General features: G+C 34.7%; 1 protein-coding gene across 1 annotated transcript; it reads left to right on the forward strand.

Annotated features, from left to right (window-relative positions):
* Nucleotides 1–5,677: 5,677 nt before the first annotated feature.
* LOC138713677 (uncharacterized) lies at nucleotides 5,678–38,805 on the forward strand. The gene is made up of 5 exons (XM_069845949.1): nucleotides 5,678–5,824; nucleotides 12,223–12,295; nucleotides 22,733–22,906; nucleotides 26,632–26,823; nucleotides 38,149–38,805. Exons 1-5 carry the CDS (start codon nucleotides 5,786–5,788, stop codon nucleotides 38,403–38,405), a joined length of 735 nt encoding a protein of 244 aa, XP_069702050.1. The 5' UTR covers nucleotides 5,678–5,785; the 3' UTR covers nucleotides 38,406–38,805.
* Nucleotides 38,806–72,089: the final 33,284 nt, after the last annotated feature.

Consider the following 72,089-nt stretch of genomic DNA (forward strand, 5'->3'; position numbering starts at 1 on the left):
GATGATCAGTTTGTTTTGATCTCTTATGGCCGTGTGCACCATTCTCGATCATTTAGCCCGTTTATCAGCAATCACGGAAACATGCTTAATTCTTGACAATGATCAAGTTACAGATGCGGTGCACCGACATTTTCCCTCGATCAACTCAGTACCGTCAGCTGACGGTACGCTCGCTTGAGAAGAATCATCTGAGCGCTAGGTTACCGCGTATAAAACAGCGAACGAACGCACTCTGTCAATTATCGCTTCGTTTTTGTTTGTCGGACTGCTTTCAAACATCCTCGCAGTTTTCAAATAACAAGTTCCAATAATCATGGAAGAAAAAAAGAAAAGAGCATCGAACTTCTCACAGTTCGAAGTGGGAATTCTTTTAGAACTCGTCAGCAATTCTGCATCCATATTAGAGAATAAAAGTACTTACGGAAGTTCTCTAAGAGAAAAGCAGGCTACCTGGTTGGATTTAACCTCACAGTTCACATGAGTTATACGTGTTTACATAATTCCACATAATTTGTAACGTAATTTATACAGTGGTTATTTCATATTATTGATAATAATTGGGAAAATTTCAGTATACGGATACCTCACTGACAATTATCTTGAAATATGCTACTAAAAAGAGCAGATTTGCATGTGTTTGTCGAATGCTCATCATCTTGTTTACGAAAGACACATTTCAGTGCCAATAAATATTTGGGAAAATTTCAGTATACGGATACCTCACTGACAATTATCTTGAAACAGGCTACTGAAAAGAGCAGATTTGTATGTGTTTGTCGAATGCTCATCATCTTGTTTACGAAAGACACATTTCAGTGCCAATAATTTATTTGGGAAATTTTCAGTATACGGATACCTCACTGACAATTATCTTGAAACAGGCTACTAAAAAGAGCAGATTTGTATGTGTTTGTCGAATGCTCATCATCTTGCTTACGAAAAGACACATTTCAGTGCCAATAATTTATTTAGGAAAATTTCAGTATACGGATTCCTCGCTAACAATTATTTTAAAATTAAAAAAAAAAAAAACAATTCGTCTGTGTATGTCGAATACGCATCATCATGCATACGAAAAGGAAGTTTTAGTGCCAATTTATTTTGTGTGCACAAGGTTGGAATTTTGGAGTAAGAGGAAAAGGAAAGTATCCTTGTTCTGAAATTTATCCATTTATTTTGTGTTCACAAGGTTGGAATTTTGGAGTAAGAGGGAAAGGAAAGTATCCGTGTAATTTCTCTTAATTCAAGCGTAAACAGCCTAATTGTCCAAAACGTCATGTAGGTCCTAATAGTTTCAAACGGCAAACCTATAGCTAATAAGTGATAATCTCGGATTCTACAAAATGGTCATTTAGTTTTGCTATATTATTACCGGCATAGAATAACTACTTTATTATTATGTTAACAAAATTGGACAATTAGGCCTAAATAATATTTTGTCCTCAAGTAAAGTCCCGATCTTCCAAAGCAGAAACATATATAGGCTGAAACATTAGTCTATTTTGAGAAAAAAGAACATTTTTAGTATTCATCTACAAACTTACTCTTTCTACAATAACACCAATTCTGTTATTTCCGCAGTGATTTGCGTGTTCAAGATACATAATTTCATCTTCAATTCCATGAAGCACGTCAAATCGTGCCGCCATTTTGGTTTTCTCGACTTGACCATGTTCAATTCAAGATAATGGGTCCCACACCCGTGATCAAATTTGATCTTCATCAACTCGCTAGTTTAGCTTTGATCGAGATTGATACTCCGCAAATTGGCGTTGAAGATGGTCAAGTGCCGACTTTACCATTGTCAAATTTTAATCGAGAATGGTGCACACGGGCATTAGTTTGCATTGTTTGCCCATGTGCCATCTTCATGATGCTTGGCCACTTAACAGAGGCATTTTCTTTCGGGATCATTTGAGCATCTAACAAGCAAACGTTCTCACAGGGGGAAGATAAAAAAGTTAATTCCTTTTCATCCAACATGTTAATAACGCCAAAATTAGTGCTTATTCAAATTCTGGCCACTCGAGCGCAATTTACATGGACCGTCAGAAAGTAAGTTTCCCTGGGGCCGTTTCCAGAATGAAAACAAAATTTCTTGGAAATATCAATTATAGGAACAGGTATACAGCAATTTTTGCGCTATTTTTCAACATATTCCCCACCGAAATTGAGACATTTGCCATACATTGGGAACAACAGAGAGGTGTAGACGGCTGTCACACGCTGGTTCCGATCCCAGGAGGCAAAAGTCAATCCCATGGTGTGACAAATGTCACACAATAAATAAATAAATAAATAAATAAATAAATAAAATAAATAAATAAATAAATAAATAAATAAATCTATAAATATATATATACCTATAAATTAATAAATAAATTAATAAATTAGTAAATAAATTAAAAATAAATCAATAAATTAGTAAATAAATTGATAAATAAATAAATAAATACATAAATAAATAAATACATACATAAATAAAATGAATAAATAAATGAGTGTGTGAGTCAATGAATGAATGAATTAATTAATTAATAAGGGGTGTAATGAAAATGGTGCTGCTTATCTCAACATTATTTAAAATCCTTATTGGTATGTACCTTAAAAATTGGTCTAGAAATTGTTGCTATATGGGACTGCAAATAGAACAAAATTATTATTTACACCATCTATTGTTTGCAGATGATCAGGTAGTGATCGCATGGTGCATGTTACATGATAAGAAAACTGATTTCAGAATATGGGAAGTGGAAATTACAGATACATTTCTAGAAAACTGAATGTTTGACATTGAGTAAAGATGAACACTTAATATGTGACTCAGACAAAATAAAAATTGTTGGAACTTTTAAATATCTTGGTTCAATTTGTTAGAAAAACGCTACGAAATATTTAGCAATTGGAAGAAGATTAATGATAGTAGGAGAATTATTGGAATGTTGAATTCCATTTTGTGGAATGGGAATATTTTGCATCGCACTAAACAATTAATTTTCAAGGCACTGCTACAAAACACTTTATTATACGGGGGTAGGGGAAACATGGACAGTAACCAGACTACAAGTTGAGAGATTAATGGTAGTGGAAATGGATTTTTGGAAAAGGTCAGTAAGGATATCAAGAAAAGATAAAATCAGAAATTATAGAATCAGAGAAATTATGCAGATGAACAGATATTTTGGAAACAATAGAAAGAAAACATTTGAGTTGGTGTCGACATTTAAAACGGATGACTGAGAACAAAATAAAATGAAAGATACTGAATTGGACGGCGGAAGGGCAAGAGGAAGTGATAGAGCACGAGAATGCTGGTTGAATATGGTTCGACGGAGCATGCAGAGAAAGGTACTACGTCCAAGGAATCTGTGGAGTAGAAAGACGAAACAAGACCTCTGTGCAAGTTGTATGTGGGAGGGCTAGGACCAGTGACTGCTCTGGGGGAGGCATTGCTTGAACGAAGCGAGCAATCGCTTGCAGGAGAGGATAATTTCTATCTAAACTCTACTCTACCTTCTACCACGAGCATCTTACCCCTTAGCGGACTCGAGCTGATGCTGCCCGCAGTACACTGCAGGACACATAGACTCCGTCCTCATATGCGCGGAGTTACTCCACAGACTCTTGGGACGGATCATAAGTGATGATAATGCTATGTACAGGGACATTTGGCAACAGCAGATTGCTTTGGGTTGAAGGAGAACCATTGCATAATGGAATATTCCTAATATGATAATAATAATAATAATAATAATAATAATAATAATAATAATTGCCATTAAATTGTATAACCATTGTATAATGGAATATTCCTATAATAATAATAATAATAATAATAATAATAATAATAATAATAATAATAATAATAATCCATGACATTATAGCCCTTTAAGGGCCCAGACCCGCCGACTGCTAGATTCACGTCCTCATACTGAAGACTGAAGCAGAGGTGGACGATCATCCAACCAGAATGAAGGTGTCTTGTGGTTAACACGATGATCCCCGAGCCGTAATTGCTGGCTTTCGTAACCGGATTTCGCTCCTATCGTAGTTCCCCAAGTGCATCACGATGCTGGGTGGGCACTGGTCCCATATAGGCCAAAATTTCATGAGAAAATTTCTTCCTCCATGAGGATTCGAGAAGTTGCCTGAATATGGTTCGACGGAGCATGCAGGATTCTGTGGAGTAGAAAGACGAAACAAGACCTCTGTGCAAGTGGTATGTGGGAGGGATAGGGCCAATGACTGCTCTGGGGGGAGGCATTGCTTGAACTAAGCGACCAATCGCTTACAGGAAGGGATAATTTCTATCTGAACTCTACTCTACCTTTTACCGCGATCATCTTACCTCTTAATGGACTCGAGCTGATGCTGCCCGCAATACACTCCGGCACGGATAGACTCCGCCCTCCATATGCGCGAAATTATTCCGCAGATTCCTGGGACGAAAAGTGACGGTGGTGCTATGGACAGGGACAGTTGAAGGGTTCAGAACCATAGTGGGCCAAGCGCCGTTTACCAAAACGGTAGAAAACAAGGGTTAAAATTAAATTATTACCATAATTCAATGGAAACATATAGCAAGTAATATAAAGTATACAAATTAAAACTAAATGATATGTCAATCTTCATTAAACTATTTTATTCACTTAACTTTAATCCTTGCTTTCTCCGTTTTCAATAAATGGCGCTTGGCCCACTATGGATCAGGACCCTTCATTTGGCGACAGCAGATTGCTTTGGGTTGAAGGAGAACAATTTGTATAATGGAATATCCCATTTAATAACAATAATAATAATAATAATAATAATAATAATAATAATAATAATAATCCATGGCACTACAGCCCTTTAAGGGCCCAGACCGACCAGCCGGCTGCTAGGCTCACGTCCTCATGTCGAAGCAGAGGTGGACGATGATCCAACCAGAATGGAGGTGTGTTGTTGTTAACACGATGATCCCCCAGCCGTAATAGCTGGCTTTCGTAACCGGATTTCGCTCCTATCGTAGTTCCCCAAGTGCATCACGATGCTGGGTGGGCACCGGTCTCGTGAGAAAATTTCTTCCCCCATGAGGATTCGAACCAGCGCGCATTAAGTAATGTGAGTCCTAGGCAGAATGCCTTATACTAGTTGCCATGACGCCGGACCAATTTACTCTACATAATACAAAAACACCTTGATCTGGGGAATATTTTCATGTTGTAATGTTCATAGCCCTAGTAGTGCCATTCATATTTTAATTAAAAAAATATAGAATTTAATGAGCATCAGTCCAGGATATATTTTACCGTAGGTACTTGATATGATCAGAATGCGTCAAACAAAGACATACACAAAGATGAACATGAAAGATAGTAGGCTATAACTTGGATTGAGTTTTTAAACGTTGACATGTAGATCTTTGTTTTTTTTTTTTAGGTTTTCACATATATAACCAATCAGTACTTCCCTTATGCCATTATAATGGAAATTACTGTATTGAACAGAAATAATACGATATGCTGTTTCACAATAATATATAGTATTATATATTTTATTGTTCTGCAATAGAACGATATCATCAACATGAACGTCAATGTCGTGTTTAGGAAATATCATGCACCAAGGTCAGTTTTGTACCGGGAACGTATTGAATATAAAACAATTGAAGATAAAAATGCCTGTCAGCTGAAAGAGATTGGGGAATGTTTTCACTATATTCGACAATGTTGTGGAAACAAGAGTAAACGAGTTGTACCCTCCAGATGCAAAGAAACCAAATTTTTCTGGAAGTGGTAAGAAGATGCTCAACAAAAACGTCGTGTTCATATTTACATTGTTGGTAAGTGATCTATATTAATTAAAAATCTTAATGAACTAGTGTTTATATCTTTAGTCATATTGTTTTGAATCCCTTGTAATTTTAATTCTGTGACACAATAAAAACATTATCAATTTGTGTGTAATTTGTAAATATTCAATACAATATCAAAATAACTTTTTTTTATATTTTATTTTATGACATAATGTAAGAGAAAATAAAAAATAACGTAACTTATAAATAATGCATTTCTGAAAGCGTTAAATGAAAATAAGTAGACATCTATTGTGGAAATAAGACAAAGGAGATTTCATAAAATTAAATTTCAAAGGAGACACGTTGGAGAGATTAGAATAAACGAAAGTAAAAAATACAAGTTAAACCAAAATTAAACATAAGAAATCTAATGTAATCGTCAGTGAAAAATAGATAACTTAATTTACTCAAAGTGTTACAGAAACGAGGTAACTACACAGAATTTATATTATGGTTCGTAATTGAAAGAAATATTCAACAGCAAAAGAAATGTTTGAAAATAGCATATTGGACTCCAAATACTTCTGATATGATGCCTTATAGCACGATTTGTACTCAATGAACAGACACGTGACTCGCGAGCGGAACAGATTGCTTAGAACGCTCGGCCGCTGCTCCGTACGGAAAAGGAGTGATAGGGGTTAAGAGGTGAAAGAGGAGCTGGGAGTTTACAGGCGACTGAAAATGTATACACATACACAGAAAAAAGATCTTTTTCATATGGAGTTAAAATTAATTGATTTTCTTTGTATTTATTTTGAGCATATATTGGTCAGTCCTATACAGGCTGTTTCCGAATTGGCGTTACGAACTTTCAGGGATGATGGGGAAGGGTACATGTATCAATCTGGTCCAGACTGAGTAGAAAGTTATAAGCAAAAATAGTTGTGTGGAAATGGAATTGTAATTTGGCACCACGTGCCCTCCTTCCTTTAACTTTTGGAACAGTCGTGGGAAAATGGTATGGGCCGGATGTCTTCTACGTGGGTACTTGACGGATGCAATCTGTGAGCTTGTCTACTGTTCCCATTGGCTCATCCATATACGAAAATCAGGTCTGCTTATTCCGCTCTCGTGTACTCCTCCATTTCACTAGGACTGATCGATTATACAAGTTACAAGCGCGTTCAAGTACAACAGAACTCTCTCAAGTCTACAGGTATACCACCTAAAGATCAACGAGGCAAACATCATAATCGATGATGTCATCGAAAGTGTGCTCAACCACATTAAATCATTCAAGGGACGGAAAAGCCATTATCTTCAGTCAAAAAGTGATCGAATATATCTTCCCGACAATCTCAACATAAAAAAATTATGAAATGTGTATTTCACGAAGTCGTTCCGATGTGTCTCATGAATAGTAAAGAAAGATTTTCAGTACCAGATTTAACATATCATTTGGATATCCACACCGGCCGTGACCACAGTCTACTATATACAGTCGCGAAGCTTGAGGTGTTTTTTTGCAAATCTCGTGATGAAGCGCTCCAAGCGGTTAGCAACTAGAAACAATAGACTGTCCATGGTCGACTTTGGACTATGTCGTATTTCTATCGAGTGCTAGTTTGTGCGTATTTCACATTGATGCTTGTGAATTGTTCGTTATTGGTTATAATGATAATGTTAATGGCTAAAATATAATAATTGGAATAGTAATATGGGACAAGGAGGAGACGTTTGCAGTGCTATAAACTGTAGCAACAGTAAGAGAAAGAGGCCAGAGTTATCCTTTTTCCGATTTCCGAAAGATTCAGATAGGTTCCTGGGTTTCCACAAGAATGCTGTGCAGAAACAAAACTGTTAATTTGAAGTTCTTTGTGACTGTTAGAATACATTATAGGCCTATCCTTAAATTTCACAATGAAATGTTTCAGTCTAACCGAAAGAACATTAGATATCGGTTAAAGTTCTGTCACTTAGGCTGCTAAATTTCCAGAGAAATAAAGGTTAGGTCTACTTTTTTTTTCAGAGGATATATTTTTAATTGTAGCTATTAATATTGTTATTATTTTTATGTGTTATTTTACTAAAGACCGTAGAAAAATTAAGTTTGTTTTAATGAAATTTATTGATCACGTTTTATTTTCAATTCTGGTGGGATTATTATTGCTTAGGCCTACTTTTTTCTTAAAAGGATATGTTTTTAATTATAGCTGTTAATGTTGTTGTTGTTTTTATTTGTTGCTTTACTAGAGACGTAGAAAAAGTCTGTTACAGTAAAATTTATTGATCACGTTTTATTTCCAATTTTGGTGTGATTATTATAGCTTAACATCATCCCACTTTGTTAACTACGTAAGCCTATACTACAAGTACCGGTACACGTAAGTTACTCCATTAATTCATATTTACATTATTATTGTAAAGGGAAATGCAAATTAATATTTATTGGTTTCATAGTTAATTATCGCTATAATCTTGAATGAGTGAAGCTATTATAGTAAATTTCAGTTCGTTTTGCACAAACAAAAATTATATTAACTTATTTCTTGCAGGTATCTTCGAGTTTATGGTGGAATTTAATACACTTCATTAAAATAATAAATTAACTTTATGCATTTAATATTTCAATAATGGAAGGAAGGTGTTAATTTTTCCAAAAGAACACGACAACGAAAGTGTAACATATTTTGTCGGCTGCTAGGAGAGAGATCTGCGATGATGAGGCGATAGTAGCGATTCTAGTGGTGGGCAACTACCATGTTTGCATTTTTACTACATATTGAGCTTCGCGACTGTATATAGTAGGCTGTGGCCGTGACACTTGCAGTACATGTGACAAGTTTCAGGCTCATCTCAAAGTTTATGAAAATAAACTCTCTGATAACATTGTGTCTTGTCTTCCTGTACTTGTATACTCGTAGAATGACACTGTATTTGTTTTTTTTCTGTGTTTACGTACCAGCTAGGTCCGATCTGCCTTCTAAGCTTCATACAACAATGGCATATGACGTTGAATATTCCGGCAACTCTAATCATCCTTTTTTGCCGTGTACGATTCATATTTCTACGAAGAAAAAAATAATCAGCAACAATTTCTAAATGTACAAACGAATGAATAAGCCTGGAAATGCCTGGAATGTGACATTTATAAGTGATTAATTTTCTAACTCAGTTTGAGTTGCTATATTAAATATATCGTTAAGATATTTGTAATTTCGAATGGATAAGTTATCATTATACAATGCAATAACATGTCCTCTTAATTGATGTGTTCCCTCCTCTGCCATATAGAAACAAACTAACACACAATCACAAGAAATAACTCATTCAAAGCGGTTTGAACATAATGAATTGGATTTACGAGGGATTCTGAATAAGCCAGTGTTTTTATATTTTTGTCTGGGTGAAATAACGAGGATGCTAATTACATTTTGGGGAGACAATCGTGAAATGATGACAATAGGAACATTATTTACGAGTGTCGTTGCTAGCATAACATGTGATTTGTTTGCTACTGGCGAAATGACGCTGTTGCCGTTTGTTTCAGAAATTTGTGCACGATTTATAGGAAATCATATCCGAGTGGGAATTGAATTGAAATTGTTATTGTTTAATGAAAATTCTGTTTAAGAATATAGGGCTTACTCAGAGGTAAGAACGTGATATTTGAGAAGTAACGGAGTCAGACTAAAAGGTGAAGGCAAAATACTCGCATGAAACCTGCTCCATAGAAATTTTGTTTGTAAAAATTGTTAAAATATATGTAGGAAATAACAATCTTAATTTCGTTCTGTTAATATGTAAAACATTAACATATTTCTTATCTATACTTCGTTTCATAATTCCTGACAGGTTGTTCGTTCCCCAAACCTAAATCCCCTAGGGTGCTATTCATAGACATTTCGCAGCACGCGCTACGAAAGTACTAAGTTAGCCCCGGCTATCCACTGGTTACTTGTACAGAATTCAGATCATATCCTATCGCTAACACTGGTTTATGAATACGAAAAACGCTGATCATCCACCGGAAACCCGCGCTAAAAATGTCTATGAATACGACCCTTAGACTTTTGGTTATTAAGAACAGCCAGGTCAGTTTCAAAGAGTGCTTGGTTCCTTACGCCGAAGGGCAGAGGAATTCATTGCCTTGAATGGACGTCACAGTGAGCACCTCCTGTGAACAAATGTCTGGCGGAAAGTCAAGAAACGCCTGAAGGATATAGACAGGCAAATAACAGAAGGGGAATGTAGGGATAAGGTTGCTCTGGAGATCCAATCGATGATCAAAACAAATTGGGGAACCGAATTATATCTCTATGGAGGAAGCAGAGAAGGTAGACTGGGTTTAATCTGGTTTCGTCTATGAGCCTGGAGGGCACTTAAAATCGTCAACGAAGAGGGGGCGAGAATATGTCCTCTTTGCGGTAGAGGCGAGACATCACACCACATTTTATCGGAGTGTGAAGCCACAGAAAATCTGAGGAAACGATTCCTGCCAGAGTCCTTCATTACATCTAGCAGGGGGCACTTGGCAACATACGATATATTAAATAACGCTAAATTTTGTGACAGTGTGGGAAAATTTATGGCAAAATTTCGACAGTTGAGGGGGGAACTGGCCGAGGGGGAGGGAGCCGAGGAAATAAGGGAAAGAGTTATTTATTAGTGTTATTAGTGTTAGTGAGGTAATTAGGGGATAATGTTCCTTTTGTATTTATTGTGTCTTTTTTTTCTATCTGTATTTTATTGCGTGTGTATGTTTTTTATGTATTACCTTTATATTTATTATTTGGATTATTTGGTGCAGTTTCAATTAGGGATTAAGGTTTATATATATGTTTCACTGTGTGTTTTTTTATATCTTACATTTATTTTATTTTTATTATTTTTGTGAAATTTGTTTTGAAGTTTCAAACTGTGCATAGTTATAGCACGAATGGCCGTACGGGCTCGTGCGAAGGATTGTACATGAGTTTGTATAATTTATTATGCATCAATAAATGCACTTTATCTATCTGTCTAGCCTATGAACAAGTGTTCATATCTCAGAAAGTATGTGTTGTAGGTCCCATGTTTACTAGACATTATTTTCTTGTTTTGATGCATACTAGCACCTCCTAAAATATTGAATACTTTTTTGTAACACCCTGTATATTTTCTTGTAAAGACACCATAGTTTCGCATTTCGTAAACAAACTTACACTTGGAAGGAAAGCTTTTAAATGAATGAGCAGAGAGAGTAATGGGGTGCAGATAAACAAGGGGTGCTATGTCAAAGGAAATGCGAGTCTTGTTGGAAAAATTGCGAAGATGTGAGGTGAAGCAGGTATTGAAAATAAAAAAAAAGAAAAGCGTTCTTTCTGAAAATCATGAAAATTTTCGAAAAATTTTTTTTTTGGCTATTTCACTTCTTTAGAATGTATATTTTCACACTCTAAATGGATTCAGTTCAATTCTGATTATAGATGTTTGTCTTTTTTTTAAGGCTTTCAAAATTATTTTTTCATTAAGGAATTATTTTTTTACAAATTTCTGATTACAAATCTAATAACGTTTTGTTCTAAAGTTGGCTCTCTGAAGTTACTAGATGAATGTAGCGGAGGGGAATTTCACTTTACATAAATATTCATTTTACTTTCAAATACATTTTTCCGTAAGTTTATTTTTTTGGTTCAACACCAACTTTGTTATAATAATAATAATAATAATAATAATAATAATAATAATAATAATAATAATAATAATAATAATAATAATAATCCGTGGCGCTACAGCCCGTGAAGGGCCTAGACCGACCAGCCGGCTGCTGGCCTCACGCCCACATGCCGAAGCTGAGGTGGACGATCATCCAACCAGAATGGAGGTATCGTGTGCTTAGCAAGATGATCTCCCCAGCTGTTATAGCTGGCAATCGCAACCGGATTTCGCTACCTATCGTAGCTCCCCAAGTGCATCACGATGCTGGGTGGGCACCGGTCCCATACACTGGCCGAAATTTCATGAGAAAATTTCTGCCTCCATGAAGACTCGAACCAGCGCGCATTCCGTAACACGAGTCCCAGGCAGGATGCCTTAGACCACGACGCCACGGCGTGGGACCCCAACTTTGTTGTACTAAATATTAATCAATTTGGATGAAATTTTTACTGCAAGTATTTATGAGGTAGCTGCATGTTTCTATGCATTTATTTTGTGAGAAATTTTGCTAGTTTATTTTATTGATATGTTATTATTAATTGTAAGGAAAAGTATTTTTTTTTTAATTTCAAACAATTTATTCAAAGTGAATAAATGAGATCTTTGATAAAATGAATGCATAGAAATGTTTCTCTGTGTCTTGCAAAAAAAAGCTTAAGAATTCAGATCATCTGCTAAAATATTGTCATTTTTAGTGAAGTGTCCCCTTAGGTTTCATCGTTTTATGTTTAATCTTGCAGATACTTGCTCTCGACGGGTTTACTCTGCCGAATTCAGTGGACAAATCATCTGTATACAAGAGCTCTTCGAAAGGTGAAAGCTAAGTGATGACAAGTGTATATGGATTAAATATTTCAAAATTTATGGAATAAGGAAAAATATATATTTTTTTTTTTTTAGATAATAAGAGTTTAGTAGCATATTTAAAATGGCAGTAATTCACTTTTTGTTTCTAAATATCATTGCCAAATATAAATATTAATATTTCATTATAAAATCGAATTCTTAAATGTAGTTGTTAAAACTTTTATACTCATTAACATTAAAATAGCCTATGTGACAGCTGTCGAGAAAAATAACACTGCAGATTCTGTCTCCAAGTATGTAAATTATTCACCAATTAAGTAATATGGTAACCTAATTGAAGGGTTCGAGCCATAGTGGGCCAAGCGCCATTTATTAAAAACGGAGAAAGCAAGCTTAAAGTTAACTGAATACCATTAGTTTAATGAAGATTGACATGTCATTTAGTTTTAATGTTCATACTTTATATTACTTGCTATATGTTTAACTAAATTATGGTAATCATTTAATTTTAACCCTTGTTTCCTCCGTTTTTAATAATCATATGGCGCTTGGCCCACTGTGGCTCTGACCCCTTCAATTATGTATAGTAAAGGTTTTTTTATTAATTTGTCCTACAGAATAATATCTGTAATATTGACAATTAATATATGAGGAGAAAAATTCGCTCCGGCGCCGGGGATCGAACCCGGGTGTCTTGGTTCTACGTACCAAGCGCTCTGATAACTGAGCTACGCCGAATTCAATCCACAGCACCGGACCGAATCTTCCTCCTTCAGTTTTCCCTTTGTGGCCGGACCCCAAGTTAGGCATATACGTTGACGTTTTTTTTAATGTCCAAATCAACTGCCATTATACACGGGGCGCACTCAACTGAGTGACTGTTGGCCGGGATTCCGCAGTTAAGTGCACAGTAATCTGTACAGAAATATGCACTGCTCGCTATGAGAATGTTAAAGATTTTATTAATTTGTCCTACAGAATAATATCTGTAATATTGACAATTAATATTTGAGGAGAAACATTCGCTCCGGCGCCGGGGATCGAACGGGGTTCGAATCCGGGTCCTTGGTTATACGTACCAAGCGCTCTGACCACTGAGCTACGCCGAATTCAATCCACAGCACCGGACCGATTCTCCTCAAATATTAATTGTCAATATTACAGATATTATTCTGTAGGACAAATTGACATTTCCCCCGTTAAAGTAAGTACAGTGCATATCTCTTTCAGTTCTTTAGTAAAAAATCTTGGCATTCACATGGATAATAATCTCAACTGGGACATGCAAATCACAGAAACCTGCAGGAAAGTATATTCTATTATCTATGTGCTAAAAAGGGATAAATGTTCATCTCCCCTCTTGCTTAAAAAAGTCCCTTGTGCAGAAGCTTGTATTTCTCTATTTTGACTATGCTGACATTTTACTGACTGACCTCTCCAGCGACAACAAAACTAAACTTCAACGTGCTCATAATTTGTGTGTATGTTTTGTAAGCAATGTTCGTAAATATGATCATATTACGCCATACCTGGAAGCAATAGGTTGGCTTAAACTAGATAAGAAAATAAATTTACATTCACTTCTCTTTCTCTTCGAAATGTTGAACACTTCTATTCCTTTCTACCTGTCGTCTCGCTTCACTTACCTTTCTTCCCACCACAATCTGAACACACGCTCTCGTCATGAAACAATACTAACAATACCATCCCATCGCACCTCCTCATACTCATCCTCTTTCACAATAGACGTGCTAAGACTCTGGAATTCGCTACCTGCTAGCATCAGGGACTGTCGAAATAAAATTGAATTCAAACGCAAACTTACTAGGCACTTGGTCAGTAATTGATTTCTTGTAAATAGTTTCCTTAATCTATCACAAAATATTCCAATATCCAGTAATTTCATCACTATACAATTTTGTTATTCTAGGTTTAATTTGTAATTCAGTAAATATAAAATGGTTTGACATAAATTACCTTTCTATCAACGAAAATAAAACCATAATTATTCCATTCTCATTATCTTAAAAATGTAACAAACCTCCTACATCTATATTAAGTATTAAATTACATAATTCTGATTGTTGTCTTAAACAGTGTAAATGTCCGATTATTAAAGAGTCCTCTGAAGTTAAGTATTTAGGCATAATTTTCGATAATCATTTGAAATGGAAACAACGCATTAATTACCTTTGTAATAAATTACGTAAAATAGTATATTATTTTGTTTTATTGAGGAATTACTTGTCAATAAGTTTATTGCGCACAATATATTTAACTTTATTTGAATCGGTAATTACGTATGGAATTATAGGATGGGGTAGCTCATTTAAATCTAATTTTAATCCACTTTATTTATTACAGAGAAAATAATTAAAATATGTCTTCATAAACCTATTGATTTTCCATCTCAAAATTTGTTTTTAGACTTTAATGTACTTAACGTAAGACAAATTTATTATGTTGTATTAATAAAATTCATACATAAAAATCGAAATAATTTTGAATTGTATTCTCATAGTTATGAAACAAAAGGTATGAATTCTTTAAGATTGTTTGAACCAAAATGCAACACTGTTACAGTATTTAATCATAGAGTAATTTATGCCCAAGAATATATAACAAATTTATATTTAAATATCCTAATCTTGTAAATTCTAATAGTTCTAGTATTAAATTTAAAAAGTTATGTATGAATTTTATAAAAATTGAAAGATTGTAAATTTAAATGTATATACTATAATTGCATAGTAGACATAAGACAAATTGTATTGTATACTTATTAATTTCAATTAAGGAATCCGCCCCTGAGCACGAGTTCTCCTCTTTCAGGGGCGAGCTAAAGTTTTTTCTGTATATATTATATGTTATGTTATAATTATTAGCAAAATAATAAATAAATAAATAAATAAATAAATAAATAAATAAATAAATAAATAAATAAATAAATAAATAAATAATACCGGACAGCTAGCAGTTTTGCGTGCGAACGACGCTGGTGCTGCTACCTACCTGCCGGTGTGGAGATACTCGCGAAACAAGCTGTAATCAACTGCAATGTATATTGTTGCTGGGCTAGTTAATAGTTTTATTAATTAGTGCTGTGTTAAAATGTCAGGGTGTACTCGTATGTGTGCTGTTTATAATAATTGTGACAATTGGAGCATTACAAATTGCTCCAAATCGTACTTTCGATTTTCGATAGTTCATAAAACGTGAGTCAACAACGTTCTTTAGTAGGCCTAATTCCTTCGTCTTTGTGATGATAGAAAAATACAAATTAGTTTTTTTTTTATTTAGACCTAATAAATGAATAGAAGTTAACATGTATTGGGTTTTAAGGTTTTATCAAATTAAGTTTTATTGTTGTCCATATGCCTTTACTAATTATTACAAGCATCAGATTACTATCAATTTTATCTTTGCAGTTGTCAGCAATGCGTATGTAAAACATTACTGTAAATTCTTTTCTAATATCAGATTGATTTTGTCTCGGTAAACCAAAGAAAAAATATGTTAACAATTAATTACGGAAAGTAATATGAAGAATGCAATATTTCTCATAATATGCAGCTTTTATATAAGAAAATAATTTTACATTAAATATTATTCAACATTTCTTAAGTGTTTCATATATAATTCCACATTAGTAACTCACGTTTTAAAAGATAGTCCGAATCTCGCTATGTTAATATTTGTATTTGTGGACGTAATTCCATCCCTCTCCTCTAGATGTCAGGTCCGCGATATTTCGCACTCACGCCAATGCTGTTAGTATACAGCTATCCGGTATTATTATAGTAAGGTATTTGACATTACTACAGATAAATTATCTAGCTTTCATTAGTCAGGTAATCTTTTCGTACTTTGGTTTTTATTGTAATTTTTTGTAATTTTATTCTTCATATTACAGTATATTTGGAATCTCCTGGTAGAGGGGCAGAGAAGACCTAACCACAGGCCTTACAGCCTTATCTCTACCAGGTTAAATAAATAAATACTAATATATTCGTCCTGCTATTATCTTTAATATTATATATTAAACTAATTTCCTTTCGGAGTCATAGGGTCGATTTCTAAAACGAGGTCTAGACCACGACCATGGCTTTAAACCGCGTTTGGATTTATAAAACGAGGTCTCTTTCATATTTCTGAGCCACGGCTCGAAACCATGGTCTGAAACAGAGACCACGGCTGGGGCAGGTTTAAAACCATGGCTTCATGTATACAAGACGGCGCAGTAGATCAGCTGGATGATTATTATCAAAGGAAAATTTGTGTATGCGAGTATTAAATCTCCGGATTAGAGTGATGAGAGACAGGAATAATCCTCTGTAACTATATAACGACGATAATTTCAGGCGAATATTTAGATTTTCAAGAAATCAACGCAAAATTGAGCAAGAATAATAAATAATAATCTGCAACGAAATGCAACAGACGGCGGGTTGATAATTTTGACACCTTCTTGTTGCTCTCAGGGAAGTAAGATATAATATTTTATATTAATTATACCTTTATGCCTATAGGAAGATATATCTTAAATCTTAGTTTTTACAGTAGTTTTGGACATTTCATTTAATACTCGAAAATGTTATGGGCCTACAAGAATATGAAGCAAACGTGATTTTGTCTTCTTATTTTAAGTTTTATGCTACTGGGGCTTTCCATGTAGTACTAGCCTATTATATGTGAAAACAGAACCATACTACATTTTAGTTTCAATTGAATTTGTAATCCAGTTAATGTTTAGGTTATTAATTCCTTAGAACCGGATTTTCAGGTTGTTAATGTTGGTAATAGTTATGAACAAACGATAAACTACAACATAAACGCGCGACTTGTGCTAATTATTTGGGTAATATCATTCTGGTATACCTAAAAATCCGTTCCCTATTAAATACTAAGTAATGCTAGTATTTTAAACGCACGTATATTCCCTAAATATAACAATACCTTAACTTAGAACAAAAGAACGTGACTTACTGCAATTCAATAAAAATATTAATCCCGATGTTCATTTATTTCTAATATCGACTGTTTACAGGGATAAAAATCGATTCTTAGCTCCGTTGCCATATATAAAACCCACGAACCTCGGTTTCTTCTCAAGCCGCGTCTCGACTTCGTTTTAGAAATCGCATAAGGATTCAGACCTCGGTCGCGGTTTAAAAGCCGAGGTTTGGAACCACGATTTCGTCCGTGTTTTAGAAGTCGATCCTAGGTGTGTAAAGGTGCGTACACGCTTAGCGAACGAACAACGAACGAACGACAAACGATTGCATTCGTTGATTGAAATCGGTACGTGTGTACATCGTTTGGTTTGCCTTCGGAAGTGATCCGTCGCTTGTCGGTACATCAAAGGAAGTTGGTATTCGTTGTGGACGGGATTTGCCACTAGCTTGTAGTTCGTAGCAGAACGCAGCGCTTAGTTCAATTTCACGAACAGGATGTCGAAACTGGAGTGGACGGAAGACGCTGTTATAAATCTTATTAATGCATATGGGGAGCAGGAAACTTCGTGGAATCCCAAGCATCCTACTTACCACAATAAAGTAAGAAAACATGATGTTTGGGAACCTATTGGAAAGATGTTCAGCTGCAAGATAGGCGAGTCAAACACGTGCAAAATTTGAAAATTATTTTCGTTTATTTATTTTCAGTGGATACATGTTTTTTGTTTATTGTAGGGAGCAGAAGTCAAGAAGAAAATTGAAAATTGAATCCCTACTGACATCATTCCGGAGGGAAAGACAGAAGTCCACAAAAAGATCTGGAATGGGAAGTAATGAAGTGTACGAGTCAACTTGGTTCGCGTATAAACATATGTCGTTCCTTTTGGACAAATTCACGCCCAGGAAAAACAAAGTTCCAACCTTGTGCACACAAAATAAATTATTGGCACTGAAAAGTGTCTTTCCGTAAGCATGATGCGCATACGACAGACACAGACAAATCTCTCTTTTTAGTATTTTAAGATAATTATTGTCAGTGAGGTATCCGTGTACTGAAACTTTCCCCTGGGGCCTATTTCATAAAAGTAATAATTTAATACCATTACTGAAAAGGTAATAAGATTAAGTAATATTATTACTGTTCTGTTTCATAAAAGTAATAGTTAATAATATTATTTATTACTGTAAACGCTCATATTATTACTAAAATAAATAACAATATTACTGAAGTGTTTCATAAAGCAGCAAAGATAATTAAATTTATTAATAATATTAACGTTAGTTCCATGACTGTATTTTAAGTAATAGTTTAATAATTTGTAAAAAGTTAATGCCAATGTACGGTTAGATTTTGAAGATAAAACCGTGAAAACATTTGAAATGGATAATTCTGACTCAAATAGTGATGAAGAGAGAGTGTTTGTCCGACGTCCAAGAAATTTTAGACAACGAATATCCTACAACCATATGCAAGAAAGTTACGAATATAATGAAATAGTTGACCTTTCAATTCCAGAACTTTTCGCAAAAAACTCTGTTTCTTCAAGTTATTTTCACGTCTTTTCCCCATTTTAAAAAGCATCAGAGACAAAATGAATGACTAACAAAGTCCCTCTACATACTTACAAATACTTACAAACTGTTATAGGCGCCAATGTAGATGGACCAGGCTGAAATTGAAAACTATCTTATCTAATTGTAAACGAGGAACAATTGGAAAGGGTGAAACCTAAATTGAATTCAATTACAGTATAGAACTGTTAGAGAGTAATTACTGTATATTTTACATTATTTTATGTTATTTGAATGATTGAACTTAACGTTTTTTCCCTCCTTTCTCGTCATTTTTTAAATTATAATAATTGTACAGAAATATATGCCTATGGGACATTTACATCACAAAATTCAGTAATATTAATATTTTCTGTACCTATTGAAATGTTTTTCAATGTATACTTGTGACAACCTGAATCTATATACTCTTCACTAATTAACATTGTGAAGATCTTGGTGAGCCAAAATCTTTTGCAGACATATATCAACAAGTAGATCTATTACAAAATATATGGACTACTTTAAACCACCCCTATTGAGGGCATAAACTAAAATTAACTTACGAGATTTATAGGTACCATATCTACAATTCCACATTACAATCTCTAATTGGAACATATTTGCATTTTGTATAGTCAGGTAACTTCTTGAACATACTGCTTACAACATAATCAGCAATAAAAACCCATTAAGACAATTTCAGTATGTTCATTAATTTCGTCATAACATTAATCTTCTACAACATCCCCACCTTCAAACTCAAACACGATATTTTCTAGGAAGGACTTCACCGCGTAAGTACTTATGTCGTTATTGCATTACTTATTTATTTTTGGTAAAAGAATAATTTTTATATGTATTTATTTATGCATGCACAATAATTTTTAAGCCTTTTTATATAAGTACTTGCGCAGTATTCCGAATTATAACGGAACTTGAAATATCTTACATAAGACGCTTTGCAGGGTCCACTAACCCTGTCGTTAACACTGTCCTTAAGGCTGCTACAATATTGTCATCAAAAGTTCCCACTGCTCAACATTTTCATGTGGTACTCCTTTAGATAACGAGGTGCAAGTTTTACACACACACACACACACGCTTCTGTCAATGTTTTTGGAATTGCAAACTTTACAACAGCAGAGACGTGAACAATTAGGAATGATAAATATCTGTTCACAATATTTTAGATTTATCATATTGTTTCTTTTACTCGTAAATCAACTGAATCAAATAACAGAAACAATAACTTCGAGTTGCAGTGATTTACAATCTTATCTGAAATAAATTGTCTCCCAAAACTTCACACATATTACGATTTACTCTGCTGTTGCTATTAAAGATAGTACTTCAAAACTGATTTCATTCAACAACTGTTAACAGAGAGAATAATATAAATAGCTGTAGAGTGCAGACCAACTTGGTTATGTTTGTCAGCCTTAACCTCAAATCATCTTGCTACTGTACGTATTTTATGACTCGTGCAAAACGTTTGTGAAACAGAATTTAGTCGGTTAATAAAATTGTTTTCATGACTGTAATACTATTACTTAATATTATTACTGAATTTATGAAACAGGACCTGCACTTGCTATAATTATATTTTCGTCTGCTTTTATAGCGGAGAATCAGCGAATGTGAATGTTTTCTGACAATTTGCTGATGATTTGTACGTCGCTTCAAACAGCGAACGAACAACGAAGTTTTGCTTCATCATTCGTTCGTTCCCTAAGTACGTATGTATCTTAAAAAGAATTACGAACAAATTAATAATATTCCTTTCGAAAAAAAAATCGAAAAAAATCGAAGGAGAATTGGGAGGAAAATGTAAAAGGTACGCAAAACGCGTCCTTGCAAGGGGTTGGGGGCTATACAAAACTAAATATGTGAGCTCCAAGCCTGTTGGCCACTAGTCTCACTCCGGATTCATAACCTACTATGTTATATAGGAAAAGGAACGCTAATCACATGAGAGTTCTAATACAGAAATTATGAGAATGAAAAAAATACAGAGAGAAATTAAACAGAACAGACATGGGATATAGTAGAAGGACAGCATAGTGAAATAAAACAATACTGCATATCAATACTGAAATTACGTTTAAGACAGTGTAAATCTTTTAAGTAATGTTTGTAGCAAGAGAATATGTCGAGTGCTGCCATCTACGGATGGAAGAGGGAATGAAGAACACTTAACCTTAACTGCGGAATCCCGGCCAAACAGTCACTCATTTGAGTGCGCCCCGTGTATAATGGCAGTTGACTTGGACATAAAAAAAGTCAACGTACAGTATATGCCTAACTTGGGGTCCGGCCACAAAGGGAAACACTGAAGGAGGAAGGTTCGGTCCGGTGCTGTGCATTGAATTCGGCGTAGCTCAGTGGTCAGAGCGCTTGGTACGTAGAACCAAGAGACCCGGGTTCGATCCTTGGCGACGGAGCGAATTTTTCTCCTCAAATATTAACCTTCAATTATGTGTTAAAAATAAAAACATACTGAATTCTGTGGTCTCTATTATTAACCACAATATGTGGAGAATTATTTCGCAGTTTTAGAATAACATAGACAGTGGTTCTTATGTACTCAATATATTTTCTGTAACATGTGTGTAAACTGTGTAACATAAAGTTTGTCTTTTGAAAAAAAGGGTTGTAATGTAGAAATAAAGATTGTACATGTAGGCGAATGGCAATTCAACGATGCCTGCAAATAAAACATTTAACTTAACTGTACAAAGTTGTATGCAGTGTGAACAGTAAGTAATACCATTAATATCAGGGTGATATACTTTGAAATATTTCAAACAAAAAGTTTAATACAATTTTGTTCCTTTTTTGCTTCCATTTCGAGATAAAACTATTTTATATGAAATATTTTTCATAGCGTGTTTTGGGAGAGCCATTGATTTAATTGCCAATATGTTCAGTCAGTTTAAGACAGCAATGCATTATAATAATAAATGTTTGAAAGAATTTTAGTTTTGTCCTTCAAATGTGCAGAAATTTGAACCGAACAAATATCACATTGTAAAATTTCTTTTCTGAACGAAAAGTTACATTTAATCAATTAAATCAATTACTTTCCCAAAACAATCTATAAAATATTTCATATAAAACTATTTTTATCTCGAACAGAAAGCAAAAAACGAACAACATTGAATTAAACATTTTTCACTGATTAACTTTGTAAGTTCTTTACTGTGTTAATACGAGGAATTTTGTCTGGCTTTTTTGTTTCTAGTTTCTAAGTAGTATTCTTCATTGTCCGAAGTCTAGTCTATTAAATTACTTGTTTCGTCTTGATTCTTCATTGTTCTATATACATTTTAACACTTATATAATAACTGATTAACTTTGTAATTTCTTTACTGTGCTTTTAGTAAGTTATTTTACGACGCTGTATCAACATCTTAGGTTATTTAGTGTCTGAATGAGATGAAGGTGATAATGCCGGTGAAATTAGTCAGGGATCCAGCGCCGATAGTTACCCAGCATTTGCTCATAATGGGTTGACGGAAAACTCCGGAAAAAACCTCAACCAGGTAACTTACCCCGACCGGGATTCGAACCCGGGCCACCTGGTTTCGCGGCCAGACGCGCTAACCGTTACTCCACAGTTGTGAACTTTACTGTGTTAATGTTAGGAATTTTACCTGGCATTTTTTTTCTAGTTTCGAAGCGGTAACTAGACTTTGAACAATGAAGAATACCACTTCGAAACTAGATAAAAAAAAAGTTGGTAAAGTTTCTCATATTAAGAAAGTAAATAATTTACAAATTTAATCAGTGATTATATAAGTGTTTAAAAATGTAGGCTATATAGAACAATGAATGAGCATTTTTGTTTAGAATATCTCAGAGAATAACACCCTGAAATTAATGACATTACTTAGGTTCATCTATATACAATTACGACGAAGGACTCCATTTTCAGGTTTAACAAAAGATGCTAGTACAGAGAGCATCAACGTGGCAGGAATCTTACCAGTAAACGAAGAAGAGAATGAAGTCCCTCAGTCCAACGAACGTGTGCTGCCGTCGACGCCTAACCTTGGAAAAAATGCTCGAGATTCACCTGGGAGCGTACCAAACTCTCCAGGAATGTCAGGTAATTTGCTAGGATAAGCATTTAAGGGCTATTTAAAAGTGGCACACTAATGATATACTGCACTTGAAACAATTTAATTCTTCAGCATGATTCATTAAAATTTTTCTAAGGTTATGAGCAGACGGAAGACATTTAAACATAGCAGACCTTTCTAGTCCTATCGTTAGCATGAATGAAGGAATGAATTAGCCCTGTAGGACGAAGACTTTCTGTGGAGATGACTCTTTAATACTTACTTGGTGAGTCACTCAAGTAAGTGTGTCCACACGCTTAAGATTAATGCCCCATGTACTTCATTGTCACTTTAACACCCTCACCTGATCATAGAATAATAGTACTGTTGTGTTTAGATAGCTTTGTCGGTCATACATAGTGCGCAGTAAACCAGACAGGTCCATTTGATACTGATACGGAAAAAAGGGATGTGTGGGTTAGTCGCTGTGCAGCTCCTGTTGAGTTCACTTCTTTTCCTTGTGCAAGTGAGTAGTATAGTAACTACTGCAAAAACATTATTACCGTCATGGAACCAATAAAGACATTATAGTTAACTTTTTTGTGAATGGAAGAATGAAAAGAGAAAACTGTCTTGTGTTGGGGTACGAGTGTTTGGATAACACTAAGTAGAAAAACTGTCACTGTCCATGGAATACAGGTACAGTAGAGCGTCTCGTTTAGGCACAGTGAAAACGCAAACAAAGTGCAGGTAACGTGGTGTGGGAGGAGAACGAGCCTTACGATAAACACGAGGGATGCACAAGGTTTTAGTTGCAACATTTATGGCGGAACATTAATTGAAATTATATTTCCCAAAAAACACACAAAACAAAAGAACACAAATTGCATAACGTTATCATATACTCATTTTAACAAACGAGCAATAAAATTGTAACGTTGAAATAATTCAATATAACAAATTAAATTTTGCTACTTACATGATGTTGCTGTCAAGCAGCATTTTTACGGTCATGAATTTCATTCTCTGTAGGACTAACATAATATCACCGTCTTCTGTGGCCGAATTAACAAACCTACAGTATACTGATCTGAAGTGACAACACTATTTCCTAAACATAATTATCCCTTCTCAAAGTTCAATTTATTAAGGTACAGTATTTCTTTTTTGAGTGAAAAAGGTTTGCCTACTGCCTATGTCTTTCTTTTTGCATAACATTGGTAATAAAGCTCAGTCAAGATTTTAATGTATTTGATGTCGATCCCTTGTTTGGTCAATGCTTGAGGAGTACACTTGTTGTAGACTATGAACAAGACGTACAATCAGGTGAAAGTTTACAGTTTACTGTCTTTTGGTGTACTGATCAGCCATTCTGAAAGATGCGCAGAAACGGATCTGATCGTGTGGTTGGTTTTCTTGTAGAGTCTTTGTTAATCCCTTGATTAGAACTTTAGAGAACTGTTTGTAGAGGTTGGGTAATAGACTTATGGGTCTATTTACTGTTCTAATTGTTTTTGTTGTGCTTGGGCTGGTTTCATCAGTAGGGAACGAATTTCCTGGTGCCATAACAGAGAGATTTAGGACTTTACAAAGTCCAATTCAGAACTTTTAGGAGTTTATATAAAATTAAAAATTAATACTTTTAAGATTCGTAAATATTTCATTTTAGGTGAAATTGAAGTACAAGGAACTGGTGCTGACAATAGTGCTACTGAACTGAAGATTCAAATTATATCAGTGATACAGACTGATTCCTGATTGGCCAGTTTCATTTCGCATAACGGGGGTGCATTGACGCGAAAACTAATTTGTAATCTCTCGCCTAACCCGAACAACGTACTACCCTTTTCATGCTAGGATGGACTTTTCTAAACGAACATCGGTAGCAGGAAATTAGGTAAAATCTCCATCCCTCCCTTTCTAAGACCAATGTTTGTCTGTAAGAGATACTTTTTTACATTATAAATACTGTTGTTGTTTTTTTGGCATTTTTTTGCATTTTAGTACCGGTATTTTTATATTAAATATACGCGAAATATTAAATAGGCGCTTTTCAGGCACAAACATCGCTTTTAGGCATTTATAGGAGTTTAGCGTTCATTTAGACGTTTTGAGTCATAGGCTATAGAATTTTAATAGGGGGATCCTGTGTACATGAAACGCTGATATGTCTGCATAACATAGTCTAGGACAGTCATGTCAACTGATCCCCATAGGCGCAAGCGCGCACTTTAGAGCTCACAAGAGCCTGAGCGCTTTACAGCGGAAAGGAAAGAGACAGACGAAAGAGGTAGTATCACAGTCTAGTATATAGTCACGAAGCTCAATACGTAGTAAATATGCATCCATAGATAGTTTCTAACCACTAGGATCACTAATATCGCCTCATTATAGACAATGCAAAATAGTACCAGTATAGTCTATTGTTCCTAGCACCCTCGCAACTCAAGCTTCGTGATTGTATATACTAGACTGTGGTAGTATATGCCGCTTGGTCGAGCTATATACAGGAATGGCCAACACTGATTTAATGGAAAATGGGAAAAGAACTTATTAAAACTGTATCCATGTTAATTTTTATATTTGCCTTAGAAGTATAGGCTAAGTGCATTATAAGAATGTAAGTTTTAATTTTAATGCTCAGTTTTCACAAGCTTGCTTTTTTATTCAAAATGAATATTTTTTCAACTTTTTCTATAGAAAAGTGAAATTTTCAGATATGTTTATTTATTAGCCTCACAGGTACTGAAACACTGTTTTCGTAAATCTAATATATCGTAAATACGTAACATTGAAGATAGTGTATTGAAAATTTTGAAAATATTCCCATGGAAAATATTTGTAAGGAAATGAATTAACAAAGCAACTACTCTTACATCATAAACAAAAGATATGTGCCAATGTGTTGTAAAAACGTCAGCTGTATAGCTTCAGCAGTTTTCGAGAAAATAATTTAATTATCTGATGATAGGATGTTGCGCACCAATATCACCTTAAAAGCATAATGCGATAAGAGTTTTGTTATGTAATATTAGTTACAGTTAAAATATATACCTAGGTAACTTAGCTTTGTACTGTAATATCGTTTTTATTAGTTTATTGATTACTTTTATCAGGCTAAAGATACCATCAATATCAATTCCAACTTACCATGTCATACTCAGTCTCTTTCTTTGGAATATAACTTTCTATATGAATCATATGTTTCATTCACTTAGTATTGTATAATACTACTACTATGGAATTTATGTGAATATTCCTTCTTAACTCTTTATTATGTTATTAACATTTAAAACACAAGACGTGCTATATTAAGAAATAGGTTACTACGTTTGCTTTACAGACAATAAATAAACTATCAAACAGAAAGAAGCCATATAAAAATAGCGATATAAAATTTCACGTTCCGTTTGAAGTTTGTGCACCACTGTTTTCTTAATCCAACAGGCTGCTTATTCATATACATAATTCTTCCTCCTTCCATACCTAGCGCTTGATGCCCGCGCACGACGTCAAGGTCAGAAAAATGCGCTTGCTTTGACATCACTGGTCTAGGACGTAGAAAACAAAATATATACGGAACTAGAAATGCGTTCTCTAGTCACCAGCATATAGCAAACTTAACTAGTTTAGATATAATAGTTGAAGTTACCGATGCTCCACAAAAATTTTGTTATTGTTCTTATAGTGAAATATTTCAGATTACGAATACGCATGAGAAGAAAATAGTTCAGCACTATATAGCCATCTTGAAAAGTATTTTATTTTCCAGATAACGGAATAGCGAGATATAAACGACAGAGCAGAATTGAAAGTGATGTGAATAGTAAAGTTACTGAAAACGAGGAAACGAATACAGTTAAAGAAGCCGGTAATGATGAGGATGAAGAATACTATGATTATGAGGAAGATGATGATAAAGCTCCTAATAACAAGGAATCACCAGGAGGACGACTGAAACCAGGTAATATCTTCACTGAGGATACAGTTCATTAAAATTGTTGTTGTCCTGTCGTAACTATCTGCTTACACATTGGTGCCAACTTCAGGAATACTCTGTGGTTAATTGGACTGTATACTTATAGCTATACTGGGTGTTCAGTTCAAAGTGTGTCATGGCTCGCTGTATGCCGTCACGTGGCTAGTCGATGAGCCTAGAGAACTCAATCTTCCTACACTTCAGCAGAGGTGTATTACTTATCTGCCAGAGAAGTTGCCTGGCAAGTACGGCGTTCATTCAGAAGTGTACTTACCGATACGTACGGTAACGCCGGTAGTGCAGGAATGTGAACTGTTTCGAAACATGTAATGAGGTGAGTTTTTTCTTACTGTCGGGATATGGAGAGAGGGTTAAGACGATTACTTACGTATTTGTTGACATTAACTTCGACGGTCAACATGGACACGGAGCATTTGATTTGTATTGTGGAATGTTGCCGTACGCAACCGATGATAACAATACCCTGCGTACGACTTAACCGCGTAAAACACAGTTCGAAAGAGGTTATGGTAGCACACAGACCAGTTGGAGACACCACCGCAATGCTCTTTCCTGTCTGAAAGCGTGACTGTGGACGCCATGTTGGTGAGGGTATTGCTCTCTCCTTTTTCAAACTAATGTGTTTCAATGAGTCTTTCGTGAGGCTCATGTTGCACATGCGCAGTAAACAATAAAAATACCGTTATTGTGTACGATAGCATTCACTGCAAGAGAAACAAGGACAACACTCTGTTAGAAAGAGATAGCAATACCCTCAGGCACTCAGCATTCGCGTCACGCTTTTAAAGCAGTGAGTGGTGCCTCCAGTTCAGTATAGAGCTCACTGATATAGACCGTACAGACCGCCATCTGTTGCTACGACGTTCAAGTTATACCGTACACGTTCTCAAGTTCAGATTGAACGCCTTGATTAATAGGCAACTTCTCTGACACAAAAGCTGAAACTCGCTTCAAATCGCTGACTCATCAACAGTGACGTCATGACACACTTTGGAAAGAACACCCAGTAGAAATACCATGGATATTATTTTTTGGGAATGTGATGGTGTGCAGCAGTTTCGCATTATTTTGTACATCACAGATGGCAATGTTAATGGAAATTTATCAAGGGCGAACTAGAGTACTGTACTACTGTCCAAATTTCACGAGAGGATCCCTGCGTGGGGAGTAAGTTCCTAGCGGGGTAAGAGGAGAGGGTAAGATAATAACTCAGCGTCTTTGAAGAAGCCGGTAGATAGGGGTGGTGTCATTGGCCGGCTGGGACAAACAAGGCTCAGTCAATGGCCGGTCGGTTCCGTGTCGGGAGTAGGATATAAGAGTGGGGAAACAATTCGCATTCCTTCCTCGGATCTTCTCGTGAAATGCGGATAGTATGTTAATCTGTCTTCAAAGCGAGCTTGTTCATAACCTGAACTCGGTGCATTTTGAACAGTTGTTCACTTTGCTTTAGTAGGCCTAATTGGGTTATAAGCCATTCGTTATCTCGTCACATCAAATGCATGCGTGCGCCGTAGCTTTTAGTAAGAAACTTATGTTGGTGTTATGTGAGCTAGTTAGCTGCAATTGGAAGTAGAGCTGGGGACGGAGCGAGTAGATCTGTTGAGTTACTCGGTTCTATCGGTTTATGTGCTTGGCAGCGGAGCACCGAAGTTACTCGGTTAACCGTAGCCGTTACCGGTCAGTTCAAGCGTTCGAACAGAGTTCACGTGTTTTATTTAATTCTAGCAGACAACAACGTAGGTACTGTTTTATTTAAATATTTTCTGCTGCAGGACAAATTATTTCCTTATCCTAAAAGGCGGGCTGAAAGTCCTCTAGTATTGAAGAGGAGTTCATTCTATTATATGACCTGTCAAGTGGGCCTAATGAACACTGACAGTCTGAACATATTACTGTACATAATAATAATAATAATAATAACAATAATAATAGTATTATTATTTTATTATTTATATTAGTATTATTATTATCATCATCATATTAGAGTGTTTGATTAATATTAAAATATGTTAAAAAGGAAGTGCATTTTATTTTTCTTCTATTTGTGTTTATTGGATTTGTGTTACCTCATCAGTCACCATTTTATTTGTATTTATTTCTACGAATTATGTTACCTAATTACTTTAATTTATCAATAATATTACTCTTCACCAAAGAGAACATGGTTGTATTTAAGGCTAGTAATGTTATAAAATAAATAAACATTATGTTCTTCAGCTTAAGATTCCACCTTTTTTTTTTGATTATTTTATCCACTTTCCATAACAGTAAATAATTCTGTGTGTGTTTTTTTAAGTGTTTTAGGCAGCGCTTCATGGAGCCCGTTTCTTTTTATCTTCTTTTTTACTTAGCTGCAGCGTTTAACGTTTACCTCACATGTTAATTTATTAGCGGTTAGTATTATAAATTATTTTATGAATTTTATTTCATCTGTCATATACAGGGACATCCCTTTATTTTTACTTCAGTTTTTATTGTACCTGAGTTTTTGAACGTACTTCACTCCCACCCCTTCTACTAATGAAAAAAACCGTCCTCCACACAGATCCAAGACCTTATATACTGCCATAGTAGCCTTACGGTCATAGTAAACAGTACCTTACGTTCCAAAAATATGTTCGCGTTTTCCAGTGACGAAAGAGCTTTCAATATTGAATCATTTTCGCACAGGTACTGTCGTCCATTTGCCTACCGTATCCCGGTTTCCCACACCAGCTTTTATTCGCCAGCTGGTGGCTGGGCTGTCTTAGCTCTTTTCTGAGAACATTAATTTCTGTTAGGAACTGGACGTCTATGTAATATTATACAACTGTTTAAAATAACTTAAATAAAAGGGCCTCGTTAAGTAATTAACTGTCACGTGATTTCCTCCCTTTCTACGACCCTACGACATAACCACTTGGACAGACAGTAGACCCTAGATAGTATGTCTGAGTAATTTTATCTTTTCGGATCGGGAATTCATTCATTCATTCATTCATTTATTTTATTCCATAGATCTTACATGAGCAATGAAGCTTTAAGATGTGGAACATGTCAACATTTTACAATATTACAATTACAATTTTTACAAAGTTTTATAGTTTTACAATTTAGTAATTTTCTAAAATTTTTACAATGTTGTACAATTTTTTTACATTTTGGCGAGATGTAGTGAGATGAAATGAGGTCCGAGGATTCGCCAAAATATTACCCGGCATTTGCCTTTTCGGTGGGGGAAACCTCGGAAAAACCCAACCAGGTAATCAAATCAAAGGGGGTAATCAATCAAAGGTGTTGATGCCAAGGACTCGCCATAGACCATCCGGCTTCAGTCCCACGGCTGTGGAAAACCTCGGAAGAAACCAAAGTCCAAAGGGGGAACCAACCCAAGCCCGAACGCAGCTCCGGAACAGCAGCCCAGCGAGTCTGCCGACTGAGCTACATCGATGGCTCTACTAAAAGTATACAATACATAGCCAATCAGATTATTAAATTTACAAACGCAAACGATCATTCATAAGTTGAGCTATATTATAATACAAAGCAATTTAATTAAATTTAAGGTATAAACAATTCAACCAGTTGTGATATACAGAAATTGATAATACATATCATGCAAACTACTTCAAATTACAAACACAAACAATTTATCAGTAGAGCTATATAGATTACTATTCAATTTAAAGCATATACAATTCATCGGCCAAAACTATACAAATATATACAATACAAAGTAGCATACTTTCATTAAGCTATACAAATTTGTGCAATTAATATCAAGTAGATTAATTCAATTTATAATCATAAACAATTCATCAGTTGAGCTATACATATTACCATTCAATTTACAGTAGGTCTATATATAATTCATCAGTAGAGCTACACAGACTAGTAATCATTTTAAGAACATATACAATTCATCAGCCAAACTATACAAACATATACAATCAAATTAGTTCAATTTACAAACTTATATTCGTTAAGCTATACAATTCATATGAAGTAGATTAATTCAATTTATAAGCTTAAACAATTCATCAGTTGACGTATACAGTACATACAATTCATCAGTTATGCTAAACAAAAAATACAATACATAGTAAACAGATTAAGTCAATATAAAAACATATTTTAGTTGAGCTATATAAAATTGTACATGTCATTTAAGTAGAATAATTCAATTCACAAGCATAAACAATTCATCAATTGTGTAGAAGGTATGAGTATGTAGAAATTTGGTTAATTCTTTTCTGAACCTTTTCTCGTTGTTCTTCAAATCTTTAAGATTATTAGGCAGTGCATTGAAGACTGTTATACATGAATAGCGAACTCCTTTTTTAAAACAGCTTAGACTAACAGAGGGTAGATGAAGATCTGATTTATGTCTTGTATTAAAATGATGAATGTCTTGATTAGTACTGAATTTATCTTGGTTCTTAATATACAGCATCATTAGGGAAAGAATGTATTCACAAGGTAAAGTCAAGATTTCTAAGTTTCGGAAAATATTTTTACATGAGGTCCTTTTATGCACACCGGCCATTATTCTTATAGCTTTCTTTTGTAAAACAAAAACGTGTTTAGCTTCAGACGAGTTACCCCAGAATATTAATCCATATTTCATTACAGAGTGAAAATATGCAAAGTATGACATTTTAAGTAAGTTTATATCACCAATAGTAGATAAGGATCTTAATGCATAACAGGCAGAGCTCAATTTACGAGTAATACATTCTATATGCGTTTTCCAGTTCAAGTGATTATCCAATTCTAAACCAAGAAACTTTGTGCTTATAGATTCTTTGAGATGAGTTCCATTTAATCGAATACTGTAGGAAACCTGAGCACTATTGTGTGTACTAAATTTGACTGCACTGGTTTTATCAACATTAAGTGCTAGTTTATTTGCATGGAACCATTCATTCATTAGATTCAGCACTGTATTTAAAGTGTTTATAAAATGATCGTATTGTTTGCTTGAAATAATTACACTTGTATCATCTGCAAATAAAATTACTTTCGATAAATTGTTTATGGTCAAGGCTAAATCATTAATATAAACTAGAAACAACAATGGACCTAAAATTGACCCCTGCGGAACACCATGTTTAATATTTCTAAATTCTGAATAAGTAACTTTATGACTATTTGGTACATTTATTTCTACTTTTTGTTTTCTATTTGATAAGTACGATGTAAACCAACCCAACATCTCATCTTTAATACCATAAAACTTCAATTTTTTTACTAATATACTATGGTCTACACAATCAAATGCTTTAGCCAAGTCACAAAAAATCCCACCTACATGTAGTTTCGAATTTAATGAATTTAGTATTTCATCCACCAAACTAAAAGCAGCATTCTCTGTCGATTTTTGTTTTCTAAATCCAAACTGTTCTAAAACTAATATATTGTTGGACTCCAGGTAATGATATAATCTATTATACATAACTTTCTCAAACACTTTTGAAAATGTTGTTATTAATGATATGGGTCTGTAATTAGCAATAGTACATTTATCTCCCTTTTTGTATATTGGTTTTACTATTGAATATTTGAGTCTTTCTGGAAAAATACCACATTGCATTGACAAATTGCATAGATAGCTTAACGGATGGGATAATATTTCAGAACAAGCTTTCAGAACTTTACTTGGAATTTCATCATATCCAGAGGAATATTTTGTTTTTAGTTGTTTTATCACATGCATGATTTCTGCTGCGGTAGTGGGAATAAATTTGAGACCTAAAAACTCAGTGTTAAATGCATCAGTTAGGTAACCAAGTGCAGCATCTTCTGGACAATCTTGAATGTTTAAGTTCTGAATAATATTTATATAGAAGTCATTAAAATGATTTGCAATTGATTTTGGATTATCTATTTTACTATCATTGATTTTAATGCAAGTAATATTTTCACTCTTTGAATATCGATTAGTTTCATTTTTAATAATATCCCAAATAGTTTTAATCTTATTATCTGAATTTTGTATTTTTTCATTCAGATACATTTTCTTTGCATCTTTTATAACTTTTGTCAAAGTTTTACAGTAATTCTTGTAGTAATTAAGAACATGAGGATCATCACTATTCCTACTCATTAAATATAGATTCCTTTTTCTAGCACATGATATTTTAATTCCTTGAGTTATCCACATGTTTTTACTTTTACATTTTTTCACCACCTTGACTGGAAAACATTCATTGAAATAATTCGTAAATGTAGTGAAAAATGCATTAAATTTAGTATTAATATCAATGGTATCGGTACTATATACATTTTCCCAAGATTCATTTTGTAGAAGTGAAGGTTGAATTTACAGTATGTAAGGTACTCTTTTATACTGTAGAGTAGGTACAGAATTATTTCAACATGAGTTACTAGTACGAAGAACAAAACTGGTAATTGGGATTAGGTACAATAGTCTATAGTGCGATAATCTGCACATTAGAACTGAAGCCTGTATCGAAGTGAACGGCCACCATTTAAAAAACTGTGTTTAAATATCCATATTATGATTATTTTTCAATTTAACTTCATTCTCTATATTGTATGCTAATGTGCTGTAGACAGTATAATATACACTGCATAATGAATACGTCCACATGGACAGCTCAGTTCCATGAGTAAAAACACTCATTGTTAATACTGTACTGTATTTTGATTAAACAAAAACCTAATGAAAATGATCAAACTCAAAAGCGCAATATTTCCTAGTTTATGTAAATGGATGAACTACTTTTCTTCCCTCCTATACCTAGTAAAGTGATTTGTTTGTATATTACGCCAGTATCATCGAACTCCAGTCGTGGAAGGGGGCAGCAAACGGCGTTGATCCAGAGGTATAGGCAAGTTAATATTAAAAATGTTAGTAAAAATAAAATGATGTCCCTGTATAACAACACTGAAAGTTAAATAGGCCTTTCATGCAAAATAACTCCGCTAATAGTTGTGATCACGCAAATGAAATTTGCAACCGCCATTTTTCAATGAAGAGAAGCACTTTTTTCTCGTCAATTGGCAAAGCGAAAGCACTTTACTACAACGCTTTTAAAACACGCTTGGTTTCACTTTCAAAGTACGTTCTAAAATCGACTCAATCTATCTAAATTTTAAACCTGCCGCCACAAATTTGAACTCTGTACTGTACTCGGTTGAACCGAGTAATGACGTCACAATAACTGCTCCGAACCGAACCGCTCCGTCCCCAGCCCTAATTGGAAGCGTGGCGAGGGAGGGAAGCTTCCCAGTCCATTTACTTTCTCCTCTCACGCACAGGCAGGTTCCACGAGATAATGAATTGACTATAGTTGTGTACCAGCGGGTGTTTTCTAGATTAATGGTAATTTCTAGTGAATTGGTTACTGTTTACACTTACGTACTGTGTCTTGTATCTGAGGAAGGTTTCAAGTCTTTCTAGTACCTTATCCTTTCCAAAACAATCTTATAATAATCTTATAACACCGTGTCCCGCTTAGAGGGATCGAGAAATAAATGCTAACTATTTAAAATCAGATGAAGTTATCGTTGTGATTTACATCTGACAAGATGCAGAAACTGTCCAAGTTTATTAGAGGTGGGGAAAAAATAACGTAACGGTTGTTTTGGAACAGTTGCTTGCTTGGAACAGTTCCAAAAAGTAACAGTACTTTGGAATACTACGTTCCAAAATAACAGTGTTGTTTTGAGCTAGTACGAGATACTTGCTGTTACAAATACTCGTTTCACTTTGGAACTACATTATGACAACGCCTGTTCCACAGAACGGAACATGTTTGGCACTATTGGAAGCAGTGGCGCCAACTTTTGGAAAACACGGTGAGCCCAAACATTTGAAGTATAAGTTAAATAAATGTCATACGTATAACGATAACACGACAAATTATTAGGTGAGCTCGGACCCCACGAGCCCACATAAGTTGGCGCCATTGTTTGAAAGCAGAATTGGGAATCCTTTCTTCGCACTGAAAGAAATGTTGGAAACTAAAGCAAAAGATAAATATTAAAGATACGCAAATTATCTTGAAACTGATATTATGTATAAAATAATTATTATTAACATAATGCCTGTATTAGAGTATAGTAACTGCATTGTGAATTTTATTAAGGGAGATGAAAATACGAGTATATGGGTTATGTTTTATTTACAAATATTTTATACTTTTAGCTTCATTACCAATTCTTGAAATTAAGCTAAATTCTGTTGAAACATGACTGTATTGTTGAACTTTTTTATTTTCGAAAATACAAAGGTAAATTTTCCTATTTCATTACAATGAGATTATTAACTCTTCATGGCGGTATTAATATAAATTTTAGTACGGTCGAAATGATAACTTGTATTTACCAATTTTTGGAGAAATTGAACATCATTGTGAACTTGAGCTGAGCAGAAGAGGAAGCACAGGTTAGCTTTTATTTACGACTGGGGCCCACTTCGATTTCGTAACCAATTTACATATAATTTAAAATTACATTACATTTCCTGCTTCGAACAAACCTGACCTACGAATTCAATTTGGCATTAGAAAACATTTCTTTTCCATGAATTCACATTTCATTTCATTACGACATCACAATGCATCACATGGCATATAGGGAAGTATGTGGTCATTTAGTGTTCAAAATACCACTCTTACATTTAACATTACATACTAGTCGTATGTGCATGTTCCAAAATACTACTGTTCCATTAGATACTAGTAGTACGTACCTGTTCCGAAATACTACAGTTCCATCAGATACTATTCATTCGTGCATGTTCCAAGATACCACTGTGCACCTGTGTAGTTACATGGTACTGTTATTTCGGAACTGTTATTTGGAATCTAGTATTTTCAAGGAACTGGAACAGATGGAACTGTTACGAGAAAAAAACAACTTTTCCCATCTCTAAAGTTTATGCACCAATGGTTAAAGAGCGTTGCATGTTCATGCGCATGCGCACTAACATTTATCGTGGAAACAAGCCTGGCGCAATTCAGTAGAACATTCCGTCATTGGACCATTCTCCTTCATCGAGGCGACAATCAGAGGGAATGTGTATCTGGACATGTGCAGAACTTTATTGTTGATCAATTCCCCAGGATCGGTTTTTCAGCCTGGCCACCCGACTTGACGCCCATTGACCTCTTTCTGGGGCTTTATGACGAATGTTGTGCACTAACGTTGTACAGTTGACACTTTGGAAAAACTGAGACAACGCATTATAAATGCAGCTGCGCTAATCACTTCAGAAATGTTATGGAACACTTGGCAGAAGGTTGAGTACCTTTTGGATGTCTTCAGGGTAGCTCGAGGCGCACACATCGAGTTGCACTGACCATTCTCCGAAATTCGGAGAGATTTTACATCAAGTTGTACAAAAAGTTATGTTATAAAACCATTATTTACCCATACTTTAAATTAGCACATATTTCTCGATCCCTCTAAGCTAACGCGGTGTACTAGAAGTAAAAGGCTCAAATTTATAGTAATTTGTTCGATGAATAAAATACTGGAATTAGATTCAAGATTAGAATTACAGTATTTTAAATATTTTAATTGGTTGTTTAACGACGCTGTATCAACTACTACGTTATTAAGCGTTGTTGGGATTAGTGATAGCGAGATGAGGCCGAGGACTCACCATAGATTACCTGACATTCACCTTACGGTTGGGAAAAATCTCGAACAAAACCCAACCACGTAATCAACCCAAGCGGGGGATCGAACCCGCCCCCGAGTACAACTCCGGGTCGCCAGGCAAGCGCCTTAACCGACTGAGCTACGCCGGTGGCTGTATTTTAAATATTTTTATAATAACAATGTAATCGATACAACCGAAAATATATTCGATAAAGTTTAATAACTTTTCGTTTTACTTGAAGCAACTCTTCGAAGACTGTCATCGGCAGGGTGCGAATTAAAGGGGGAGATGGGGGGATTTCCCCCCTGTTGTAAAGTTATCCCCCTCTCATAAATTTATATTTACATTCCTGCCAGAGATAACTTCTTTCCCCCTTCACAGAATATAATTGTTTTAATGTTTTAATACGAGTATACTTTATAAAGTAAGCAAAAAAAATGTATTATCATCACCGACAAGCTGACAACAATCAATAACTTAGGAATGACACATCTTATCGTAAGCCTGCTCACGGATATAATTATTATTATGATCAAGATGCAAGACAAGCAACTCAGTGCGACCAAGCGTGTGTCGTATGGAATGAGGATAATAATAATGTTATGTATGGTATTCTCTATCTAGGATTCTATCCCCCCTCTTATTTATTTATTTGTTTATTTATTTATTTATTTATTTATTATTTTGCTAATAATTGTAACATAAAATATAATATATACAGAAAAACTTTAGCTCGCCCCTGAAAGAGTAGAACTCGTGCTCAGAGGCGGATTCCTGAATTGAAATTAATAATAAAATTATACAATACAATTTGTCTTATGTCTACTATGCAATTATAGTATATAAATTTAAATTTACAATTTTTCAATTTTTATAAAATTCATACATAACTTTTTAAATTTAATACCAGAACTATTAGAATTGACAATATTAGGATATTTAAATATAAATTTGTTATATATTTTAGGCATAAATTACTACTATGATTAAATACTGTAACAGTGTTGCATTTTGATTCAAACAATCTTAAAGAATTCATACCTTTTGTTTCATAACTATGAGAATACAATTCAAAATTATTTCGATTTTAATGTATGAATTTTATTAATACAATATAATAAATTTGTCTTACGTTAAGTACATTAAAGTCTGAAAACAAATTCTGAGATGGAAAATCAATAGGTTTATGAAGACATATTTTAATTATTTTCTTCTGTAATAAATAAAGTGGATTAAAATTGGATTTAAATGAGCTACCCCATCCTATAATTCCATACATAATTACCGATTGAAATAAAGTTAAATATATTGTGCGTAATAAACTTATTGCCAAGTAGGCCTAATTCCTCAATAAAACAAAATCATATACTATTTTACGTAATTTATTACAAAGGTAATTAATGTGTTGGTTCCATTTTAAATGATTATCGAAAATTATGCCTCAGTACTTAACTTCAGAGGACTCTTTAATAATCTGACATTTGAAATCTTAATTCGCACCCTGATCATCGGATGCAGTTATAGACTATTAGATCATACTCGTATTGCATGTGCCTCATTGTAATCGTTTTTGCATTCGTCCATTCAATATCGGAGACAGCTGTCAAGCTAGCTTCACTTGATACATTGTTGATGCACATAAGTTTAACGAATGTTCTTTAACCGTTATTTTTAAGGACCTATGGCAGGAAGAGACCTTCCTGGAAGAGGTCCAATAAGAAAACACGCAGGGTGCTTCTGGGTAATAATGTACCCACCGAAGGGAGGTGGAGGAGGTGGTAAAGGTGGAGGAGATGGCGGAGATGACCCAGATGAAGACAGTGAGGAATATAGAAGATATCAAAAGAAGAAGAAAAATAAGAAATCACAACAACAAAGACGTAAAAAGAAGAAGAAGGTGACGAGTGATGGTGTAACGGCTGATACCCCATAAAGTGAAAGTATACATTTAGTTTAGGTATCCTAAGAGAGGGAAACGGTTTTTATTTAAGAGTTTAACAAACCGAATTTTACTTGTATAATTTTTATATGATTAACGTTACCTCTTTTAGGCCATAAGGTAGTTTTATTATTATGATACTAATATAATATGGTTTAACGATTTCCAAAGAAGTCTATTCATTACCTTTCTTTCACATAGAGATAATGTAGTTCTAGTGTATTTCAATGTGATACTGTTGTAAATGCCGGAAAACAGGTTATGCCGAATGGGAAGTCAAAGGTGCTCGTGTTTCGAAGGTAGGGACGGCGATGATGATGATGATGATGATGATGATGATGATGATGTTTTTGTTGTTTAGTCAACTGTCCGAAGATAGGTTTGAACCTCATAAATGACACCAATATGATATCACCCGTTAAGTAACTAAGGAGTAGGATCCAGTCCCTTTATGTGATTACTGATTACATTGCCCAGGTATTAAAAATAAAATAGTAAAATTTGTATACAAATATTCAAGGGAAATACGTATAACAATGCGATGTAAATAAATAAATAAATAAATGAGTAAGCAAATAAATATATGATATGATTTATTACACACAACTCACTTGGTTCTCTGACCTTTCACATTCATGTAAATAAATAAATAAATAAATAAATAAATAGATAAATACATAAATAGATGAATACATGAATAGATAAGTAGATAAAAAGATAAATAAACTGATAAATTAATAACTAATAAATAAGTAAGTAAATATGATATGATTTATTGCACACAACTCACTTGGTTCTACTGCACTTCACATTCATGTAAATAAATAAATAGGTAAATAAATAAAGATATATATATATATAAATAAATAAGTCAGTAAACAAATAAGTAAATAAATAAATAAGTAAATGAGTAAGCAAATAAATATATGATATGATTTATTACACACAACTCAATTGGTTCTCTGACTCTTCACATTCATGTAAATAAATAAATAGATAAATACATATATTGATGAATACATAAATAGATAAGTAGATAAAAAGATAAACAAATAAACTGATAAATTAATAACTAATAAATAAGTAAATATGATATGATTTATTGCACACAACTCACTTGGTTCTGCTGCACTTCACATTCATGTAAATAAGTAAATAAATAAATTGACAGATAGATAGATAGATAGATAGATAGATAGATAGATAGATAGATAGATATATAGATAGATAGATAGATAGATAGATAGATAGATAGATAGATAGATAGATAGATAGATAGATAGATAGATAGATAGATAGATAGATAGATAGATAGATAGGTAGGTAGGTAGGTAGGTAAGTAGGTAGGTAGGTAGGTAGATAGATAGATAGATAGATAGATAGATAGATAGATAGATAGATAGATAGATAGATAGATAGACAGACAGACAGACAGACAGACAGACAGACAGACAGACAGATAGATAGGTAGATAGGTAGATAGATAGATAGATAGATAGATAGATAGATAGATAGATAGATAGATAGATAGATAGATAGATAGATAGATAGATAGATAGATAGATAGATAGATAGATAGATAGATAGATAATAAATAAATAAATGAATAAATAAATTTATAAATAGGTAAATAAATCAACTGTTAAATTAAGAAAAGAAAGAAATAAACAATTAAATAAATACTCGTATCTAAGTGACTGATTAAGTAAGTAAATAAAAATGATATGATTCATTGTACACAACTCTCTTGGCCCTGCTGAACCTTCATATTCATGTAATTAAGTAAATAGATAATACATAAGTAAAGATGTGCATAAATAAATAAATAAATAAATAAATAAATAAATAAATAAATAAATAAATAAATAAATAAATAAAAATAAAAAATAAATAATAAACATATAAATAAGCAAATAATTAAATAAATATTTAATCACGTCTTTTAAGGAACTCGCAGGTTCATTGCCCGCCATCGGTCCCTATCCTGTGCAACATTAATCCACTCTCTATCATCATATCCCACCTCCCTCAAATACATTTTCATATTATCCTCCCATCTATGTCTCGGCATCCCAAATGGTCTTTTTTCCTGTGGTCTTCCAAGTAACTAATTAATGGATTAGCCCATACGTGCTACATGCCCTGCCCATCTCATACGTCTGGGTTTAATGTTCCTAATTATGTCAGGTGAAGAATACAATGCGTGCAGTTCTGCGTTGTGTAACTTTCTCCATTCTCCTGTAACTTCATCTCTCTTAGCCCCAAATATTTTTCTAAGCACCTTATTCTAACACTCTTAACCTCTGTTCCTCTCTCAAAGTGACAGTCCAAGTTTCACAACCATACAGAATAACCGGTAATATAACTGCTTTATAAATTCTAATTTTCAGATTTTTTGTGAGCTTCTCAACCGAATAATAACAGGCATTTCCCATATTTATTCTGAGTTTAATTTCCTCCCGAGTGTTATTTATATTCGTTAGTGTTGCTTCAAGATGCTTAAATTTTTCCACCTCTTCGGAGAATAAATCTCAAATTTTTGTATTTCCATTTCGTACAATATTCTGGTCACGAGACATATTCGTATACTTTGTCTTTTAACAATTTACTTCCAAACCTCTTGTTCTAAATAATTAAATTAATATATACAGGATGAACGAAAACTATTATACCAATTAAAATGATATACTGTACGTGAAAAAGTAAGCAGTGTAAATTTCTGTAACTGAACTTTGAATAATATTGGTGATAGTACAATAATAAAATTAATCCAAAATTAATATTTTTCGCGGACGATCCAGAATTTCATTTACAACGACATGTAGCGATACAGACGACCTGATGGAAATACCATAAGTGCTCAGAGATACAGGGATAACGTGAAACATTCTTCAGACAATCCGACATTGAATGTCAATCTGAATCTACTCAACAAGATTGCTACGGCTGATGGTTCGTGGACAGCTCGATCCCCAGATCTTAGTGTGTGTGATTTTCATCTATGGGAAACAAAAAAAAATAAAATAAAATAAAGCATACAGTAAAGGAGGCAAGACCTGTCGTGTGATCATATCATGTGCTGTAGTTGTATAAGCAATGAGTATGGAGACTGAAGGTAGGTTTTGTTATGAGATGAACTTTCATGTCCGTATATTGGTATAGTATTAACCACCATGAAACAAAGTCTGTTTCTGATAGCTCATTCTTTCCCCTCTCCCACAGCTCACATGTCAGGTCTCGTCTCCTCATCTATAACTCACATAAAACGCTAACCTTTATACAATGGAAGAATTGAAAGAGAATATAAAGACACATTTCAGTGATTTCACAAGATGAAGTAATGCTTGTGAATCGAAACTTTTGCAAAAGATACAAAAAAAATATGTGCCAGTAGAAAGCAACACATTTTCTACATCCTCACTGACAAAGGTAGGTCGTTACTTTGATTGTAATGGTGCAATATTTTAATTAAAAATGAAGATAAGCACTTGAGTTAGAGTGAAGGATATCCAATTTCGCAGGCAGGCGGAGTGCTTATAGCCCCTTATGCAGATGGGTTCTTACTACATAAATCACATTCGGAGATACCCGAGCCGTAATAATAAATAGTGATCGATAATTTGTTCGTGTAAGTGTGGTTTTTTAAATTATTATTTCTATGAATGGATTGCGAAAAAAACCGTCATTGTCGCCAATAGTACAAGCATATACCCGTATATTAAAATTTATAATTCCAATCCCTTCTGCTGATTGTGAAAAAATAAACACTACTGTAGGTTCAGCGGGAAACCTTTCATATTGTCGATTAGGAGAATAATTTATGCATAATCTATGCCATAATTTTCCCCAACACAGTTTTACCTGTCCCAATAATAGTCTGATCTATTGAGAACTAGAGAAACTATTTCAAAGTTCGTCAATTTGCTTAATTTTTGGTTCTGAGATTAGAAATTTCGCTTACAGGATCAGAAAGTTGTAGGTTAGGTATCTGTAAGCGAACTTTGTAACCACGGGATAAGTCAGAATTTTTTTTTTAATTGGTGGCACTTTATATGCCTGTTTAAATAAGTTCCAGGTCTCTTATGGACCCTTGCCTTTCGCAGTCGTATGGAGAAATATGATTATGTTACAAAAAAAAAATATAACAAATTGACAAAATTTGAAGTAGTTCCGCTAATTCGCAATAGGTGACACTATTCTATTTGTTTACTATGTTTAGGCCTGTTATATGCATGCTATTATCTTTCCTGTACTTAATTTTCCCTTTTGTTCGTTCCCCTCATTTCTCTTTTGTGGTCTGTTTTTGTTTTCACTCAGTATGTTTATTATGCTTTGTCCAATGAGGCAGTCCCGTCATTGGGAAAGCTGAAAGAGTGTCTTTCAATGTGTGGGACGGGTCAAAATGTCTTAGGGGAAATTATGATGTAGATTAAGTATAAACTATTCTTATAATTGATAATTGGTGTCAGTGGCGGCCGGGTAGCCCAGTTAGTAGAGCAGCTGGCTACGGACTGGAAGGTCCGGGGTTCGATCCCAGGTGGTGACAGGATTTTTTCTCGTTGCCAAACTTTCAGAACGGCCCCGAGGTTCACTCAGCCTCCTAAAAAATTGAGTACCGGGTCTTTCCCGGGGGTAAAAGGCGGCCAGAGCGTGGTGCCGACCACACCACCTCATTCTAGTACCGAGGTCATGGAAAGCAAGGGGCTCTACCTCCATGTCCCCCAAGTGCCTTCATGGCATGTTACGGGGATACCTTTACCTTTTTTTTATTAGTGTCAGTAGTTTCCCTCTAATTCTAGTGCTTTTTACAATCATTACAGGGGGAAGACATTTTGAATTCTATAATGGGTATATTTTTATGTAGTATTGGCGACGATGACTGTTATCTTCGCCATCTATTCGTGCAAGTAATAAATAAAGGAGCCACATTTACACGAACAAATTTTCAACCACTATCGATTAGTAGATATCAGGTATCTTTGAACGCCTGTGTACATTGGCGTTCAAAGATACCTGACCCCTACTAATCAATAGAGATCGAAAGTTTATTGGAGTAAATATGACTTCTTTAGTTATTACTTCTACGAATAGATGGCGAAGGAAACAGTCGGTGAAGCCATTAGTACATAAAATAATATACTCGCATTATAGAATTGAAATTTTCAGTCCCCTCTCGTGATTGAAAAGACATTAGGTTCAGCGGGAAACCGCTGATACTGTCAATTATGAGAACAGTTTACATTGAATCTACATTACCATTTTCCCCAGCACCTTTTTATCCGTCCGAATAATAGTATCACCTGTTGAGAACTGACAGAACTATTTTAAAGTTCGTCAACCTTGGTTTTGACTTATGACGTGGTTAGAAAGTTCGCTTACGCTATAAAAAAACTGTGGGTCAGATACTCTGGCGTTGAAAGGTGCTTGATCTCCACTAATCGGTAGTGATCGATAATTTGTTCGTGTAAGTATGGTTTCTTTGGTTATTACTTCTGTGAATAGATAGCGAAGATACCCGGCGTAGCTCAGTGGTTAGAGCGCTTGGTACGTAGAACCAAGGACCCGGGTTCGATCCCCGGCGCCGGAGCGAATTTTTCTCCTCAACTATTAATTGTCAAATATTAATTCGTTATATGTTTAGTTCTGACTTATCCCGTGGTGTGAAAGTTCGCTTACACGATCAGAAATTTGTAGGTCAGATGTCTTTGAACGCCATGTACACTGACGTTCAAAGATATTTGACTCTACTAATCGATAGTGATCGATAATTTGTTGGTGTAAATGTGGATTCTTTAATTATTGCTTCTATTAATAGATGACGAAGGTAATAGTCACTGTTGCCAATCGTAGATAAATATACCCGTTGTTATAAAATTCATTTTTTCATCCCACTCTACTGATTGTAAAACAACACTAAGTTTGGGTGGAAACAACTGATATTGTCTATTAGAAGAATAATTTATGCTTAATCTACATAATCATTTTCCTTGACAGTGTTTAACGGCTTCCAATAATGGTGCCATCTATTGAGAACTAGCGGAACTCTGTCAAAATGTGTCAATTTTTCATATCTTTGGTTCTGACTTATCCCGTGGCTGGGTATAAACAATTGATAAATTTGAAAGCGTTCCGCTAGTTCTCAATAGATGGCACTATTATTGGTGCCGTTAAAAAGTGTAAAGAAAAATGATTATGTAGATTAGCATAAATTATTCTCATAAGTGACAATATCAGCGGTTTCCAGCTAAACCCAATGGTGTTTCGGTATCAGCAGAGTAGGATAAAAATTGAATTCTATAATGCCAGTATATTTATCTACGATTGGCAACAGTGACTATTACCTTCGCCATCTTTTCAAGAAAGTAATAACTAAAGAATTCACACTTACACCCAACAAATTATCAATCACTATCGATTAGTAGGGCCAGATGTCTTTGAACTTTAATGTACACACGGTTAGACTTTTTCCTGTACACAATTAAATTTAAAATATCTGCTGTTCTCAAGAAATCGGTTCGAATAAATTCCCGTACTGTGAGAAGGGGCCTTTATTATGATGTATTCGCCGTCGAAAGAAACGACACTCAACGCCCGTATCGACTACTTCCGTCGCCGAAGAGTCGCTCATGTCCGCTGCTTCTGTCGTCGAAGAATCGCTCATGTCGGCGACAGACTAACTGCTTTTTGCAGTCGAACCTGGCAACTAAAAGTCGCTGTTGGATAAGGGTCCTATATGACCGAGATATCAATTGGTGGGTCCGCATCGAAAGTCCACAAGGTCGATCTCTCGAAAGTTCAAAAGGTTTTGAAAGCTCACAACAGTGTATGAATTAGAAGCGATCACGTTCACTAGTTGTCTTGCTATCTATCCCGTTCGATCTCTATGCAGTTGTGTGTTCTTGCGTGCGCGTGCGTAATGAGTTCACTAACGCGTACTGTTACCAGTGGAATTGAGCGTGTTGTGTACGTTAATTAAAAATACAGAAACCCCGTCTGTTAGGTGGTGGCAATATTTTGGAGGTGTTCTTCGAGGAACTGTTCAGCTTCGATCCACATTGACTGAAACGTAAGTAAATAAAATAATTCACACAGCCATGATAACATAAGGGCAGTGATATAGAAAAAAAAAACATAATATTATTTGTAATATATTTAAAAGTATAGCGTGCGAAGACTTGGGACATAAACCTTTTAAACAAATTAAACGAAGATAGTTCAAATTTGACACACGGTTCATATTAACAACATGAGGCAAGCTATTTGCCATGAACGCATTAAAATTTTACAAAAAATTCCTACTTACGCAATTATGTTACTCGTCTTGACAACGCCAATAAAATATGAAAATCATATTTTAGAAGTAAATGTCTATTTTAGCGCATTTATTCATGGTTAAGAAGTGACGATAAAATAATAGAAAGTTTCATGTCTATGTTTTTTGTAATGTTACCTATTTCGTGGTAGAACATGCGGTCAATCCTAGCAATAGCGTTAACAGAGGAAGGCGTGCAGCAAGAAAGGACACATTCTTAGACAATGAGTATATTGAAGTCCTAATCTAACTTGTTACAAATTAGTATATGCAAGAGATATGAAAAGTCTAAACTAACCTAACCTGTCCCATTTGTATATGCAAGACATACGGAAAGTCTAACCTAACCTTAACCTTAACCTAACCTAACCTAACAACCTAACCTAACCTAACCTAACCAAACCAAACCTAACCTAACCTAACCTAATCTAACCTAATCTGTCACAGATTCCCGCATCTCTCCGCCGGCCTCCACTTTTATAGCAAATTTCGACCCTTATTTTCGGTGTTAAATAGGCGCCGTCAGTCAATAAATATATATATATATATATATATATATATATATATATATATATATATATATATTTGTTTACGATACGTATAGCTCTACTAGAAGCCAAGAACGTAAATACATTGGTGCCTTAACGTGGTAACGCAGTAGTACAGAAATACAGAGCATGGCTCTCCGGTCCGTATGCTTGTAAGATTGACTAGTTCTTCTTTTTCGTACTCTTTTTTTGGCCTCGAGTTCAATTTAATGATCTCATGTAGCCAACTAACTTCTCTAATAGGGTAAACATTGGTAATTTCGTGATAATTTCAAGAAAATTAATTTGAAATGCAAATATGTAAATATATCCTTATTCCGATTTTTTCATCTAAAAGACGATAATTAGCTGTACAAATCTGGTGACATAAAAGATTGGACACGATCTTGAACAAGTGCCAAAAACCACTTTTACAACTTAAGCTAAAAGGTTGGTTATTTCGTGATAACCTTGGTAATTTCGTGATATTGCATTGATAATTTCGTGAGAGGTAGAAGAATTGTGTAAAAATTAATTAAAGTGTAATGAAATTCTCATTTATTGTTAAAAGACTTCAAACATAGTAATTCCGTCTAATATTCATAGCAAGAAAACATAGAAATACATATCAACACATAATAAGAATGAAATCAAAGTAAAAATTGAAATTGTAAAGGGATCTTCTTTGCCCTGAAAGGGTGAACATTTTTAATAGGGACTTTACTATAGCTTATATTGCTAGGGTAACGCCAAAAATAATGCATAAAATTAGTTTAAAAATTATTTTTTTATCCTACAGCTTTGCTATTTTCACAGAATGTAGATGCATTCTTTAGGAACAAAATGCCACTTTTCCACATAATCCCCGTCCCTTTCAACTGCCTTACGTAACCTAGGAACGAGGGCCTATAGACCTGCACGGTAAAAGTCTGGACCAACACGTCTGAGCCACTCTATAGCAGCGTGCACAAGGGAGTTGTCTTCTATCCTCGTTCCGCGAAGAGATGGTAATCGCACGGTGCCATTTCAGTACTGTAATGCGGCTGTTTCAGTGTTGTCTACCCTAATTTTCTGATCTGGTCTGTGGTCTTGTGACTGACATATGGCTGTGCGTTGTCGTGTAATAGCAGAACATCCTGCTTTTCCTGATGTCGTCGGACACGACTCAGTCGAGCTTGAAGTTTCTTGAGAGTTGCAACATATCCGTCAGAATTAATGGTGGTTCCTTGTGGCATGATGTCCACAAGCAAGAGTCCTTCTGAATCGAAAAACACAGTAGCCATAACTTTTCCTGCCGAAGGTGTACTTTTGAATTTCTATTTCTTTGGTGAATTTGGATGATGCCACTCCATTGTCTGCCTCTGTCTCCGGTCCAAAATGGTGGACCCATGTTCCATCTTCTGTCACAATTCTTGGAAGTAAGTCATCTAGCGCTTATCATTGGCACTTTGCATGATAACAAATCAAACAGAAGCTACACTGAACCCATTGCGTCTCCGTTTTTTTTTGTTATCACATCTTATCTTCAGATTTCTAAAATTCTTATTGTAATACAATTTTTAAAATAGTATAAAATGTAACGCTTAATGCTCAACAAAATTTCGCCTCAAACAGCTAAGATTTCTATCAGTAAATCTAAGCCTATATGGCGACTACAGCTATATCTAAAATTCCAAAAACATTTCATAAAATTTCATGAAGATACAATAAATCTTTGTACCAAATATCATATGCTTACCTTTAGTAATAAGCCTGTAATGTAATTACAAACATCCACAAAATTTGTACTCCTGGGAAGTCGACGCAAACTTGCTCTCTCCAAACATAAAAGCTCACTGAAGCAGGTACAATAGTCACACAAAGCGTAGCTGTATGTTTCTGGAAACTGGACAACATATGCAATCCCTTGGCGGAAATTTGAATCTCGTAACACCATTGGTTAGTTCACGAAAGAGCAAAGAAAAAGTATCACGAAATAACCACTGCCACGAAATTACCAATGTTTACCCTATAAATCTATATTCTGCAGTAGGTATAACTGACTACGAGTAAGTAGTACAAATTCAGCGAATAATATGCCATCATCACCTTAAACGCCATTATCATAATAACTAGGATCCGTATTTCAGCTACCTATAAACTGCATTGAGGTTGCCTGATTCGAAGTATACACCTATGTGACGTCACAGCGCAGGTACAAGTACGTTGGTATACAAAATAGTTACGCATCCTCTGAGTGCGGGGTCCAACACCGAAAGTTACCCAGCATTTGCTCAAATTGGGTTGAGGGAAAACCCCGGAAAAAAACCTCAACCAGGAATCGAACCCGGGCCACCTGGTTTCACGGCTAGACGCGCTAACCGTTACTCCACAGGTGTGGACCCTTCTTCCTCTAGAAAGTCAAAACCAGGACGCAGTCATAGTGAGTAGTCTTATGGATCACTGTTCTTACTAGTCGTATTATTTAAATAACTACATCTTTGTGGCTGATTGAAGGTTCATTGCAGAGTTAAATATCTTAGGTAAGACGCTCAAGCGTACAGTGTTGCAGGGTACAGTTGAGGATATTTGATCTAATATTTTCACTGTCAATATAGACAACATTACATATAAATTGTGTAAAGAAACGTAAAAGTGACAAGAACAGTGCACTGAAAGAACCTCTCTTCCAAAAGGCAAAGAAAGTGTGTTGAACGTACCCCAAAGGAACTACGTAGTACCATCACAATCTGAAAATTATGAAGATATTAACTCGACGTTTAGCATGTATTTGTGTAGCCTACTATGATATTCAGTGTCAACATCCCATTTAATAAATGATATAATGTACATTTTAGGAAATTTCTAGAGAAGTACACACAATATTAGTGGGTTTTCAGTGACGAGCGACATATGCAATATCCTAATGAAAACGAAAACATTTCAGACAATAGTAATATCTTGTACTACACCATGCACTAATAACGTCATGTGCTATTGAAAGAATTTTTTGCAATATAAAAGTATTTCAAGTGACATCCGCATATGTTCAAGTTCCGTAACTTACGAATGCACGTTACTATTCAATGCAAAGATCACGACGAAAATGAACATCACGGCTCAAGCATGTGGTTACTAGTATAGCTTCAGAATGTAGGGAGTTGACTGTACCCCACGAACACGCAGTGACGACGTGATTGTTTATATCATCCGTTGCATTGGTTGTGTTCGGAGTACTACAGGGACATCACTTTATTTTTACCAACATTTTTAACATTAACCTGGCTATACTTGGAAACACTGTTACCCCCCTTCCATTACAAGAGTTTGGAGTTGCTAGTGCAATATGTAAACAAATCATTTTACTAGCTATAGAAGGAGATAAAAGTAGTGTATCCATTTATGTTACAGGGAAATGCAGTATTACGATTTTCAGTTTGATCATTACTTTTACAGTATTTTGTCAAAAAACAGTAGCATAGTAACAATTTTTTTTCACAAACTCAACTCTTCAGGCGGTTATATTAATTATGTAATGTCTACTTTATTCAGCATATTACTGACCTAATTTATTTCTGAGAATTTTGTGAGCACTTCCGTAAGAAATCCCAATTTCTACAGCTAACTTCTTGACCGACTTATTAGGACCTCGCTGCATCCTTTCTCTAGCATCTTCTACAGCATCTTCTGTCACCTTTGTTGGCCATATTACACTTTTCTTTCTTTCTGTACACTCTGTTGCTCTAACTTTATCTGCCAGATTAATGACATTTCTACGAAAATATTCCGTAATGATATAATCAGGAAATTGTGAAAAAAAACTGTTGTTCACATTCGGTTATATTGTAATTCCAGTTTCCATCATCGTCCTTCATACCTACAAACAGTAAAACAAAACTCTTGTTTAAGTAATGCTGTTAAGTACCGCACCGTATTATAGGGTACCGTAGTTTCAGTAACTCTAATATTCACTTGTGCTCAGTCCACACAGATAAATTCAGTTATGCTACACACGATACCTGTGTGAAAACAAACTTCAATAATATAAGCTCTTTCTTCTATAGAAAATGCAACATATTTCTGAAACACATTGTACCCTGTACTGTTTACTTCACTGCTAGCAACAGCGGCCGTAAGTTTGTGTGACTGAAGTTAGCAAGGACATTAGTGAAAGAGGTGGGAGTCAAGTACATTTAGAAACGCAGGTACAATAAAAATTGAAGTAAAAATAAAATGATGTCCCTCTATATACCCAATGTGTCTTTAACTTCAGTCTTTAGGTAGCTGAAATACGGAGCCTAATAGTAACCTTCACTGCCATCATATTTATTGTCACCAACACTATTATTTCCTTCACTATTGTCACCACCGTCACTCGTTACTACTGCCATGAACGTCATTTATTCCTTTAAGATTGAATTTTTCACAAAGGACTGTTTCCCTGGGATTTTATAGCCCAACTAGAAATTCACGAAGTAATGATGTTTCCTGGTCATGTGGTCAGTGTGAAACATTGCTACTATTTTAGACATACAGAATTCACATGAGATGAAAAGAGTTGTCCATTACAATTGCCAGGAATTTAACCCCAGCCAGCCGGATCGACAGCCACAAGCAGGACCGCACAGCCACCGCAAATGGCATAGAACATAGCCTTCAATGATAATTTTGCGGTGACAGCTTTCAAATGTCGACAGTGGTTGGTGCAATTCCACCGATCATGGCTTTAATGAAATCGCTAATAACCTAATTAATCTTAGTTTTTAACTACATAAAACTGCTTTATTCATTGTATGTGTGTGTATTATTACAAGATGAGTACAGTTCATTTTACATTCAATGATTTTATTCCGTTACTAGCTGTACCCTTGCGCTCCGCTGCACTTGTTAGAAATAAATATAAAGTACTCATAATTATATAATTAGAATAGGACATCTGGTCCAGGGAACATTCATATTTGATAGAAGGATAAATCGTTTAATATGCCACTTAATTTAAATTGTATTTAAATAATTAAAATCCGGACATTTTGGTCCAGAGACACTCATTTAGTGCAATGATAATTCCTTTAACATATTTCTTAATTGTTATTACATGCAAATAATTAAAATATGATCATTTGATTCAGAGAACATCCGTTTTTGGTGCTATTTGGTCCCATCAAAATTTTGCTTCGAATGAAAAGTATTAGAAATCATTTTTAAAGAAACTTTTGTTATGCAACATTTTTCACAAAAATTAATAATAAGAGAGATATTTCGATTCATTTAATTCAGGCCCCCTTATAACCCCCCCTTTTAAATAAAGTATTTTGAATGCCATATAGCCTAAAATCTAAGTTACAACGAACTTAATTTATATTTCAATTTTCATATAAATCGGTTCAGCCATTATCGCGTGAAAAGGTAACAAACATCTAGACAGACAGACAGACAGACAGACAGACAGACAGACAGACAGACAGACAGACAGACAGACAGACAGACAGACATACAAACAAAAATTTCAAAAAAGCGATTTTCGGTTTCAGGATGGTTAATTATGCATGCTGACACCAATTATTTTTGAAAAATCGAAAAGTACCAGAAAAATTTTGGCTACAAATTTATTATTAGTATAGATTCTTGAAGGTCAATTAATTTTGTGAACGATGTGGATCTATATCATGACATCAGATTGGGCATGGACGTCTTTCCATACTCAATTATAAATAACTGTATCAATTTGCTTTCTTCAGTTTTTTTATTACTTTGTGTTATTACTGCAATTTTGTTTTCATTTTCTTGCAATATTAGATCTAATTTCTCTACCTTAGTTTCGACATTCAAAGTCACATATTTTATTTCTTTGCTTAAGGGGTTAGGTACAGCTTACAGCAGTAAAATTTTCTGGAAATAGCCAACATTTTCTTCCTCCATTAGACCTACTATATCTTGTACAATAATGAAAATTGGTACGTGCAAAACACTGTCCTTTTGCTATATGAAAAAGAAAATATATTTTTACGATTAAAAAAATATATTTATATATATATTTTTTTTTCAAAATTTAAAATGTGCAGTGATGAAGCGTTTCCCTCATAACTCATAAACTTGTTAACTTTTTCGTATTCTCTCTCTTTTATTTTATTGCTGGAGCTCATGTTTACAATATCATGCTCTTTCAACTACATTTCTTAATAAATAATATTTTTTTTTATTTTGTGTTCGAAGAAAATACTGATATTTCACCATTTTGTAAAATGAATTTATTTTTATCAGACAATCTATCAAAGGTAGAGAAGTGATCTTGCACAATATTGTAGATAAGACACACAAGAAATTTCATCATAGAATGTTGGATAGATTTTGAGTTATGTGGGAAACGCTTCATCACTGCACAGTGAACTGAAATTAGAAAAAAAAAAAGTTAATAATTTTTTTAAATCATAAAAATTTATTTTTCATATAGGAGAAGGACAGTGTTTTACAAATACTAATTTTCATTATTGTACAAGATACAGTAATGGAGGAAAAAATGTTGAATATTTCCAACATTTTACTGCTGTAAGCTGTACTAACTGCTTAAGGGGACCGGGTAGGGATTAGGGGTAAAAAATTCGAGTTTCAATTTTATGTTTTAAAAAAAGTACAAAACTTGCTCTTTATAATCACAATTAAGTTTAATAATTTCATTGTATTTAGTTATAACTATTAGACTGAACAACAAATGGAACGCATTGCTGTGAACGCGTGATTTTGGTCAGCGTGCAGTCAGCAGCCAGCGCGAGCGCTACGGAAATCAAAGATAGCCGTATGCAGTTACGTAGAGCGACGAGTGCCGTTCACAAGCGTGCGGCCAAGTGTACTCAAGCGGACGGCGACATTTTTTAAAATGTGTTGTAAACTCTCCAAGACTGTAAATTAGGATGCAAAATTGAACTGCAAATAATTAAGTCGGTGGAAGTGGTGTGATTTGTAATAATTATTGTGATAAGTGCATAAAAATAATGTAATTTTCTAGTTCAAAATAGAAAAAGATATCTGTGCGAAGCCAATTAAAGAAATGATACTTCTGAATGGTTCATTCTCTATTTCTATCATTTTTTGAACTTCAGAGTAAAGAAAAAACGCATTTTACAAACGACTTTAAATTAGTGTTAACTCTGAAAATATTGAGAATAGGAACTATGTTTATATGACATTTTTTGCTCGAAATGTCTTCAGAAATAAGCTCCGTAAAGGACGGTAAATCCTCGTGAATCACTCTGTATAGATTAAGCGAAATACGAAAACCTGAACACAGCAAGAAATGAAACGGATTGCAACATTTTTAGTCGTATATAAGAATAACTAGACCTCGCATTTAGGGCAAATATATATTTTGTTTCTTTACGAGAAAGTGAATAATAATTTCAGATCTTCACGTTTCATTAAAAATCAAAACTAGCGCCTGTGTGGTGATTAGGGCCTGTGATTTATTGCTTGAAGTGCCTTTCTAGCTGCAAAAAGTGTCTTATATACCATAAACTGATGATCGGCCATATTTTTCGTAATTTACAGCCTGAAATGTCAAAATTACGGCAGCTTTGATTTTCATTCCATATTCGCTTGCTTACTCACTTTGAGTGCATTTATGTTCCCAGGACAAGAGTTGGCACTAAAAGAGTATCAATAAGAAGGGGGATGAGTTGAAAGCAATTTAAAGTTTCCACGAATGCAGTGAAACGAATGAAGTTGAGGAAACAAGCAAAAACCTGGTTAGTGGATTTTCTGTTCTCTCTCTCATTAAATTGAATAAGTTTCTAGTGCTAGTGTGAAGCTTTATTCTGTGGAGAAATAATCAGTATCGGGTGCAGGAAATGGCGTAAAACAAACCGGGAAATGTGCGCTGATTTAAACAATGGCTTACGGACAAAAAGTAAAAAGTAAATGTGATTTTAGTGTTGGACTATCTGTACCGCGGGAAAATGCAAGCTGGGATAATCTTCCGGATGGTATTCATGTACAGTATCTACAGTGGCCACTTTCAATTTGGTTTTTGTCACACCATTTTCAGTTGGAAGATGTTAAAATAATTGTCATTGACAAAAGTCACAGTTTAATAGTGGAAAATTTGACAAAAGTATGCGGTAATATATTGTGTGGCTATTGGAAGTTAATCAAACAGTGAAAAAATTTAATTATAGTTTATTTAAAACGATCGCAACTGCCGAGTTTGTGAGTATATCAGCGTCGCCGGTGTGCCGGAATTTTGTCCCGCAGGAATTTTTTTTATATGTCAGTAAATCTACTGACATAAATATTACTTTAATGTACCGAAGTACGTATGATATTTCCATGCAGATATTCTGCGTCATCATACGATGAAAGAGTAATGGAACGGAGAAAAATTCTCTCCGGCGCCGGGACTTGAACCCGGGTTTTCAGCTCTACGTGCTGATGCTTTATCCACTAAGCCACACCGGATACAACTCCGACGCCGGTTAGAATCGTCTCAGATTAAGCTCCAACTCTTGGGTTCCCTCTAGTGGCCGCCCTCTGCACTACGTCATAGATGTCTATGAACGCAGGACCGAAGTCCACACATGTGCTGAGGTGCACTCGATATGAGTGACTAGTTGGCCGGGATCCGACGGAACAAGCGCCGTCTTAAATCACGAAGTGATTTACGCATATCATATATATGATATGCGTATGATGACGCAGAATATCTGCATGGAAATATCATATGTACTTCGGTACATTAAAGTAATATATATGATATGCGTAAATCACTTCGTGATTTAAGACGGCGCTTGTTCCGTCGGATCCCGGCCAACTAGTCACTCATGTCGAGTGCACCTCAGCACATGTGTGGACTTCGGTCCTGCGTTCATAGACATCTATGACGTAGTGCAGAGGACGGCCACTAGAGGGAACCCAAGAGTTGGAGCTTAATCTGAGACGATTCTAACCGGCACACTTAAATGCCATCGATCTGACCCGGGAATGACCCCGCAACCTCGAGCACAGGAGGCCAACGCTATACCAACTGCGCTACCCAGGATGACTCAAACGGTGAATTGGGTTATTTTACGACGCTTTATCAACATCTAGGTTATTTAGCGTCTGAATGAAATGAAGGTGATAATGGCGGTGAAATGAGTCCTGGGTCCAGCACCGAAAGTTACCCAGCATTTGCTCGTATTGGGTTGAGGGAAAACCCCGGAAAAAACCTCAACCAGGTAACTTGCCCCGACCGGGATTCGAACCCGGGCGACCTGGTTTCGCGGCTAGACGCGCTGACCGTTACTCCACAGGTGTGGATCAAACGGTGAATGATGGTTGTAGGCCTATAGGAGAAAGTAGGAGATACTATTTCCTTTTTATGTTATGTTTATGTATTAATTTTTGTCCTTTTTTGTCATACGGTACATAAAATATACTGTATTTTAATACCAAATTTCACTAAGTTACAAAAAAAAAATAGATTTTAAATCATTTTTAGGCGTCTGAAAATTAATTTTTAATGACTAAAAATCCGAAGTAAAAAAATAACGGACATTAAGAAACACATTATCGCTTTAGCACTTTCATACCATATTTTAGTAGCTGTAGTCAGATGAAATGGCTGGGCAGATTTCAATTCAACATGACAATTTTTATAATACATTTATTGTTATTTCTTTCATTACACTTTCCTTTCAATGAATATACGATGAACCATAAGTAACGTCATTAATTTCAAGGGGCTATTCTTTGAGATATTTCAAACAAAAAAGTTTAATACAATTATGCTCGTTTTTGCTTCCTTTCCGAAATAAAAGTTGCTTTATATATGTGTATGGAACATTTCATGGCGTGTTTTGGGAAAGCCATTGGTTTAATTCCCAATATGCTTAGTCAATTTAAGAGAGCACTGTATTTTGATAATAACTTAAATATTTGAAAGAGATTTAATTTTGTCCTTTATATGTGCAGAAATTTGAGTTTACAATTGTAACTTTTAGTTCTGAAAAATAATTTTAAAATGTTACGTTTATTTGGTTCAATTCTGTTTATTTGAAGGACAAAACTAAGATTATTTCAATCGTTTATTATCGTAATACACTACTCTCTTAAATTGACTGAGCATATTGGGAATTAAATCAATGGATTTTTCAGAACACGCTATGAAATGTTTAATATAAAACGATTTTTATCAACGAAATGATGCAAAAACGAGCAAAATTGTATTAAACTTTTTTTTTGTTTGAAATATCTCAAAGAATAACCTCCTGAAATTAATGACATTACTTACGATTCACTCTGCATAAAGTAGACGTACTCAGGCACCATGTCATGATACGGAAATAAGTTAGTAATATTGGAAAGAGGACTTCAGAATAGATAATGCGAAAATAAAACCTGATCCATAGCTTTTCTTCCACCTGAATCTCACAGAATCAAAGTGAAATGAAACCAAACCCGGTTTCCTTTACGGTGAAATTGTAAGCTTTCTGAACAATTATTAGGTCTGATATAGTCGTATTCGGCTCTGTTATACAAAAAATAGTCTAGTCTTTAATTCACTGAACAACAAATTTTTACTGTTTGTCTTGCTCCGAAATAAAAATAGGTGAATATTACTAATATGTGTGCCCTAAATCTGAATTTAAAATCCAAATCGCCCCATCACGTACTATTTCCGGGGAAAATTAATTGAATTTTTTTAAACGACTATTACACTCTTACTACGTCATACTACTTTTGACCAATAAAACGGTACGAAAGGACGTATTTCGACCAATCATGGCTGCTTATCGCACAATTTTATCGCGTCCCTAGCATTTGTTTAATTTTATCGCGTCCCTAGCATTTGTTTAATTTTATCGCGTCCCTAGCATTTGTTTCTTTGTTTGCCAACATTTGAAACTGCGCTGGTCTGGACGTCAAAAAAAAAAAAAATATATATATATATATATAATTACAAACCACTCCAGTCGATGCACAGCAGTTTCAAATATGACTCGCATTGGCATTCAAGAACAAGAATTAATAAAAATCACTGATCATACCTATGCATCTTCTGAAATCCGATTTACAAATAAATGAAGAGCACCATTCGGAAATCCTGAATAGGTTGAATACACCATGTAGGCCTAAATCAACGAGTTCCACTTCTATTACGCACACGTCCAATATAATATCAATTGAACCACCAACCACATTCAAATTTGAAAATTGTACATTCAATAATTATTCCATTTAAAATTATTCATGTTTATTTTTATGTCGTCGTCGTTAATTAAAACTTTTCTAACACTTGTGTATATTAGTTAGGTTATGTTATAGCTTCTGTTATATGATATTATGGATAGTCGCGTATCAGAGATTGTTTAATATTAAGATTTATTGAAAATCATCTGTCAAGTGACGTTGATTACTGGGATTCGGATAATTGAAGTGGAATGCAACTGTCTTAATAAAAATGAAACTGAATCAACAAAGCTTTCTTGACTAGTAACCGTCTACAGAGTTCAATGAAGATTCCATAGTTGGCACAACTGCCATCTAGCGTAATGGTGCAATAATACATTTGAAGACAGGTTTATTTTCGTAAGTCAATTAATATTTTATTGTATTGGAGTACTTTGTTACTTATAATCTTTATATACTTTCTTCTAATCGTGTAATATCAATTAAATCCCACTCGAGTTTTGATTTTCTTTAGATAAATCTGCTCGTGTTCCACTCGCAGATTTATCGATAAAATCAAAACCTCTAGTGAGATTACTGTTGACAAAACATTTGTTTTTAATTTTTCACTGCTAATGGTAAAATTACAACACACTAGGGATTCAAAATTCCTCATAATACTTGAAAAATGTGTACTGGATACAAAAATGATGTTACCTATTTTAAAGCACAACAACAATAAAAATATTGCATGCGTATAATGAGAAAAATCTCGGAATTTGAACTTCCATTTAAATAGACCCGGAATTGTATTTTACAAGGAACCAACAATAGTCTGCAAGCATGCTGGATGATGATATTCCTTTATATCGCCTTTCCATTTCAGATATTTCTTGATGAAATCTTTCCTCATGCTCTTCGCTTACCTCTCCAAAATTAGGAGGAAAGAAATCGAAATGAGACTGTAAAAAGTTTATTTTGAGAAACATATTACACTTCATTTTCTCATATGCACTTAACATAGTTTCCACAACAAGTTGTATGTAGTTCTCTGTCCTAGAATTTCCAAGGAAATTTGAGTAAACGTCTTTGAAAGCGCGCCATGCCATTCTTTCTGTAACTGAAATTTTTCCTCAAACAAAGAGTCAGCCATAACTTTGTGAATTTGTGGACCGATTAAAATGCCCTGTTTTAATTTGCCTTCACTCAAACTGGTAAACGTTTCCTTTAACCCTTTGATGCACGCAATTGGGAAGAAAATAAAAAATTGTGTCTGCAATGAAATTAAACTTTTATTTGTCTAAGAGAAGTGCCTCAAATTTAAAAAAAAAATTTAAAAACTTCCATTTTTTACGCAGAGAATGGGTGGTTTCATGGTAAAACCACTATGCAACACTGCAGAACACAATGTCTTCAGACTTATTGCGAATGATACAAAAGGAAACAGTTTCTGGTTTCATTAAGGCAAAGTGCCACTTCACATGTGTTGCGTGGTAATTAGAAAGGAAAAGAATGGACCTTCTATCCTTCCACTTGAGCCAGGACACTCCAGCATATGACGTACGGCTATCACTCTCACCACGTTACATGTCGCGGTCTCTTCTTTCGTCGTGTGGTAAGCCAATACGCCCATGTCTAACTGTACCACAAGCATACATATTTTGCTGCCTTAGAGATCATCGGATTCAAACTTGTGAAAAAGTTGTCAAAAACATTTTGTGATTGTCACCAACACTCTTCCTTGTAGCCATGATGAATAAGCTGACACAAAAATGGAACATTTTGTTGGATATGGTAAACATAACTACCCTGTTTGCGTAGTGGTTACCTTTTGAAACCACACATTATTTCTATAGTGACGCCACATGTGTCGAAGAAATAACAATCTTGTTACTGAAATATGTGCTAAAAGACGGAAAGACAAATAACACTAAATAGAAACTTACGTAACTGTGATATTTTAGCGTACAACTGAAATAAAAACACATAGCGAGTCTTCCACACCCAACTATACACAATAACATCGGCCATCTTAATGGAGCAACACAAATATAGGGAAAATAAAATTCTTCTAGAGTTACTAGGGATCAGTGAACGCAGCGCAGTAGTTTTGAAATAAAAATCACACTGTAAGTAGGCAGGAAACTCAAATTTAAAAGGTGGTTATGTACTGTAACCACTGCGCTTCAAAGGGTTAAATACTGAAAACCATACTTTTGTTTGTTCATTGCATAGACCTTGCTTTGAAATGTTATGAAATTTACTTAATAGAAGAGATCAATATCTATTTACTTATTAGAAGGACAAAAAACATGCCAACAACCATAAGAAGCCGAAAATAAGTCATAAACTCATAAAATGCATTAGCTTTTGTTTTGATTTATACCCCCAAACCGTACCAGATGTTTCCTGGGGGAGCGCTTACCGAAAAGTGAAATCATAGTATATCTTAAAACCTTACGTGATACAGAGAAAAGAGATACATTTTCGGATTTAGCGGACATCAAACCATAACGGACACATTGTTTTAAGTAGGAGTAAAATTCTTGTTCAATGATTATATTGTGGAAAAATCTTTCCCGCTTAGGGGGTTTTGACTGTTTTTCATCTCGTTATATTGAATTGCCTGTTACCAGCGTAATTGATCGGGTTTTGTGTATATGTTGAATGTATACTGATAAAACCATTCCAACTACTGACACCAATCTGACAAACCTACCCTCCCTCGCACTGTTATTAAATTACGCTCACCAACTTGAACACAAGCCAGCCCAAACCCTTCATAGAACTGTAATGCAAATCCCCATAACAAAACCCTCAGCATGTTATTTCCTAGTTTCCACTACGTTAAATCTTTAGTAGGGCGGTTTGAGTGTGCGGGGTTCATTTTCAAGTTTATACTTCCCTAGAGGTAAATCTGAGAGAAAGGAGGAGGGTGCAACTAGCATGCAGCCAAGGTAAAACGCCTTAGTATAGGGTTATGTAACTTGTGGGCCCTTTCGTATAGTAGGCCTACATGAAGTTAACTTATTAGTACGCGGATTCGAGACTTAACACTTTTCTATCTCGGAGGTGTGGGGTAGAATTTTCTTCTCAGAAATTTTCTCCGTGTCTGCGTTTGCTGATCGAAACTGAAGATCACTTTTGTGTCACGAAAACGTCTTAATTTGAGTCACCCGAACTTTCGTTATCATCGTACACAAACACACTGCTGTTCCCTCTTATGTGGTAACAGAGGTACCTGGCGTCTTTCCTCTCTGTGTGACTGTTCGTGGAGAAAATATTATCTGTGTCATTGGAAGTAAAAGGAATTAAAACTGCAAGGAAAGGAATGCGAGAGAAAGTTGAGCTTATTAAATTTGATTTTCTTTTAATGTAACATAAATTTGTCGATATTAATTCTTATCGAAATGTTTCGTATTTTCTCTTTCTAATAATAATAATAATAATAATAATAATAATAATAATAACAATACTAAACTAATAATAATAACAATAATATTAATAATATTTTATTTTATTTATTTAATTACACTGAACAACAAGAATTTTTCTCCGACTTAAAACAATGTGTCCCTGATGGTTTGATGTGCGCTGAATCCGAAAATGTATCTCTTTTCTTCGTATCACGTAAGGTTTTTAAGATATAGGGTAGAGTAGCATAAATCGCACCGCTTCCTAAGTCGCACCACTGCTAGTTTAAAACAAATTACTGTAGTAGTATTGCATCTAGTGGTATTGTTACAATCTACCATATGAACTTCCACCATGTCACTTGCTTTCTGCCACTTATTTGTGTCAGCAGCGTGGTGATAGTGTATCTAATATAATAGCTCAGGTGGATGTATATTTAGCTAACATTTTGTAACTAAATAACGGATTTGTATGCAAAGGAATCCATAATCGTAAGATGTTATTGGTTTAAAGAGATTTTAAACAACATGTAACTTAGTAAAATTTTCGAACATGTGGTGATTATAGGCTAGAATGAAGGAAATAATAACTTATGGCGTAATTTCTCAATTCGCATCACTTTGTAGGTGCCTAATTCGCACCGGTGCGATATGAACAACTGTAGCAATTCTAACCATACAAAAGAAGGTCCCAAAAATTTTAGCTGAACGAGGAATTCATCAGGTGGGTGCAATATCAAGCGGTGAGAAGGACGTTAATTCAACAAACGTGTGTTGTACAAGCACACCAGGTATTCTGTCCCACCTGTGATAATTTTTAAACGTCAAACAGTACATCCTACATTATCAGCTGGTGCTCCTCCAGGATCGTTATTTGTTTGCTCTGAGTCAGGTTACATCAACAGTGAACTATTTGTCGAATAGCTCAAACATTTTATTTGCCACTCAAACCTGCCATAGAAAAAAGTGCTGCTTCTGTATGTCCACCTATACGGCACATTCCAAAAATTTAGAAGCTAGATTATCTCGGGAAAATGGTATGCTCCTCTTTCAGCTTCCTCGTCATAATACTCATAGGCCAAGCCTTTAGATGTTTCAATCTTCAAATCATTTCAGACAGCTAAATCATGAAGCAGTTCTTAGGTAGCTTCGAGATAATCGTGGAGAAAAGGTGACGCAGTTTACAGTCTGAATGCCTGGTGAAGCACATGGCAAATGTGTAACAATAAAAAACGCATTCAGAAAGTTTAAATGTTACGTAATTTACGCTCTATTTTTTCAATTTCATTTGAAGATGCGTTACTCTCTTTCATTAATTTCAATAAACTTGTAATTTGCATGTATTACATTATTCATTCAAATACTGTTCAATATGTTCAATATTAAAAGCTTTCCTTCATCCTGTTCCCTGCAGATAAAGAGGTGCGATTTAAGAAACCGCAGGTGCTATTTAGGAAACTAGTTGCCTAAACTGCACCACTGACATGTGTTTCGAAAATGTCATTTTAATTAAAAAATATTAAATCAAATTCAAAGATTCTTTTTTACATGAAAGGTAAATGTTCTGGGAATGTATCTGTTTAAAGGAATGCAGAAAATAAAAACTGTATTGTTCAATAAAAATTATAAATGCTAAAGTGGTGCGATATAGGCAACCTTACCCTATTATGATTTCACTTTTCGATAAGCGCTCCCCCAGGAAACATCTGGCGCGGGTTGTTGTATAAACCAAATCAAAAGCTAATGCATTTTATGAGTTTATGACTTATTTTCGGTTTCTTATGGTTGGTGGCATGTTCTTTTGTGCTTCTAAAAATAAACATATATTGGCCCCTTCTATTAAGTAAATTTTACAACAGTTCACAGTGAGCTGTATGCAATGAAGAAATATGGGTGTGGTTTTCAGTATTTAAAGGAATCGTTTATCAGTTTGAGTGAAGGAAAACTAAAAGAGGGCATTGTCATCGGTCTACAAATTCACAAAGTTATGACTGACCCTTTGTTTGAGGTAAAACTTTCCGTTTCGCTTTCAAACACGTTTGCTCAAATTTCCTTCGAAATTCTAAGGCAGACAACTATATAAAACTTGTTGTGGAAACCATGTTAAGTGCATATGACAAAGTGGAGTATAATATATCTCTCAAAATACATTTTTTACATTCTCATTTGGGTTTCTTTCCTCCTAATTTTGCAGCGGTAAGCAACGAGCATGGGGAAAGATTTCATCAAGAAAAATTTGAAATGGAAAGGCGATGTAAAGGAAGATCATCATCCAGCATGCTTGCAGACTATTGTTGGTTCCTTGTAAAACACAATCCCGGGTCTAGTTATAAACAGAAGTCATCCAGAAAATTATTTTAGATGTAAGTTCAAATTCCGAGATTTTTCTCATTATACGTATGAAATATTTTCATTGTTGCTGTGTTTTAAACTATGTAACATCATTTTTGTATCCAGTACACATTTTTCAAGTATTATGAGGCATTTTGAATCTCTAGTGTGTTATATTATCAGTAGCAGTGAAAAATTAAAAACAAATAAGTTTTGTCATAAAAAATTCAATTCATTTTCCCCTGAAAATGGTACGTGATGGGGCAATTTGGATTTTAAATTCAGATTTAGGGCACACTTATTAGTAATATTCACCTATTTTTATTTCGGAGCAAGACAAAAAGTAAAAATTTGTTGTTCAGTGTTATTTATTTATTTATTTATTTATTTATTTATTTATTTATTTATTTATTTATTTATTTATTTATATTTATGTGCTGGACAACAGCCATTGGCCAATAAAAGTCCAGCACAGTGATACAATTAATACAATAAAATGAACAACTATGGTACAAATTAAACAACTGAGATAACAACAAAATAAAGAACATACATTACAATGATTAATTTACAAGAATTAATACTATAATATTTTATAGAAAGGAGTTGATTCTTACAAAAGTATTACCAATTTGTGTGTAGGGATTATGCAAATAATATTTGTAAAGACTTGCCATATTCTAATACTTCTATACATTGAATGGATCGAAATCGCCTACATGTTAGTTAGCATTTTTAATACATCTGGAGACTGGCGAGTAAGATTTAGAATTTCCAATATAGAAGAGTTTGTGATGTCTCATGTCCTTCATAGGAATACGAAGGCTGACACTGTTTAAGAAAGAATGACAATTAATGTCACCTTTAAGGACCTTACATAAGAATAAATAATCGAGATCATGACGTCTAGCTTACAAGCTTCGACATTTAAAGTGCTCATATTTTTTATCATAGTTATACCCTGAGTTATTAGGCAGAAATCTGTACGAACATAATTATATAAATTTCCTTTGAATGTTTTCCAATTTTGCTGAATCAGTACTTGTAATAGAGTTCCAAACTACAGATGCATATTCGAGTTTCGATCTCACTAATGTATAGTATAATATAGTATTAGAAGAGAGTCAGGTGTTGCAAGAAAATAAGTACTTGACCGAATTATTCCTAATATTCTTATTGCATGGTTATAAATAGGCTTCGTATTCCAGCTACCTAAAGACTGAAGTTAAAGACGCACTGGTTATAAAGTACGCCGAACACAGGTAATGCAACTGATAAGGTTATAAACAAACAGGTCTTCGCTGCGTGTTCGTGGAGTACAGTCAACTCCCAACATTATGAAGCTATACTAGTAAACACATGCTTGAGCCGTGATGTTCATTTTCGTTGTGATCTTTGCAGTGAATAATAACGTGCATTCGTAAGTTACGGAACTTGAACGTATGTGGATGACACTTGAAATGATTTTATATTGCAAGAAATTCTTTCAATAGCACATGACGTTATTGGTGCATGATGTAGTAGAAGATATTCCTACCGTCTGATATTTTGTCATATTTCATTAGGATATTGCATATGTCGCTCGTCACTGAAAACTCAGTAATTTTCTATGTACTTTTCTAGAAATTCCCAAAATGTAGATTATTTAATTTATTGAGATGTTGGCAGTGAACATCATGATGGGCTACACAAATCCAGGCTAAAAGTCGAATTAATATCTTCATAATTTTCAAATTTTCATGGTACTGGTTTTGGTATTGCAGTGTCTTTCAGTGCACTGTTTTAGTCACTTTTACGTTTATTTTACACAAATTTATATGTAATGTTGTCTATATTGACAGTGAAAATATTAGTTAAAATATCCTCAACAAATGCCCTACAATATTACACGCTTGAGCATTTTACCTACAGCATTTTACCTCTGCACTGAACCTTCAATCAGTCACAAAAATGTAGTTATTTAAATAATACGACTAGTAAGAGCAGTGATCGATAAGACTATCCATTATGACTGCGTCCTGGTTTTGACTTTCTAGAGGAAGAGAGCAGAGGATGCGTAACTATTTTGTATACGAACATGTATGTACCTGCGCTGTGACGTCACATATACTTCGAATCAGGCAACCTCATTCCAGTTTATAAGTAGCTGGAATACGGAACCTAGTTATAAATATAATTTACTGTCAATTAATACACCGAGGTCTCTAATACAATCTTTCCTGTTAATCAATACATTTTGTAGATGATAGTTATATTTTGATGCTCGACCATGCCGAAATGCAGTAATTATATACTTGGTAGCAGTCCTTTAATGCATATCATTAAAATACACCTATTCATTAAAGTTCAGGTTTTCGATTATTGTCGGATATGCAATCGAAAGACAACTAGGGAAACGTCACGGAGGCTGGAAATCCAATACTGTCGCAGAAGGTTATGTTATGTTACTATAATAATTAGCATTAATTGTAAATAATATTCAAATAAATTCAATTTGTCATCTCGTTTTTCAATGTCGAATTCAATTTCAAGGTTATATCAAGATTAATTTTTATCTTACTCTCTGGATTATATCAAGATCGTCGACATTCGTTTCCCGGAAAAAGTCAATACTTTCGCGTCTGCGCACATCTCACAATTTATGAGGTAGGCTATTGCACTCACTCACATAACAATAACATGAATACTTATGAAATTTGCCTATAATGGTAATTAAGACGCTCGTATGAAAATTATGAAACTCGCTTGCGCTCGTTTCATAAACATCCTCACGTCTTAATTACTACCATTGTAGGCTCGTTGCATAATGTACTATATTGTAGAGGTTTCCCTTGAAAATGATATTATGTACGTTTTGGATTCATTAAACATCATACCGTTACCAACTGATCAATTGGTAATTGAATAAATGTCAGTAATAATAATAATAATAATAGTAATAATAATAATAATACTAATAAAACAACAACAAAGGACGGTCAGAGAAACGGAAAGGACCGTCACGACTCGAAAATATGTGATTCGACCTTAAACCTTATAATTGGAAAGTACATGTAAATGTCGTTTCAGGTGAGTGTGGAGAAGAGGTAGATGGTATCAGTCCAAAAATTTTATGGGTTAAAAATTGATAACGAAATTCGTAAAATATACTGAACCGCGAGTTATAAAACCTTAAGAAAAATTCGGTTTTTACCGTGAAAAGACTGTGCATAATCAATTGTTAAAATATTTTTCAATTTATGACATTCTTCGGTCAAAAGAAAAAAAGAACTCTTGACTATACGTGAGGCAAATAACAGAAGGAAAAATGAAATGAGATCAATAAAGAAAAAGAGAGAATATAGAAAAAGAATAAGAATGAAATGAAGGAAGCAGTCTGTACTAACCGACCGGGAAATTCTCATGAGAAATCATGTGGTCCGCAGCTAAAGTAGATTTACAGTTGGTATAGTTTGTGTTCTCAATATAGACTACAGCATTACAAGGACGACGTGTCAAATAACCAGAAGCAGCCTCTCGAATCGGGTCGCAAGAGGCTGCCTTTCGCACGGTTGAGAGAGACTCGATTCATATATGCAAACTAAACGAACTTCTCTTGCAATAGTCCGTAGGTTGCTATGCACCAGCTTTTATAATTTCCAAGCAGTTTCTATTTGATAGAACGTTTCTAAATGAAAGATATTACATACTTGTTCATTTACACATTTTATTATGCATTTCCTATTGAAATATTCGTACATATTAACACTTAATATTTGAGGAGAAAAATTCGCTCCGGTGCCGGGAATAGAACCCGGGTCCTTGGTTCTACGTACCAAGCGCTCTGACCACTGAGCTACGCCGAATTCAATCCACAGCACCGGATCGAATTCTCCTCCTTCAATGTTTCCCTTAGTGGCCTATCTCCAAGTTAAGCATATATATGTTGACGTAAATGTCCAATGTCAACTGCCATTATATAACATAAGACGATATGACAGAAAATGGCTGCAAACGAAGATAAGAGGGCATTTTGTGTGCTAGATTTTCACATATTCCAGTCTGTTGTCACTGTACAACGCAATTTTAGACGAAAATTTGGTGTTGAACCACCCAGTGGGCCCAGTATCCGTAAGTGGTACGCTGACTTCATGTATGCATCTGTATGCGGAAGTCAACCGGTCGTCCATCAGTAAGTGAGGCAAATGTGGAGCGTGTGAGAGAGAGTTTCACACGAAGTCCACAGAAATCCACCGTAAAAGCCAGTAGAGAATTAAACATCCCGCAACAACCTGTGTGGAACATTTTACGGAAACGTTTGAAGTTCCATCCATACCTTCTGCAATAATTGTTGCAATGAAACCAGAGACAAAGTCAAGCGACAGTCTTTCTGTGAGCAGATGCAACTCAGATGAAAACTGAAGGTTTCATCGAACCCTGGTGCTTAGTGACGAAGCCACTTTCCATTTGTCAGGAAAAATGCACAAACACACTATCAGGATATGGGCTTTGGAAAAATCGTAACAGTTATGTGGAACACGTACGCGACTCCACCAAAGTGAATGTGTTTTGTGCTATAAGCCGTGAAAAGGTGTATGGCCCCTTCTTTTTTTGTCGAGGCAACAGTCACAGGTAATTCGTACCTAGACATGTTCTAGTTATGGCGTCTTACACAACTGGAACAGGACATCGAAGGTCTCATTTTTCAGCAGGATGGGGCACCACCCCATTATCACTCAGATGTCAGAAACGAACTGAATACACGACTTCCAAGGACATGGATTGGACGTTCTGGCCGTGAAGATTCAGAATGTTTGCATTGGCCTCCACGTTCCCCCGACCTCATTCCTTGTGATTTTTTTTTCCCTGGGGTTTTATAAAACAACAAGCGTATCAGCCACCATTACCATTGAGGATCTTCGTGTCCGCATCACAGGGGCCATTGCACTGGTGGATGGTCCAATGCTACAACGAGTATGGCAGGAAATTGACTACAGACTTGATGTTTGTGTCGTGTGTCACAAGGAGCTCACATTGAGCACATGTGACTTACTTACGGTTGTGAACCAAATGTTTCTCTTTCTGTTTCATGTGTCATGTTTTCCAGTGAAAAAATTTAGAAATTGTTGGAGCTTCTGTTTCTGTTGATACCAGTTTCATGTCTTCTAATTTTCTAATTTTTGCTGATTTAGGAGTAGTACATGTGATAAAACCGAATCAATAACAAACAATATTTGAGTTTCTCTTTCCATTGATACCAGTATCATGTTTCTAAGTGTCTCCTAACGATAGTTATTCAAGTTTGTAATCGGAAAGATAATTTATAGTAACACTGTATTATATCTAAGGACTGATTTACTGTGGTAAGATTTAGGCGAGTTTCTCTAAATTTCAATTTTAACATGTGGATGTGAACACGTGCGAATGCTATTAATTTTTTAAATAGTGGGAATAACTGGATAAGATCATTTATATGAATTTAATATATGTATAAAGTATTGCGTTATCATGGTTTATTAGGAAAAGGAATGATTAATGTGAAACAGCGAATCGTATGTTACGTATATGATATTATAACAGACGTATTGAATGAAGAGAAATGCTTCGTTCTCTTTTCGGACGGGCTAAGTACACTGCCTCCTGCTTAATATTCACGAAAGTGACAAAGGAGGCCTTCACAACTATTATGAAAGAAGAACCCACCTTCACCAGCCGCCGATAGCTTGTTACATATTTCTACGTATATAGGTAAAGGAACGAAGATCATTTGAGGGTCCCAGAGAAGAAATAATATTATAGGAATAGTTTAAACATAGGAATTTAAGAATGCAGATAGATTTCAAAAATGGAAAGATAATCTTGTTAGATAAAAAGCCAATGTATAGTCAGCATTTAAAGTAAATGGAATTGAGTAATTTATTTTAAAATGTGTGTGGTAGGTATATAGGACGATTGCTGCTATCTACCGTTCTGACAGAGAATCTAGAAAACTGAAGGAATACGCAATCAGTGAAGAGGTATTTGGAGACATTAATTGCACAGTCTAGTATATACAGTCGCGAAGCTCAATACGTAGTAAATATGCAAACATTAGATAGTTGCTCACCACTAGGATCGCTACTATCGCCTCATTACAGGCAATGCAAAATAGTACCGTCACAGTCTATTGTTTCTAGCATCCTCAAAACTCGTGACTGTATATAGTACACTGTGTTAATTGGTAGGCTTGACCTAGACTTTTGTTCTACATGCCTAGAAATGGTATCGATTGCAAGGAACCTAGACTGAGAAAAGATGTATTTGAAAATAGTTCGTGAGCTTTCGATTACAAAGTATGTCGAATCTAAGTTAGTGCTCCTATCGGGAATACACGGTAACTGAGTATGTATTTGTAGGCACTTGGTGTACTCGACCTAAACGTGTGTTCTACAAACCTAGAAATGTTATGGATTGCAAACTCTGTATAATTTAATGTTTGGTTCCGTTAAGAAACTAAATTTTAATACCTCCTCTCTCATTATAGTATACCGTACTCCTAATACCAGGAGACAAATTCTATAAGAACTCCCAAGCACACAATTTTCGGAATTACAGAGACATCTATCAGAGCAATAGAAAAATGAAAACGGTAAAGTAAAGTGAATCAGGAATGAAAAACTTGAACCCTCAAATTTATTATTTTTTTGTAAGTTGTTTCTATTAATTTTTCCAATTCTACGTTTATACACATACATTATGTACATAATAATACACACCTTCTTGTCAGAAGTAACATTTTTGACTGAATGTGCTTTGATTGTAAGCCGAAGCGTACTTACAAATCTATATGAATATACATATAATGCCTGAGTTATTAGAAATGGAAATGACATAATGTTATTGTATCACATGCAGACTCTGTTAAAGCTGCAGTTTGCCATTTGAGTTATTCGTTAATACAGTATTATATCTAAGGACTGATTTACTGTGGTAAGATTTAGGCGAGTTTCCCTAAATTTCAGTTTTAACATGTGGATGTGAACACGTGTCAATGCTATTAATTTTTACAATAGTAGGAATAACTGGATAAGATCATTTATATGAATTTAATATATGTATAAAGTATTGCGTTATCATGCTTTATTAGGAAAAAGAATGATTAATGTCATACAGCGAATCGTATGTTACGTGTAGGGATGGGCGAAAAATAACGTAGCAGTTACTTTGTAACAGTTACTTAATTGTAACGATTACAAAAATAACTTGGTCACGAAATAACTAGTTACTCGCTGTTACACTGTTACTTTTGCCTGGATGTAGCTTCTGCAAAAGAAACTAGTTATAATAACGTCATTACGTAGTTTTCAACCGGTCCACGAGATAGCGCGGCCACTAATGTGTTTCACCATCTGGTTACAAAAATATCAACGAAGTCCGTTCCCTAGAGCAGAACACTGAGAGTACGGTTTCGACCAGAGCCGAGAATGTGATATTTCACAATATTATTGTTATTAAATCTGTAACAAAATTGTTTAAAAGGGGCTATACTCTTCATAAAATATTTCCACCCGAAGTGGAATGTGTATATGCAAGCTAAACCATCACAAAAATTAGTCATGATGAATAAATAAATTTAGTTTATTATATATCATAAGCTATTGAAGTCTTTCGTAATAATATAAAGTCTTCAAATATTTAAAGTAAACTATTGTTGCATGATTTATCGCATTAGGGATTACTAATTTCATAGGTGGATCTAACCTTTCAATATCGTTGGTGGGGGAGAAAGTTTGAGCTTGTTTATATAGGTACCGAAAAAAGTAATTAAATAATTTCTTAGACTTTGTCTTCACTTCTATAAAGTCGTCATATCTCATCCTTTTACAATTCTATCTTTCATGGCCGTAAGCAAGTGGGTCAGAGAGAGGTTTGGCTTCCTAAATCTCAAAAGAAAATTTAAAAAAATATATGTTAGCACTGAATAAATACAAAAGCAAACTGAAAACATGGTATTTTTTAGAAAACCTGTCTAATATTAAAATGAAACTATGTGACACAAATCCACACTATTCGGTTACTATCTCCTCCCGCCGTTCTGAAGTCACCAACATTGTATCACAGCCAGGGATGTGCTGGAGGGCACTCGCAAAGGCTGGCGCAAGCCCTTTGTTAAATATTTATATTGGTTCCAAGATCTTTGTTAAAATAACTCGCAAGGAAAAATCAATCAAATAAACGCATTTTTCTAATTTAAGTAACCAGCTACTATTCTGCATTCTGCTAAAGCGATCGATTGAAAATATAGAAATTTAATGGCTTTTGCACTGCTTGTTAGAGACTCTCTATAGCTAATTATGATTTCCGAGATTTCGTGGAAAACTTAATAGGAAAAAATTGCCCTTTTGTCATTCACTACAGCCAAAGCCAAAATAAATCACGAATTACATCACCATTAGCAGTGCGGAAGTTGTAAAAGACTTCAGTGTAATGAATGACATTGGCACTTGTGAAAGAAGTAAGCTTACAATCTCCCACTTGTCCAGTTTAATGACAGACTTATCGGCAAACCTATGAAATAATGGGACAGGTTCCAGTTTGTGCTATCCTGTTTGAGAAATCATCGCCTCGGTGGAGCTATTTTGAAGATCAAGAATTATTATTATTATTATTATTATTATTATTATTATTACTATTATTATTATTATTATTATTATTATTATTATTATTTCGTTCGCGATCCCCCATTAATAGCTGTGCCGACAATCAGGTGGCCGCGGACCCCGGTTGAAAATCACTGATCTACGCTATATGCGTATTTATTATAATAAATAAATTCATAATGTACATAATATTTGAGGTATAATGTGATTCATGATTGTGTTTATTAAATAACAGTCGGTTCTGTGGCGTATTGACGATGATGATGATGATGATGATGATGATGATGATGATGCCCACTTTTGCTAAACATGAAACAAAATTGTTCATAATGGACATATTTCCGGAATAATATTATTCA

Source organism: Periplaneta americana, chromosome 14, assembly GCF_040183065.1.
Source record: "Periplaneta americana isolate PAMFEO1 chromosome 14, P.americana_PAMFEO1_priV1, whole genome shotgun sequence".
Taxonomy (NCBI): Eukaryota; Metazoa; Arthropoda; class Insecta; order Blattodea; family Blattidae; genus Periplaneta; species Periplaneta americana.

What these genes read in the sequence shown, in the direction of transcription:
- LOC138713677 (XM_069845949.1), top strand. Translation starts at nt 5,786, where the DNA reads ATGCTCAACAAAAACGTCGTGTTCATATTTACATTGTTG. An exon ending in ATACAAGAGCTCTTCGAAAG is followed by an intron (nt 12,296 to 22,732) that starts GTGAAAGCTAAG and finishes CTCCATTTTCAG; the next exon opens with GTTTAACAAAAGATGCTAGT. An exon ending in AGGAGGACGACTGAAACCAG is followed by an intron (nt 26,824 to 38,148) that starts GTAATATCTTCA and finishes GTTATTTTTAAG; the next exon opens with GACCTATGGCAGGAAGAGAC.